The sequence below is a fragment of the Triticum aestivum genome, chromosome 2B (genome assembly GCF_018294505.1).
Source record: "Triticum aestivum cultivar Chinese Spring chromosome 2B, IWGSC CS RefSeq v2.1, whole genome shotgun sequence".
Classification (NCBI taxonomy): domain Eukaryota; kingdom Viridiplantae; phylum Streptophyta; class Magnoliopsida; order Poales; family Poaceae; genus Triticum; species Triticum aestivum.
In genome coordinates, this window is record NC_057798.1 from 168,367,846 (window position 1) to 168,439,934 (window position 72,089).

A 72,089-nucleotide genomic window follows, 5' to 3' on the forward strand; every position below is an offset into this window, starting at 1 on the left:
TAAAACATGCAACAACAATTAGAGGACGTCTAACTTGTTTTTGCAGCATGTGATTGTGATGTGATATGGCCAAAAGTTGTGATGAATGATGAATGATATATATGTGATGTATGAGATCATGTTCTTGTAATAGGAATCACGACTTGCATGTCGATGAGTATGACAACCGGCAGGAGCCATAGGAGTTGTCTTAATTATTGTATGACCTGCGTGTCAATGATTTAACGCCATGTAATTACTTTACTTTATTGCTAAACCGTTAGCCATAGTAGTAGAAGTAATAGTTGGTGAGCAACCCCATGGAGACACGATGATGGAGATCATGATGATGGAGATCATGGTGTCATGCCGGTGACGAAGATGATCATGGAGCCCCGAAGATGGAGATCAAAGGAGCTATATGATATTGGCCATATCATGTCACTACTATTTGATTGCATGTGATGTTTATCATGTTTTACATCTTGTTTACTTAGAACGACGGTAGTAAATAAGATGATCCCTCATAATAATTTCAAGAAAGTGTTCCCCCTAACTGTGCGCCGTTGCGAAAGTTCTTTGTTTTGAAGCACCACGTGATGATCGGGTGTGATAGATTCCAACGTTCACATACAATGGGTGTAAGAAAGATTTACACATGCATAAACACTTAGGTTAACTTGACGAGCCTAGCATGTACAGACATGGCCTCGGAACACAAGAGACTGAAAGGTCGAACATGAGTCGTATGGAAGATACGATCAACATGGAGATGTTCACCGATGATGACTAGTCCGTCTCACGTGATGATCAGACACGGCCTAGTCGACTCGGATCATGTATCACTTAGATGACTAGAGGGATGTCTAATCTGAGTGGGAGTTCATTAAATAATTTGGTTAGATGAACTTAATTATCATGAACTTAGTCTAAAATCTTTACAATATGTCTTGTAGATCAAATGGCCCACGTTACCCTCAACTTCAACGCGTTCTTAGAGAAAACCAAGCTGAAAGATGATGGCAGCAACTATACGGACTGGGTCCGGAACCTGAGGATCATCCTCATAGCTGCCAAGAAAGATTATGTCCTAGAAGCACCGCTAGGTGAAGCACCCATCCCAGAGAACCAAGACGTTATGAACGCTTGGCAGTCTCGTGCTGATGATTACTCCCTCGTTCAGTGCGGCATGCTTTACAGCTTAGAACCGGGGCTCCAAAAGCGTTTTGAGCAACACGGAGCATATGAGATGTTCGAAGAGCTGAAAATGGTTTTCCAAGCTCATGCCCGGGTCGAGAGATATGAAGTCTCCGACAAGTTCTTCAGCTGTAAGATGGAGGAAAATAGTTCTGTCAGTGAGCACATACTCAAGATGTCTGGGTTGCACAACCGCTTGACTCAGCTGGGAGTTAATCTCCCGGATGACGCGGTTATTGACAGAATCCTCCAGTCGCTTCCACCGAGCTACAAGAGCTTTGTGATGAACGTCAATATGCAGGGGATGGAAAAGACCATTCCTGAGGTATATTCAATGCTGAAATCAGCGGAGGTAGAGATCAAGAAAGAACATCAAGTGTTGATGGTGAATAAAACCACTAAGTTCAAGAAAGGCAAGGGTAAGAAGAACTTCAAGAAGGACAGCAAGGGAGTTGCCGCGCCCGGTAAGCCATTTACCGGGAAGAAGTCAAAGAATGGACCCAAGCCTGAGACTGAGTGCTTTTATTGCAAGGGAAGTGGTCACTTGAAGCGGAACTGCCCCAAGTACTTAGCGGACAAGAAGGTCGGCAACACTAAAGGTATATGTGATATACATGTAACTGATGTGTACCTTACCAGTACTCGTAGTAACTCCTGGGTATTTGATACCGGTGCGGTTGCTCATATTTGTAACTCAAAGCAGGAACTGCGGAATAAACGGAGACTGGCGAAGGACGAGGTGACGGTGCACGTCGGGAATGGTTCCAAGGTCGATGTGTTCGCCGTCGGCACGCTACCTCTACATTTACCTACGGGATTAGTTTTAAACCTCAATAATTGTTATTTAGTGCCAAGTTTGAGCATGAACATTGTATCTGGATCTCGTTTAATACGAGATGGCTACTCATTTAAATCCGAGAATAATGGTTGTTCTATTTATATGAGAGATATGTTTTATGGTCATGCCCCGATGGTCAATGGTTTATTCTTAATGAATCTCGAACGTGATGTTACACATATTCATAGTGTGAACACCAAAAGATGTAAAGTTGATAATGATAGTCCCACATACTTGTGGCACTGCCGCCTTGGTCACATTGGTGTCAAGCGCATGAAGAAGCTCCATGCTGATGGACTTTTAGAGTCTCTCGATTATGAATCATTTGAAACATGCGAACCATGCCTCATGGGCAAAATAACCAGACTCGCGAGCAACCAACTTATTGGAAATCATACATACTGATGTGTGCGGTCCAATGAGCGTTGAGGCTCGCGGAGGATATTGTTATGTTCTCACTCTCACTGATGACTTGAGTAGATATGGGTATGTCTACTTGATGAAACACAAGTCTGAGACCTTTGAAAAGTTCAAAGAATTTCAGAATGAGGTAGAGAATCAACGTGACCGAAAGATAAAGTTCTACGATCAGATTGTGGAGGAGAATATTTTAAGTCCGAATTTGGTACGCACTTAAGGAAATATGGAATCGTTTCACAACTCACGCCGCCTGGAACACCTCAGCGTAACGGTGTGTCCGAACGTCGTAATCGCACTTTATTGGAATATGGTGCGATCTATGATGTCTCTTACCGATTTACCGCTATCTTTTTGGGGATACGCTCTAGAGACAGCTACATTACTTTAAATAGGGCACCGTCTAAAATCCGTTGAGACGACACCGTATGAATTATGGTTTGGGAAGAAACCTAGCTGTCATTTCTAAAAGTTTGGGGATGCGATGCTTATGTCAAGAAACTTCAACCTGAAAAGCTTGAACCCAAGTCGGAAAAATGCGTCTTCATAGGATACCCTAAGGAAACCATTGGGTATACCCTCTACCTCTGATCCGAAGGCAAGATATTTGTTGCCAAGAACGGGTCTGTCGTGCATTTGTCACGGCAGATGTCCTTAGTGTCAGGACTTAGTCGCGAGGCCAACGCATCTATGTGGTAGCTTGAGAGGGGTTGATCGGAATCGAGAGACGCAACACAAGACAGGGATTTAGACAGCTTCGGGCCCCGGGAAACATCATCCGGTAAAAACCCTACATGTTGTTTGAGGCTAGGTCTTATTATCATCACGAGGGAGTCGTCGTAAATCGGCTCTCCTCTAGTTGTGTCTAGCCCTAGAGATTGTTTCTCTTGCTTGTCGCTTGTCCCTCCTTGGGGAGCCCTGCCCCTCCTTATATATGTTGAAGGGGCGGGTTACATGTGGAGTCCTATTAGTATTAGGACTAATCTATCTCTAATACAAACCGGATACAAGTCCTGGTCTTAACTCCTTGTAAGGTAAATATTCCTCATGCCTTTCCTCTTAAATCGGCCCACAATAGTTGAACCGGCCTTCATGAACCGCCAGACGGGCCACCGGGTCTTGTCGCTCCTCTGACCCGTCCGCCGGGTCACCAGTGAGTTACAACGTCCTGGCGGGTTGCTGGTAAATCGCCAGGTTTGGGCGGGTCACCAGATGAATATCGCCAAGTGCCAGCGGGACCTCAAATAATCCGCCAAGTCCGGCTGGGTTAACTTCCGGCCGGTTTACACCGCGGGGTATATCCCCGACATTAGCCCCCAAGTTTAGCTTGGATTTATCCATGGTAAACTTATGCTGCAAAATAAACACCAGAACAAATTTGGCAGGTTGTGCTCCGGGTTAAGAATTTTGTAGACCGGCACCTGATCGTCCTTAAGTCCTTGTCATTTCCTCCTTCTAGAAAATCCGGGTCAATAACCAGCTTCATACTCAAATTGCTGATGTTGGCTTCTTATAGAAAAAATATTGTGAAGAATAATCCACTTGAGTCGGCTTCCAAAATGCCGGTTTAAGAAATATTGGTCTTGAAATACTCATCTGATATTCGACCGGTTTGAAGATGCAGAACTTGCCGGTTTTATCATTGCCAAAGACCGTCGGGTTATAAAAACTTGATAATTTCGAGTCATGATTGTTGCAGACACCGGTTCATGATTGTTAATGACGCCGAGTTGCAGCCACAGGGTCATAATGATTGGTGACGCCGGGTCAACCTAGTTTGCTCAATCAGAGAATTTGACAATATTTCTTCAATAATAATATAATACATGTAGCCCCCAAGTCTTGAGCAGAACAAAGTGATTGCTTAAGACTTGCTTCAATATAAATACTGCCACTTAAGAAGAAATCCATGTTGTTCATCCCAGTCACTTAGTAAAAACTGAATACTCCATATTATGTAGCCCCCAAGTGCCGGGTTGTCATGCTTGCAGCAACCTGGAACTTGTAATTGTCTTATACTCATAAAAACTTCAACCAGTGTAGCCCCCAAGGGCCGGGTCATTATGCAATAATGAGCAGGGACTTTGTAGGTATAATCATGTAGATTTGAGCAATGATGTGTAGCCCCCAAGGGCCGGCTCAGTAAGATAATATTGAGCTGGGACTTAATATATACTTCAATGAAAATAACATCATATGATGTAACCCCCATCATGGGACTTGAATCCACGTCCACAAGGTTAAGAGCCTTGTGCTTTACCAACTGAGCAGTGGACTCTTCAATATAATGAATAAAAAGCTTTGTACCTTCAACTGTTGACAGGAGCAATTGGTAGCCCCCAAGGGCCGACTCATTATAATGTGATGAGTCGGGTCTTCAATAATATGAGCAAAAAAATTACTTTGCATTAGCCCCCAAGTGTCATGGTGCATGCTTGCAGCGACATGAGACTTGCATATTTGATATAATCTCAACTTAAATAATGTAGCCCCCAAGTGCCAGGTCGTAAGCCTGCAGCAACTCGGGACTATTCCCTCCATTGTAGAATAAATCATACCCATTGATGAAATAATAGCCATTGTGCTGAAGCAACTTTGAAAACCTCAATCATAATATTGGTTATTGATAACCATAATAAAAATCTAGCCATGTTGGCTTATTCAAGATAATATAATTGGCGACTTATAGTCCAAAGCCAGGCCAGGTTAACAAACACTGGATAAAATTTCTCATCATATACTGGCGACTTATCGTCTTAAAGCCAGGCCGGTTTAATAAACACCGGATAATTTATCATCATGCTTTATTCAACCTGTCTCTGCATACAACAAGTTTAAAGTGTTCTGGCGGTTTACCACCGGACGGGTCATAATGCCCAACATATAACCCAGGTTTATAACCAAGGCTGTACTTAAGAATAATCAATGAAATATATCATACCTGTGACATTGAATCACATCATTGGTTTACCAATTTTTTGTAGTAAGGGTGATAACCCCAATCTTGAGTAATGATAACTCCTTTCATACCGTGTCGGTTTATGATAAAACCGTACCGGTTTGTGATAAACACCGGTTTAACCATATATAATACTGGCGACTCGTAGTCAAACCAGACCGGGCGGATAGTCTCCGAATTATGATTTGATCATGTACTGACAATTTGTAATTGAAAGTCAAGCCGGGTTAATGAACACCGGTTTACTCCATAATAAGATGGTAACATAAAATCAAAAAATCAAACCGGGCAAATAGTCTCCGGATTAAGAATTGACCGTGTTCCGTCAATTGACAGTCGAACCGGTCTGCGAATTTTGTCGGTTTGAGAACGCAACAAAGAAGAAATATTTATTAAAGAAAATTTCAAGCAAAGGCAATGATAAAACCATTTGCAAAAAAGGAGGCTTTACTGAGCCAATCAGATGGTGTTACCATGGTCGGACACGACCAAGCTCCCAATAGGTGTAGCTATGGTTCAAGTCAGCCAGGTCCCCAACTGAAACCGTGGCATTATGCCGATCAAGTGGCGTGGCAATGGTTCGGGTTCGACCAAGCCCCCAAGTGACTCTGTGGCCTTAGGCCGATCAAGAGGCGTGACTGGTTCAGACTTGACCATGTCCCCAAGTGATCTGGTGGCTTTCGCCTATCAAGAGGTGTTGCATTGGTTCTGACACGACCAAGCCCCCAAGTGACATAACATGGTGCTTTGAAAAGCTAACCCAAAAGGTAAACCGGAGGCCGCTTTAAGATAGAACCTCCGTGTAACCACGCATGATGTAAAAAAGAACAGAGACCCCGCTATATGAAGCAGAAGCCCCCATGTGATCAATAATATGTTAGGCCAATAAGGCAGGATACCCATGTTTGAACCGCGCATCATGGCAGCAGGTCCTCTTCGGTAATTTTTAACTTTTTTGCAAGAGATAAATTCTTCTTGAACCGGGATCTTGAACCGGATATTGAGAGCTTCAAAGCTTTATGGGAGACATCTTTCCCTTGACCCGGATTTTAAACCGGAATCTTCATTTTCAGCCGGAAATTTTCTGACGGTCTTTAAACTCGAACTTGCGAGAAGTTAATTCCTTTTTTGAACCGGACATTGTTAAACCGGATTTGGGCGCTTCAGAGCTTTGTGGGAGAACAGATTTCTCTTGAACCGGATTGTAAACCAGATATTTGAGAGCTTCAATGAGACTGACTTCCCTTGAGCCGGAATTTAAACCGAAATCCTTTCTGATGACCCAGATCTTCTTCATTGAGCCGGGATTTTATAACTGTCATATACTTTCTAAGCCGGAAATTTTCTAACGGCCTTCAAATAACAGTAGCCTCCTGGACCGGGTTATCTTTCCCTCCATCGTCCTGGGGTTCTTAAATTTGCTGAAACTAGCAAGATTTGCTGAGTCATGTCATCGTAGCCCCCGAGTCTCAAGGTGACTCGAGGAGTTGGCTTGAAACTCTTCATATTTGACCATGATATAAACCGACATAACTTGTATATAATTGGTGTTGATAGCACGATGTAAATCCACAAAAGGTTGAGGTGACTGCGGCGGGTTATAAATGATCCCGTATGAGCCGTGTCAGCAACTCGGCCAATGGTTCCTTCCAACTGGCGATTTGAAGTTAACCAAACTGTAGTGGCGGCGACTTGTGCGCCTGCCCATTGAGCCATCCAGTGCAAACGGCGGTTGATAGTATATGATAATTTGCCTCCTTTTTGTTGAAAGAAAACCGGGCACCCAAGCTGTGACTTGCTCATACTCAATAAACAGCTCATGCAGACAGGTGCGGCCCGGTATGTTGATGTAGACCAGGCCACGAGAGACGGACGACAAAAACGACCGCAACATCAGAGGCAGCTCAGATAGATGAGTCGGCCGTGGCATTGTAAACCGGTGCGGACGGGGAAGATCGGCACCGGTGTCTTAAACCGGCACGGACGGGCGAGTTAATCGCGTCGTTTTGATGTAGTGAACAATTGTCGAGTGAGTCGGTCGTGGGAGCAGACAGATGAGCCGGGCGCGGCGTTGTAAGCCGGTGCGGACGAGCAAGTTATCCAACATGCTGTAAACCAGCGGCAACGTGTGAACCGGCCACGCAGACGGACGGCCGAGTCGTCTGTGGCGTTGTAAGACGGTGTGGACGGGCGAGTAAGCCGGTGCTTTGATGTAACTTGGATCACAGTGACGGTGACTTGCACATGTTCATTCACTGGATAGTATGGCACAGACGAAATGTCGGTGCAGTACGATGCCTCATTTATAATTGCCCTGCATCAAAAAATATCGCAATCCAAAGTAACTTTTTTACAAAAATTTATGTGTTTATTAAAATAGACTTGGACGGATATCACCTGGTAACATCGTGCAGTAGACGTGAGAGTTCACAGCAACTAGCACCCGATCAGTCAACTAGTGCTAGTGTTTCTGTAGCAATAGTAGTTGTACTAGTAACCAAGGGATAAAGTATAATCTTCACGGATTAAGTTGTGCCAGTAGCTGACGTGACTTGTCTTGATCAACATGGAAGCAGTAGTGGTCACAACAAAAGCCAGAAAAAAGGACACGGGAACCAGCATCTCTCCTTCACTTGACTCCTTCTCACGTGTGTACCAATTTTAGACATAGCACGGCGACGGCTCCACGGAAGACAGGCGGGTCGCTATTGCGCGCGCATGGAGCATAACAGAAGTACGCCGGGGTGGCAACAAGGACGACTCAACACGAAGGAGGCGGCAGCTCACAGCTCAACAAAAACGGTCTCACGGAGGGTGAGCCTGTACGGGAGGCGGCGCTCGAGCGGTGGCTTGGCGCGTCAGGCGGCTCACGCCGCTGCTGGAAGCGAAGACCAGGCAGTGCGTGGAGGAGCAACGGGCCAGGCAGCAAGGCAGAGATGGCCGGCGGCTTGGAGTGAGGTGCGGCAGAAACAGGGGCTCCCCTTTTGCTGTAACAGTTGTAGACGGCAGGTAACCCGCCAGCAGCGGCAGAGGTGGGCAGCCGGCCTGATGCAGCCCGGCAGGGCCGGCTCCAGGCGACTCAGAGGCGGGGCTGAACCTGACGGAGCGTGGCACAGGACGGTGTTGGTCAGGGACGCGAGCGTCGAAGCAGAGGCGACTTGGCTTGACAGGGGCAACTCCAGGCGACGGCGTCTTTCAGGCGAGGCCGGAGAACCGGAGAAGCGTTCGGGATGAGGCCCGACGGCTCTCAGCTGCTGCGAGGTGACGGGTTGGAGTCAAAATAAATCATTGTATCGCCGGCGACTCAGCAATGCAGAGATGGCGATTTAACACGAAGGTTTGAACACCGCTGTAACCGTAGGAGAGGAATAAAGGCGCTCCGCGATGGCGGTAGGCTGGAGAGGCACGGTGAAGGCGTTTCTCAGCCGGGGGTAAGTAGGCCTTGAACGGAGACGGCGGCGGTTTGGAGCCGGAGGCGGCGCGAGATACAGAGGTGAGGCACACCAGCGAGGGGAAAACGCGTCGTAACCATATCCACTTCCGAATCATGGCCGTATCCACTTCTTGGTCGTGGTCATCCTTTCCTTTTCCTGATCCGATTTCCACTAATGAAAACTGCCAGTGCTCCAAAATCGATCTAACTTGGTTTATCTCTCGGTCTCGTCAACTCAACATCTTTTCAGCGACCAGCGGCATACTTTTAACTCTGATTTTAAACATTCAATTGTGAATGATCACACGGAATTGACCTAGATCCTTCTGAGCCTTCACTTTTTGATCCAAAAATCACGAACCCCTCGATCCCTCGGAACCAGCTGGCGTCGCAAGCACGCGGAGATGAATCGCCGCGAGGGGAGTCCGGCAAGATAGGCCAATCGAGGCGGTTATTCATGACAGCGGAGACTTCCAGGCGAAATCGGCGGCTCAGCAGCGATCCATCAACGAGGCGGAGGCGAGGGCGGTTTGATAGCAGAGACCGAGCACGTGTTCAAATCCGGTTCCGGGTCGTGGCCTTCTCTTGCGGGCCTGGGACTTGAAGCGGGCGCTGGCACGCGCGCGGCAGCACACACAATCCTTCTTGATCTTGAATTCTGTGAATAAAAAATTTCTACTTGTCCGTGGCTTGTAGTAGATGAACGTCGAACTTGCCGGCTTTGGCCTAAAAACTGTATTACGCTGGGTTGCTCTCTAAGATTGTTCCATGTCGGCTCTTCTTCATCTGATCACATCGCGAGCTTTCGATCCCTAGGCGAGATCCCTCCAAGAACTCAACACCACCGTGCACAGGCCCCACGGTGGGCGCCAACTGTCGTGGATTTGTCACGGCAGATGTCCTTAGTGTCAGGACTTAGTCGCGAGGCCAACACATCTATGTGGTAGCTTGAGAGGGGTTGATCAGAATCGAGAGACGCAACACAAGACAGGGATTTAGACAGCTTTGGGCCCTGGGAAACATCATCCGGTAAAAACCCTACATGCTGTTTGAGGCTAGGTCTTATTATCATCACGAGGGAGTCGCCGTAAACCGGCTCTCCTCTAGTTGTGTCTAGCCCTAGAGATTGTTTCTCTTGCTTGTCGCTTGTCCCTCCTTGGGGAGCCCTGCCCCTCCTTATATATGTTGAAGGGGCGGGTTACATGTGGAGTCCTATTAGGATTAGGACTAATCTATCTCTAATACAAACCGGATACAAGTCCTGGTCTTAACTCCTTGTAAGGTAAATATTCCTCATGCCTTTCCTCTTAAACCGGCCCACAATAGTTGAACCGGCCTTCATGAACCGCCAGACGGGCCACCGGGTCTTGTCGCTCCTCTGACCCGTCCGCCGGGTCACCAGTGAGTTACAACATCCTGGCGAGTTGCTGGTAAATCGCCAGGTTTGGGCGGGTCACCAGATGAATATCGCCAAGTGCCAGCGGGACCTCAAATAATCCGCCAAGTCCGGCCGGGTTAACTTCCGGCCGGTTTACACCGCGGGGTATATCCCCAACAGGGTCCTTTCTGGAGAAAGAGTTTCTCTCGAGAGAAGTAAGTGGGAGGAAAGTGGAACTTTATGAAGTACTACCTCTTGAACCGGTGATTAGCAGAGCTCAGGAAGATGTTCCTGTGGTGCCAGCACCAACTGAAGAGGAAGTTAATGATGATGATCAAGGTACTTCGGATCAAGTTACTACTGAACTTCGTAGGTCCACGAGGACACGTTCCACACCAGAGTGGTATGGCAACCCTGTCCTGGAAATCATGTTGTTAGACAACGGTGAACCTTCAAACTATGAAAAAGCGATGGCGGGCCCAGATTCCAACAAATGGCTTGAAGCCATGCAATCCGAGATAGGATCCATGTATGAAAACGAAGTATGGACTTTGACAGACTTGCCCGATGATCGGCGAGCGATAGAAAACAAATGGATTTTTAAGAAGAAGACGGACGCGAATGGTAATGTTACCATCTATAAAGCTCGACTTGTCGCTAAGGGTTATCGGCAAGTTCAAGGGGTTGACTACGATGAGACTTTCTCTCCCGTAGCGAAGCTAAAGTCCGTCCAAATCATGTTAGCAATTGCCGCATACTATGATTATGAGATATGGCAAATGGACGTCAAAACGGCATTCCTTAACGGTCATCTTAAGGAAGAACTGTATATGATGCAGCTGGAAGGTTTTGTCGACCCTGAGAATGCTAACAAGGTATGCAAGCTCCAGCAATCCATTTATGGGCTGGTGCAAGCATCTCGGAGTTGGAACATTCGCTTTGATGAGATGATCAAAGCGTTTGGGTTTATGCAGACTTATGGAGAAGCCTGCGTTTACAAGAAAGTGAGTGGGAGCGTTGTAGCATTTCTCATATTATATGTAGATGACATACTTTTGATGGGAAATGATATAGAACTCTTGGACAGCACTAAGGCCTACTTGAATAAGTGTTTTTCAATGAAGGACCTTGGAGAAGCTGCTTACATATTAGGCATCAAGATCTATAGGGATAGATCGAGACGCCTCATAGGTCTTTCACAAAGCACATACCTTGATAAGATATTGAAGAAGTTCAATATGGATCAGTCCAAGAAAGGGTTCTTGCCTGTATTGCAAGGTGTGAGATTGAGCTCGGCTCAATGGCCGACCACGGCAGAAGATAAAGAAGAGATGAGTGTCATCCCCTATGCCTCAGCCATAGGGTCTATTATGTATGCCATGCTGTGTACCAGACCTGATATAAACCTTGCCGTAAGTTTGGTAGGAAGGTACCAAAGTAATCCCGGCAAGGAACACTGGACAGCGGTCAAGAACATCCTAAAGTACCTGAAAAGGACTAAGGATATGTTTCTCGTTTATGGAGGTGACAAAGAGCTCGTCGTAAAGGGTTACGTCGATGCTAGCTTCGACACAGATCTAGATGACTCTAAGTCACAAACCGGATACGTGTATATTTTGAATGGTGGGGCAGTAAGCTGGTGCAGTTGCAAGCAAAGCGTCGTGGCGGGATCTACATGTGAAGCAGAGGGCATGGCAGCCTCGGAGGCAGCGCATGAAGCAATCTGGGTGAAGGAGTTCATCACTGACCTAGGAGTCATACCCAATGCGTCGGGGCCGATCAAACTCTTCTGTGACAACACTAGAGCTATTGCACTTGCCAAGGAGCCCAGGTTTCACAAGAAGACCAGGCACATCAAGCGTCGCTTCAACTCCATTCGTGAAAATGTTCAAGATGGAGACATAGATATTTGTAAAGTACACACGGACCTGAATGTAGCAGATCCGTTGACTAAACCTCTCCCTAGGGCAAAACATGATCAACACCAAAATTCCATGGGTGTTTGATTCATCACAATGTAACTAGATGATTGACTCTAGTGCAAGTGGGAGACTGTTGGAAATATGCCCTAGAGGCAATAATAAAATGGTTATTATTATATTTCTTTGTTCATGGTAATAGTCTATTATTCATGCTATAATTGTGTTATCCAGAAATCATAATACACGTGTGAATACATAGACCACAACGTGTCCCTAATGAGCCTCTAGTTGACTAGCTCGTTGATCAACAGATAGTCATGGTTTCCTGACTATGGGCATTGGATGTCATTGATAACGGGATCACATCATTAGGAGAATGATGTGATGGACAAGACCCAATCCTAAGCATAGCTCAAAGATCGTGTAGTTCGTTTAGCTAGAGCTTTTCCAAATGTCAAGTATCATTTCTTTAGACCATGAGATTGTGCAACTCCCGGATACCGTAGGAGTGCTTTGGGTGTGCCAAATGTCACAACGTAACTGGGTGACTATAAAGGTGCACTACGGGTATCTCCGAAAGTGTCTGTTGGGTTGGCATGAATCGAGACTGGGATTTGTCACTCCCTATGACGGAGAGGTATCTCTGGGCCCACTCGGTAATGCATCATCATAATGAGCTCAATGTGACCAAGTGTCTGGTCATGGGATCATGCATTACGGTACGAGTAAAGTGACTTGCCGGTAACGAGATTAAACGAGGTATTGGGATACCGACGATCGAATCTCGGGCATGTAACATACCGATTGACAAAGGGAATTGTATACGGGATTGCTTGAGTCCTCGACATCGTGGTTCATCCGATGGATCATCGAGGAGCATGTGGGAGCCAACATGGGTATCCAAATCCCGCTATTGGTTATTGATTGGAGAGGCGTCTCGGTCATGTCTACATGTCTCCCGAACCCGTAGGGTCTACACACTTAAGGTTCGGTGACACTAGGGTTGTAGAGATATGAGTATGCAGTAAACCGAAAGTTGTTCGGAGTCCCGGATGAGATCCCGGACGTCACGAGGAGTTCCGGAATGGTCCGGAGGTAAAGAATTATATATATGAAGTGAAGTTTCGGCCATCGGGAAAGTTTCGGGGGTTACCGGTATTGTACCGGGACCACCGGAAGGGTCCCGGGGGTCCATCGGGTGGGGCCACCTATCCCGGAGGGCCCCATGGGCTGAAGTGGGAGGGGAACCAGCCCCTGGTGGGCTGGTGCGCCCTCCCCCCTTGGCCCCCCCTTGCGCCTAGGGTTGGGAAACCCTAGGGGTGGGGGCGCCTCCACTTGCCTTGGGGGGAAAGCCACCCCCTTGGCCGCCGCCCCCCCTAGGAGATCCCATCTCCTAGGGCCGGCGTCCCCCCTAGGGGCCCTATATAAAGAGGGGGGAGGGAGGGCAGCCACACCCTTGCTCTTGGTGCCTCCCTCTCCCTCTCGCAGACGCTTGGCGAAGCTCTGCCGAGATCGCTACTGCATCCACCACCACGCCGTCGTGCTGCTGGATCTTCTTCAACCTCTCCTTCCCCCTTGCTGGATCAAGAAGGAGGAGACGTCTCCCTGACCGTACGTGTGTTGATCGCGGAGGTGCCGTCCGTTCGGCGCTAGGATCTCCGGTGATTTGGATCACGATGAGTACGACTCCCTCAACCCCGTTCTCTTGAACGCTTCCGCTCGCGATCTACAACGGTATGTAGATGCACTCCTCTCTCTTGTTGCTAGATGAACTCATAGATTGATCTTGGTGAAAGCGTAGAATTTTTTTATTTTCTGCAACGTTCCCCAACAGCCTAGTCGTGGAGCAGCACACCTCCCATGAGGGTGACACGGTGGCTATGGCGAGGTTCGCCTAGCCCAATCCACACCTCTTGGAGGTGAAGCGCGAATTCTTCACCAGGAGGAACAAGGAGCGCACGAAGGAGAGGACGGTCAAGAAGGAGGGCGAAGCAGGCCCCTCACCGGCGATCAACATTGAGACATGAGAGGACGAGTTGGATAGTGGAGATGAGCCATTCCTGGAGCTTTGGAACCGTGTCAACGACGATGTTGATGACAAGTAGTGTGTCTGTGGGTATGTAGTCCTTTCGTAGTGAGTCTATCATGTTGTTTGAACTCATGTTTAAGTTTGAATTCATATTTCAACATGTGTGTGGTTGTGGAGAAAGACATGTTTGGATGCCCTATTTTACATCATCTGCTATGAGACATGTTTGGATGCCCTATTTTACATCATTTGTCATGGCATATTTTTTTGGTGCCCTAAGAGCATCTCTAGACGGTCCCTCAAAACTGGTTAAGGGAGTAAATTTTCATTTTGAGAATTTAAACCAGACATAAGCAAACCCTTATCTGGTTTAGCTCCTAAACAATTTACTACTCGTGTCGGCCAACGCTTATATTTACTTAGTCGCGGCTCAATCTTTGGACCCCTGGCCCTCTCTCTCGCTCGAACCGCATCGATGTCGGTGCCACCCAAATCCACCCCGCACCTCCACCAGCACTCCCGCCCGCACCGCAACCACCCCGCATCCCACCAGCACTTCCACTCGACCGACGTCGACCCCAACTCCCCTGAAATGGCGGGATCCAGTCATCGAAGGCCACTATTGCATGGACTTTTAGGATAAGGGGTGTGCTAGAGATGCCCCTAAGAACAACTGTTGTTGTTGTTATGTCATCGAGTTCCCATCGATGCCACCAGTTCAATTGTGATGCAATGGGTACCTTGCGTTGCATGGGCTGTCTTCCCTTCCCTTTTTATGGAGGCATTTTCTGAATAAAGGGCAATACTTAATATCTAGCTCACACCACACCTGGTATGTGGAACGACACAATCAGTGACGGAGGCAAGAATCAAAAATCACGGGGGCAAATGGCTTGCACTTTTGATAACAGGGGCCAAATTACACTAATACATGTATATTTTCCTAGAATTTGATAGATAGAGAGCACATATAGGCACAAGTTTTGAATCATAGGGGAGCCATGGGTCCTGCTAGTCTCTCATGTCTCTGCCACTAGACCCAATGCAAAAAACTAGTCGAGAAAACGAGGATGCACACTGCGTTATCGACATATGTATCTATACCAATATAAAAAAGGCCCAACGGAGCAGATTCAACTAATCACAGTTATCAAATCACATCAATTCAATGACCTAGATTGCTTCAATGGAAAGCACTCAACATGCTTAGCATGCAATTAATATCATATGAAATATCAATATCACTGCTACTCACATAACTGACATGCAACCAATACTCTATGTAAAATCAAGATGCACTGAATATTCTTCCAAATATCAACGTGCATTCCATGTACTCATTTACTAGTTACAAGAAAAAACAAACAAAAAGGGGGATGACACCGAAATGACATGCTCAAGCTACCAACAGTAATAGGCAAGCAAAACTCAACTAAATATGATATTGTTAGTTGAAACCAGCAACTACCAGTTTGAATAACTTCTTCTTACATGTTTTAAGCATGGGTATATCAAGGCATTTAGGTAGTGATTTTTGGGGTCATTTAGCTAGTATTTTACACAATGTTTTTGAGGGGGGGTATAGTATGGGTACACGAGAGATTTGTTGCTCATTGCAAGCGTTACTAGCATATCACCCGGTGGAGCCTTGGGTGGGCTGGCCTAGTACGGCGGGGGCACTGAGGCATAGTTTTCAGCAGTTTTCCTTTGATGTTTTTCTTGAGTCGGTTTTCGTTGTTTTGTTTTTTCGCAGGAGCTAGTTTTGTGGTTTCAAGTTTTGTTCTCTAGTTTCACTCTTTTTTCTATCTTTGTTTTTCAGTTTCTTTCTCCTTATCATTTTTTATTTGTTCTCCAGTTTATTATTTTTCCATTTTTTGTTGAAATTAAATATAAATATTTTTTATAAATACATGAGCAATTTAAAAGGCATGAGCACTTTTAAAATATATGATCAGTTTCTTTGAAATACAAGTATGGATTTTAGTTACATGAACAATTTTAAAATTTACACAGACATTATTCAGTTTCATGAACATTTTTTTGGTTAAATTAACATTTTTAAAACATGTTAACATTTTTGTAAAGAAAATGTACATGATATTTTTATAAACATGAAAACAAGTCTATTTAGTTAGGCGAACAATTTTCAAAATGCACTAGCACTTCCTTAAGAAACTAGAATTTTTTATGTAAATGATACATTGTTAAATTCGCAATACATGAACATATTTTTTTACCATTTAAAGTGATCTTTATTATAAAATATCATCATTGCTAGCTTTATTAGCTTAAAGTACTCGCTACATCGTCCACTAATAAAGGTAAACAAATGTGTGGGTATATCCAACCATACCGATCTACGGACTATCCCTCGCAAAGCTAGTTAGTCATGTGCAAATGTATTTGACTCTTCCCGAAAAAAAAAAGTATTTGACTCTCTATTACCACTGGAGCTATGTCTCATTTATTGTGAGACGTAGCTCTGGTTGGCCTCCCGCACAGGTTAATTGACGGGCCTAGTACTGTAGCTAACTCTGTGCGATTTTTTTTTTGTGTTTTTTATTTTGGTTTTCACCGTTTGCATCATTTTTTTCTTTTTCCTTTTTTTCGGGTTTCTTTTTTCCTTTGTTTCTTTCTTCGATTTTCACCGAATTTATTCGGGTTTTTTCAACACATGTGAACTTTTTCATACATATATTTTTGTATACAACTAGAACAGTTTTTATACACAATTATCATCTTCTAAATACATGATTAACATTTTTTAAAATATATGTTTATATGTTTATCTTTCCTCAACATTGTATATATTTCTTGGTTTATCTAAAAATATTTTTTTACATGTTTAATATTTTTCAAATACATGATTAATATTTTTTTAATGCATGCTTTAATTTTTTTTCAAATATGTGTTAAACATTTCCCAAGTATACACTCAAATATATTTTGAATCATACAACTTTTCTGAAATTATGCGAATATTTATTTACTTTGTATAAACATATTCTAAAATGACCTAAACATAAATTTGAAATGCATGAATATTTGTATAAAAAGTTTTTGAGGCAATGAACATTCTTTTCAATATAGTGTACATGTTTTTAATGGGATGAAACATATTTTTGGAATTATACATGAGCATTTTATGTGCATTACACAATGTTTGTTAAAAATTATCACGAGCACTCATCGAAACACGTGACATTTCTTTAAGAGCAAGTACGACAAGGTGATATAGGCGAGCTATAAGAGATGCCACATCAGATTTATGTCTAGGTGAAGGAGAGAGGAGAGGAGAGAGAAGAGAAGTGGGCTACAAGCTTACAGCCGGCTGTAGCACGAGCTCCAATACCCTTTGCGAGGGAAAGAAGTGGACCATGTATTAATTATATAATATACTAGTAACTATTGTATGAGTGAGATATTAGGTTGGCTACAAGTGACATGACAACTTTATATAGCCGGTTGTTGGCTATACTATTAACCATGCTCTAATATCACATGCATATTTTTTCAAATGGTACAAACATTTTTGTAAAAGTTGAACGGACATTTTTTGACACCGCATGGACATTTTTTTAATGTCCCGTGAACACTTTTAAAATTTAACAAATTATTGTTTATAATACTTTTATTTAGAATTTCCAAAATATAAACAAAAGAAAAGAAAAAGAAAAACACAGGTGTAACGTCAGCGTGACGAACCCACCTAGCTACTGGTTGGCCCACTCCCGGCTCGCCTGTAGGCGAGCAGAGCTACTATTTCGCATAAAGTAAGACATAGTCGCGCCCCTCTATTACAGTGCTAAATGATGATCTCTCCAAGTTCTCGACATTCACCTAAAGTGTTATATGAATAAATGAGAAACATATTATGTTATCCAAATGAAAAAGAAACCGTTGCTAATAGGGAGGCACGAAGGTCGGGCGTGTACGGGAGCGGGAGATGTATGTCCCCTATTTTAAGATGTAACATGTCTCGCCTACAAGGCGGTATTATTGGGCTAGCCCAATCCTGTAGCTAGGAGCCTGTGTTTTTTGTGGTCTTTGTTTTCACTGTTTTGCATCGATTTTCTTTGTTTTTCTATGTTTTTTCTTTCGTTTCCTTTTCCTTTTCCTTTTTTTCTTTGGTTTTCTTTTTTTCTTTATTTAGTTTTCATCAGTTTTGTTCAGTTTAATATTTTGAAGTACAAGATTTACATTTCTTCATATGCTTGTTTTGAATATTTTTCCAATATTTCATACTCCATCCGTCCCAAATTACTTGTGATAGAAATGGATACATATAAAACAAAGAAAGAAATATGTGTTAATTTTTACATTGGAGAATGTTCTAGATACATCCATTTCTTAAAAACTATATGGACAATTTTTACATTGGATAAGTAATTCTGGACGGAGGGAGTATACATATAAAACATTTTCATATACATTTAACATTCTCAAGTACATAGTTTATTTTAAGGAAATACTTGTTTTAAACATTTGAACTTTTTTCTAATATGTGTTAAACATTTTTCAAACACACCACAATGTTTTTTTTCTCTTAAAACTACATGAACAATTTTTACATTGGATAACACATGTTTTTAAATGACACAAAACATTTGTTTGAAATGTGTGACCATTTTCTTAAATCTAATGTATATTTTTGGATGATAGGAACAAACATTTTGAATTACATGATTTTTTTGCATTGTATACATTTTTGAAAAATGTCTGATATATATTTTGAAACAGATGAACAGTTTTAAAATGTCACATGTATTTTGTTTGAATGACACAAACATTTTATAAAAGCTAAATTACTCCCTTCATCTCATAATATAAGATATTAATACACATATCTAGTAATTTATTTTGTAGTTTTAAATATAAATATTAAAGAAAGTAAGAAAGACACATACACAATGTTAGCGTGGGAATACTACATCCTTACTGGGCCGGCTTACTACTGGCTCCCTGCAGGCTTTCTTCCGTCTCGCATAAAGCGAGACATAGACTCCCAGTGCACGGGCGGCGCGGTTTTTCTATTTGAACTTCGGGCGGCCTGAGCCCTGGGGCTTTCGCGAGAGGTGACATATGGCAGTACCCCCGGTACCGGCACACGCAACTCTTACATGCGGGTCCCACTGTCAGTAACAAATCATCTCGATCCATCCAAGCAGCAAGAGGATATACCCAACAAGGCCCAGGCCCAACCGCCCAACCCCGCCCGAACTGCCTCACTCCCGATCCTCTCCGACGACGAGATGGGCTCCATGGAGCTGTCCACCGCGCCGGAGAACGGCACCGCCGCGGCCGCCGCGGCGTGCAACGGCGGGGCCGCCCCGGCGAACGGAGGGGTCGAGAGGAGGCTGAGATCCTCGGCCGCGTCCGCGTCCTGGGCGGCGCATCTGCCGCTGGAAGTGGGGACGCGCGTGATGTGCCGGTGGCGCGACCAGAAGCCCCACCCCGTCAAGGTCATCGAGCGCCGGAAGTCCGCCGCCTCCTCTTCCCCCGCCGACTACGAGTACTACGTCCATTACACCGAGTGTGAGCAGCCTACCCACCCCACCCCATCTGGTCGCTTCGGTTCTAGGGTTAGGTCTATGGCGCTTCAGGTTGGGGAATCTTGGATTTAGCGTTTAATTGAGTTTATTGGCCGTGTGTCCGAGGGGGTTCTAGTGATGAATTGATCCCCAGGCTTGATTTAGTGTTGGGTGGGGGTGGTCGTTCTCCTGGTCAATTTTCGTAGTACAATCATACATTTCTGCCGTGTTTTAAGTTGAAATGGAAACATAACACCTCCCAGTAGGCTAATATGTGTGGTGTGTTCTATTGAGGGCTCACAGAATGGCGCCGCCAGTGCAGAAATGAGTTAACTTAACTGTGATCTGGCTTGTTTTAGTTTATTGACTTATCCATGTTTATTGATTGTGTTTAAATGTTCTGAATTTGCAGTCAACAGGAGGTTGGATGAGTGGGTTAAACTTGAGCAACTTGATCTTGATACTGTCGAGGCTGATGTTGACGAGAAGGTAGACGACAAGGTAAGATAAATGAGTGCAGTTCAGTCATGGTGCTCAGTGTTCTACACGTTAATGATATATGTACCATTTACTTTAACACGAGATCCTTGACTGCATTGTTAAGTTGCTGTCTACTTGGCCGAGATAATATTTTTCTTGATCCAACATTAGCTATTCTTTGTGTGAAATGAATACTCATATGAATCGTTGCACATTTATCCAGGCAACAAGTTTGAAGATGACACGACACCAGAAACGTAAAATCGACGAAACACACGTGGAGGTATGCAATGGACTGTTAAGACTGGATGATTTTATTCCTTTACCTGTCAAATACTTGTGTAGATTTATTTTTGGAAGTTGTATCCCAGGCTTTGGTTTGCTCTTTGTTGGATTTTCTAACATATTTGGAAAAATGCTTTGAATACACACAAAATTATATTCCTTAATTGCCTCGTACTGGAATTATTTACTCTATCTAATCAATGGGCTGAGAGTAATCTTTCACTTGTATCTCCATTTCCCTTGCAGCAAGGTCACGAGGAGCTTGATGCTGCTAGTTTGCGGGAGCATGAGGAGTTCACAAAGGTGAAAAATATAGCGAAGATAGAACTTGGGAAATATGAGATAGATACCTGGTATTTCTCTCCTTTCCCACCAGAGTACAATGACTCTGCGAAGCTGTTCTTCTGTGAGTTTTGCCTGAACTTCATGAAGCGCAAAGAACAGCTTCAGAGGCACATGGTGAGCTTGCACTTATTTGTTACTGTATTGTGAACTCCGTGTTTGTGAGATGGGCATTGTTAACTTGCTACTTGTTATTGTCTATCTTGTACTTGTTTGCTCCTTTTGTGTTTGTCTCGGCCCATGTATCATGATTGTACATCTACAAGTACACACCAACGTTTTTGTTCAGACACAATTTGCGTTTGGACATGGGAATTTTCTCACACTTCTGTAGGATTTCATGTGAAAGTTTCCAGGGTTCCAAACCGACTCCTATTTTAAACCCTTCTGGCAGTCCTTATCGCTAAATTCAACGTGACTTTTGTCTACAAGGAACTGCATTAAGCAAGAACACAAACCCCTGCCTCCCCTCTTATATCTCTCGGTGTCAAAGGAGGTCGCCTTTAGCAATCTGCAGTTATTGCCTGTTAGGGTGTGTTTGGATCCTAAGCAATTCTAGTGTTAGCTTTCTTAGTAAGGGCAACTGTTTGGTAAAAATAAAATAACTAACTTTACTAATCCATCTAGCCTGCGTGGGCTAGAAAAGCCTTGCCCCAGCAGGAGGGCCAATTTGGCTCTCCTCCATTGGCAAAAAAATGAGCGGAAGAAAGAAATCAAGAGAACTGCCACTGGAATTGTTGCTTGACCATGGAGATTGCTAGCTGAACCAAATAGCTAGATTTGCCCACATGGGCTGTAGGTTGAAAGCCTTTGTAGCTGGGCATGAACGGAAAAACATACAAACACACCCTTGCTGTCATCACTCCCTCTGAGTCACATGTGCTATTTGGACATTAGCATGGTCTCCAGAACATAACTTCGACAAGCAATTTGTACCATCATATATTTATAATTTATCATATAATTTATATATGGGTAACCTAAATATTTATCAATATATTATTTGTTAAAGTAGAGTTAATTTTGACTGCATATATTCTAAAATGCATTTAATTCGTATTCTTACTGGAGGTAGTACTATATTATGACTTGGATGGACATTTCTGGTTTGTGCAACATATTAAGTTGCTCAGTTGATCCACGATGATGGTCTGATGCTTTCTTTGTATTTTGTTTGCTGCACATGTGCACATAATTTCCGTTTCAGCTCTTATGGGTTTCGCCTCTAGCCTACCCCAACTTTTTTGGGACTAAAGGCTTTGTTGTTGTTGTACATGTGCACATAATTTCCATTTCAGCGGGTTCTGATTCCCTTGTAAATATCATAAACCCTAACCAGATTGTTTTGCCATCTCCTTTACTTCTGCAGAAGAAGTGTGATCTTAAGCATCCCCCGGGTGATGAAATCTACAGATGTGGAACTCTATCGATGTTCGAGGTAACAAGTTTGATTGACACTTTGCTAGCTGGACATCCTTGCTCTTAACTTATGGTCTGTATTATGATATTCTGTTACTGGGGAAGGCTAATAGAGGTGCATATCTGCAGTTAGTTGCTTACACAACTATACCCCCTCCATCCAAATATATAGGGCTTAATATGCTTTTCGAGGTTACCTTTGACCATGAATTAGAGCAATAATATATGACATGCATATTACACTAAGCATGCCATTAAATTTCGTATGTGAAAGGAATTTCTAATGATATAATATTTTTGTCATGCATCTCATATATTATCAATCTTATCAATGGTCAAAACCAAACTCGAAAAATGCATTAGGCCCTATATATTTGGATGGAGGGAGTAATGTAGAAACAGCTACAGAACGTAGTTCTCCCATTATAGACAAATATCTCGAGTCTCGAGCAAAGAAGAATAATAAAAATGCATTAGGACTGTCAGCAATTTCCTTTAGTTTTTCTGAAAACAAGACTGGCAGAATGGGTGGATGAGTTCTTTTGGTCAATCATCACAGATTTTTTTTTAAATTGATAGAAGATTATGTTGAAAGCCAGAGAGTCGTTATCTAGAGATGCGAGCATTGACATGTTAATATTAATTGTTGAAGAATCAAATTCCGTCTTTGCTTTATATAGAGATTAGCTGATGGCATATATGAAATATACAATCTATTTGCATCATATGTCTACCTGTTATTTCCTATGCGGAATGGTGTCTTGAGGAATTTTGCATTTGAATTGCTTTTTCCTCCAGGTAGACTAATTTTATTTGGCTAGTTTGACGCTGACATCTGCATATCCAAAATGGATAATACTATAAAGGCAATATATCTAATGCCATATGTTTCTTCAACTATTGATTTTATTATATAGATTCATTTATAATCTAAAAGAGGATGCACGCTATCTTGAATCCGCTTGATTCTTCTGTTTGAACTGAAGGTCTGTAATTTACCCCAATACAGTTTTCCTAGCACAGTTGTAACAGTATAACTGCTTGCGCGATGGCAGGTTGATGGCAAGAAGAATAAGGTTTATGGACAGAACCTTTGCTACCTGGCCAAGCTATTCCTTGATCACAAAACACTCTACTATGATGTGGATTTGTTCTTGTTCTATATCCTGTGTGAATGTGATGATCGGGGATGCCATATGGTGGGATATTTCTCCAAGGTAAAGTTTGTGGCGATTCTTAAACCAGTATTGTTTTTATTTCCTAGTTCGATTGAATGTGAATTATATTGTGTGAAGCTGCTTCCATAATTTGTGTACAAAATGGGATTCATATTAGTAGCAATGAATCGTTTTATGCTACAGAGCAAATGGTCATGTTTGTTAAATTGGGTTTTATCTCTGCAGGAGAAGCACTCTGAGGAAGCTTACAACTTGGCCTGCATTCTCACTCTCCCTCCATACCAAAGAAAGGGTTACGGAAAGTTCCTGATTGCTTTCTGTAAGTCTGAACTTATGCTATATTTCTCATCTCATTGTTAGCTTTTGATTTTCTTATGGACTAAACTGTTTCTCCACTCTAGCATTTTGTTCATAGTTGAATTTTCTTTATTATGACAGCTTATGAGCTTTCTAAAAAGGAAGGTAAAGTGGGAACACCGGAGCGTCCTCTCTCAGATCTTGGTCTGCTCAGTTATAGAGGCTATTGGACTAGAGTACTTCTGGAAATTTTGAAGAAACATAAGAGCAACATATCTATTAAGGTTAGTACATTTCCTTCTATCCTACTTCCTCCGTCCCATAATTTAAGAGCGTCTTTTACACTAGTGTAGTGTCGAAAACGCTCTTATATTATGGTACGGAGGGAGTACTTTATTGCTTTAGTTTTTATTGAATCCCTTTTCAACAGCTGATCGAACTGTGATGCAATAGCCAACACCTTTTCCTTTTATTGACCCAAATACTGAATTTGATCTACTTAAAGCAATCTGTCTGCTATTGTTCCTTGTTTTTCACTGACAAGAAAAACTACGCCAAAGTGATATCCATTGTTTCTAGCTGAAATATTGGGAGACGATGGATAGATTCTCATGGAAAAAGTTGCATTTTTATGAATTTCTAATGATGATGCTTATCGACTTCACATTGCAAACAAACCACCCTGAACTACTCTCTTAACCTTAGGCCTCTTCATGGATGTTCGCCTGCACTCTTGGTTTTATATTTTCTGCCTAGAGACTTTACAGGTTGCCATTTAGGTTCCTACTGAAATGTACATTAGTTTGATTCCCCAACATTCGTTATATCTTTTGAGTGCGCGCTGAATGTTTTTTCTCCTCTCCATGGAGGGACATTGATCCATGTGTTTTGGCTCTTCAGCCAGTGCCCTACCTGTTCATCCCCCCCCCCCCCCCCCCCCCCCCAAACTTTTGGATGTATGCAAATTAGACCATTTCATGGTACACTAGAATAAAAATCTGGACGTTGCTCTTCCTATCATTGCAACCTGTTAAAACAGTAGTATTTCTATAGCTGCATCCTTATGTCTTCGAATCCATATCTACTGCTACCGTCATTTTCTGCCATACTGTTCCTGGGTGCAGGCATAACTTTTGCTAACAAGCTGTCACACTTGCACGCAGGAGCTGAGCGACATGACGGCAATCAAAGCGGACGACATCTTGAGCACGCTGCAGAGCCTGGACCTGATCCAGTACCGGAAAGGGCAGCATGTCATCTGTGCAGACCCAAAGGTCCTCGACCGCCACCTCAAGGCCGCGGGGCGGGGGGGCCTTGACGTCGACGTGAGCAAGCTGATCTGGACACCGTACAAGGAGCAAGGCTAAGCAAAGCACATCTGCCATGCGGCCATGCCATGTCGAATTAGATAAGCTGACCAATCGAGTCGTGTATATTTTAGGAACTCCTTCCTTCCCCGTCCCTCGTGCAGTGACTCTACTAGTCTCTTTTTTCCGAACTGTGGCTGTAGTGGTCTTGTGTAACATCAGATTGTTGTGTCTCTCAGCACGTTGTTTGCCAAGCTTTCCGATTAATAACTATGTCACCGTTCTGTATTTGTGGTCTTCCTGCTCATATAATTGGATGGAGAAGCAAGCAGCATATGCACACTTGTCACCGCGTTTTACATACTACTCCCTCCGTTCCAAATTACTCGTCGTGGTTTTAATTTAAATTTGAACTAAAACCACGACGAGTAATTTGAAACGGAGGGAGTACAAGAGGTGGGCACCTCTGTAAACTGTAGTGGTCTTGTGTAACGTCGAACGTCTTCCTGCTCGTATTGCTACATGTTTTCACTTTTCAGTTGTACATTAGAGTGATCTAAAACGTCTTATACTTCCTCCGTCCTAAAATTCTTGTCTTAGATTTGTCACGTTTTAGTATTAGGTACATTCGTATCTAGACAAATCTAAGACAAGAATTTTGGGGCGGAGGGAGTACAAGTTTACCGAGGGAGTACATGGTTGTTACCATGTGTATGCATCTTGTTGGTATATAAAGTCCTTTTTTGTTAAAGAATATAAGAGCGTTTAGATTCAAGATGACAATATTCCCCGTGAGGACATATAAAGTCCTTTTTTGTTAAAGAATATAAGAGCGTTTAGATTCAAGATGACAATATTCCCCGCGAGGACGGGTACCTGTAGGGATTTACCCGTCATGGAGCGGGGATGAGGGACAAATTAGCCTCATTGGTATTGTTCGGTGGGTACCCGTTAGTCTGGCGGGGCGGGGATGGATATAATATTCCCCCGTGGGGACTCCATGAATACCCGAAAAATATGCTATTTGTACTAGTACAAATGCAGAATATATAGATTAATACCTAGATATTTCACACAATTATTTTTCTCCACCTCTCCCAACAACCATGCCTTCTCCAATCTCACCTATCCCAGTCAGCTTTGAAATCCCCATGGATATCCGACGGATACCGGGTAGCCGATATTAACGGGGATGGGGGACGTTTTGTCCCCATGAAGCTTCACGAGGACGGGGGATCGATCGCGGGTATGGGGATTGGCGGGGATCGGGGCGGGGATTGTGGAGTCATCCCCGATCATCCCCGTCCCCGTTGCCACCTTGAGTTCAGATCACTACTTAGTAAGTAGTGATCTAAACGCTTTTATATTTCTTTGTAGAGGAAAAGTAATCCTGTAGGCACTGGAGAGTCATCTTTGTTGAACATGTCTGACTCTAGGAAGACGATCATGTGGGCTTGTAAACATTCTCTGCCGTTCCTCCTGTCCTGAGGGAGGCTGCTGTTCCGGAGCCTGAATACTGAAACTGGATAAATAATTTTTCCGGCGACCACTTCGATCTCAACTTTGAGCTGTTGCCTTTCCAGGTTGGAATGTCCTCCATTACTTTGCCTTGAAGGAGAGACAAGATTTTCGTTTTCTCAACATAGGTTTGGGTTGGCTGCACAAAGTTGTGGATTGCAAGCGGTCTGATGCATCATAAATCGTGTGCATCACTTGCATGCTCGTATCTAAATCGTGTATGACAAGGTATGTCGTTCCCAGATTTTCCTTCCCAGTTTGGAGGCGTTACCACACCTTCTTGCCCTCTGCATGATCCAGCCGAACCTTCGCACACAAATAATTCAAATTCGAGAAACTAGCATCGGCTAACCAATTACAAGCAATGTGTGCAGACAGATTCTACGGAAACTGCTTCGGAGAGGACCACACAGAGGCAGGCACGCATTCTGGACGAATGGAAAGCTTGGAATCCTAGCCAATTTAGCAGATCAAGAAATAGGAGACCAATTTCTCGCTCAGCAATTAAACATACTAACAAACTAATACTCCCTCCGTCCCATAATATAAGAACGATTTTGACATTAATGTAGTGTCAAAAACGTTCTTATATTATGGGACTGAGGGAGTAATTAGCAACCAAACAGGTGGAGTTAACAGTCTCCAAGCAAATGATGAAGAATCTGTAATTTCAGGAAGTTTGATCTTAACCCAAGTCTTGCACTTTACTGTGCCATCTATTAAGGTAAGACACATTGCATCAACATGGCATTTTATCAGGCTCCGGTAAAATGTGACTGCTAGAGAATGATGCCAGCTGCTGTTGCGCCTTTTTAGGGGGTCGGAGAATGACTTCTTCAAAGATCATGTTGCACTCCATGGATCCTTTGTTTGACCTGATGATCCACTGGTAAACAATCTTTTATTAGTTCAGACTGCACAAATGCCATGATGCTCTTAATCACCCAACAATACTTACTGGTAGTGATTAAGAAACCAAGTGCTAACAGTTCTACTAAGAAATTCTTTGTAATTTTCAATGTGATAGGAGAACCAAAACATAGGAAATAGTGATAATTAGAGCAGTGGCATCAACAGGAGCAGTATATGGAGATATCCACTATCACCTCAGTTTCAGTTATTCTTTAGATATGTCTGGATTTTTATATTGTTTATTTTTATGGATAAAGATAAGGTGCTGTATGATTATGGGATATTGAACAAGTTAACACGACTACAGAGAAGTGTAAAAAGATTGAAAGGAATGATTCATTAATAGGCAGAGTATAGTTCATTCTTTATAGAAATTGACTTTTTAACCTTTAATATGATGTTTAACTCATTACAGGTTAACTATTGTGCGCAACAGCAAAAGAAGGATCATCTAGGGATAATAAAAAGATGGTAAGCCAGAAGTTCCTCTTCAAATCTACTGGATAAGAAACTGCAAATTGTTCAAGAGCATCTTGCAAATTTAAATGGAGAGAAGAATAATTAAGGTTGGGGCACGATGCATCATAGAAGGAATGGTTACATAGCAGAAAAAAAGGAACTTGATTTTTTAACACTAATTATTGAGAACAAATGCAGATAAAGATAAGAACAACTTTTTCACAAATACACAAAGCTTGCGTCAACAGTGCTCATTTTCGTAGTAGGAACTTGCTCTAATTATGTAGACCTGCATCATTTACGTAATAGAGGTTGGATAATTAGTCATGGTAAATTAACATACATGAATCGTCCCTATCATTATGTCTTAATGATCCCGTTTGGTTCATTTAAAGAACATTGGACTTAAACACTTGAAAATTCACGTGGATAACACCACTAACTCACCAAGCAATTTTTTAGAAGCTTTAGAATCATAATGCTCATTTTGAACTCCATAAGAAATGACTTGTCAACTCTAACTACAACTCGGACTAGATGTCCACATGTGGTTTTAAGTGATACCCTGAGTTCCAAACATGGCTCTAGAACAACTTTTAGAATCTCACCTTAAACTTTGTCCTGTGGACTCGCTGGAACACCAAGCAATCACCATCAGCCAGCTTGTGAGCAATGGCGAACGAATTCCACCCAGAGCCGATGGCACTATGTTGCGCAATGTAAGGCATGGGAAACTCCCCATCCTCTTCATCCACCAGAAATATCATCTCATCAGACCATGGGAGATACCTCTTCTTGAATTGTGGCGGGATGTGCTGCAAGACATCGGACCAAATCAACATCGAGTAAGCCATTACGTCCAGATGGGATGGAAATAACTTTTTTGAAAGGCGATGGGATGGAAATAACGCATCGTCAATTGTGATCTTCTTGCTTTACCAGATAGCCACTCCTCGTGGCATAACTATGGGTCATGGGCTTGATGAAGGAGGGGTAGTCGGAGGACAGCTGGTTATTGAGCTCTTTGGCCTTGGTGAAGGCGTAGTCTCTGGCTTCGTCGGTCGCGTACACACGATCAGGCGATAATCCCCTTCTATCAACATTAACAATTTAACATATACCCCGTTGAAAGTTAAGCAAGGTTCAGACTAGTGAGTAACCCATATTCCTATGCGTCACAGATTTCGATGGAAAGAACAGTTTGGGTGAGACATGGGTGCACCTTGGGGTTTTCTTGTTGCGGTAATCAGGTTGCTTGGGGAGACTGGCGACGCGGCCGGACCGCCGGGTCGGGGGCGGCGGCGGGCGAAGATACCGCAGCTTCAGCTCCGGGGTCTGCGGCACCAAGAAAATCATACGGGGTAAGGAACCGGACAGCGAAGCACCTCTTTTGCGAGGAAGGAGGGGGTGGAACTGACCGGCATTGGCTTGACGGCGGCCTCGCGGACGGCGGCGGAGAGGCAGTGCAGGCGCAGCTCGTCCAGCTTCCGCTTGTTCTCCTCCACCTGCCTCCTGCGCTGCTCCTCGTACGAGTTGGGTTCAGCCATGGCGCTCCGGCTGCCGACGTTGGGGGAGCGAGGTGGGGGTGGGGAAACGGGGCGATTTGGGGGAGGGCAGCGCCGTTCAAATTTTGAACAAAGAGCTAGAGAGATAGTAATCGCTGTGCTGTTGTATATTACATTGACAGAAGGAGTTACAGGTTACATATATAGCTGAGAGAGCTCAACGTCTCCAGGCCATGACGGGAGAGTTGTTAGCGATCCTGAAGACTAGGGATGGTACAACAGTAAGTACAACAGCTAGTCAAGGTACAACAGCTAATACAAGAATTACAGTACATGTACAACACGTTAACACCCCCCGCAGTCGGAACACCTCCCGGGTGGATGTTCACACTGGCACGAAAGTCGACGAAGACTGCTGAAGGGAGGCCCTTGGTGAAGATGTCAGCATATTGGGAGGTGGAGGGAACATGAAGTACCCTGGCCTCGCCCAACGCAACGCAATCCCGAACGAAATGCAAGTCGATCTCCACATGTTTGGTACGTTGGTGCTGAACTGGATTCGACGAGAGATACGTCGCACTGATGTTGTTATAGTACACGACCGTGGCACGGGCTGGTGGGCGACGAAGCTCATGTAGAAGTTGGCGTAGCCATGTAGTCTCAGCAACACAGTTTGCAACCGCGCGGTATTCTGCCTCGGCACTAGAGCGGGACACAGTAGGTTGCCGTTTCGACGACCAGGAGACTAGATTGGAACCGAGGAAAACACAAAAGCCGGATGTAGACTTCCGAGTGTCCGGGCAACCGGCCCAGTCAGTGTCGGAATAGGCAAGAAGCTCATGAGAGGGTGATTTATATAGTTGGAGACCGAAGTGAGAGGTGCCCTGTAGATACCGGAGGATGCGCATGATCAACTGGAAGTGGATGCCGCGGGGGGCATGCATGAACAGGCAAGCGTGTTGAACCGCGTATGAGATGTCAGGCCGTGTTACGGTGAGGTACTGGAGGGCGCCAGCTAAACTTCGGTATAGAGTGGGGTTAGATAAAGGAACACCATCATGGGCAGAGAGCTTGGCTTTTGTGTCGATGGGAGTGGAGATGGGTTTGCAGTTCAGCATGTCTGCACGATCTAGGATCTCAAGAACATACCGCTGTTGGGAGAGAAAGAGACCAGTCGTGTTGCGGGTGACATTGACACCGAGGAAATGGTGGATATCTCCAAGGTCCGACATGGCAAACTCGGACTTAAGGGAAGAGATGACGGAATGGAGTGTGGTGACAGTGCTGGCGGTGAGGATAATATCATCGACATACAGTAGGAGATATGCAACCGAAGAACCATGGTGAAGAATAAAAAGAGAGGGATCACACTTGGAGGAAACAAAGCCTAAAGAGCGAAGAAAGGATTGAAACCTCAAAAACCAAGTGCGAGGGGCTTGTTTCAAGCCGTATAGGGATTTCTTGAGGAGACAAACATGGTTGGGGCGGGAAGAGTCGATGAACCCCGCTGGTTGGTTGCAGTAGACCGTCTCACCAAGATCACCGTGGAGGAATGCGTTTTTAACGTCAAGCTGGTGGATGGGCCAAGAGTGCGCCGTGGCAATGCTGAGGACGACACGGACCGTAGCCGGTTTGACAACCGGACTAAAGGTCTCCGTGTAGTCGATGCCCTCCTGTTGTGTGAACCCGCGAAGGACCCAACGCGCCTTGTACCGGGAGAGAGAGCCGTCCGGATTAAATTTGTGCCGGAAGATCCACTTGCCGGTGACCACATTAACACCTGCAGGACGAGGTACCAAACGCCATGTATCGTTCTTTAGCAAAGCAGTAAATTCGTCAAGCATAGCGTCATGCCAATGGTGATCCTTGAGAGCAGATTTGTAGGAGGAGGGAAGGGGAGAAATAGCGGTGGAGGCGGTCAGCGAGAATAAGCGCCGAGGTTGAGCGAAACCGCGTTTGGCCCTGGTGGTCAATTTATGTGAATTAACGGGAGGAGCTACCGGGACAACGGGGCGACGTGGCGGACTGGGTGTGGTTGGCACGGATGGCGAGGTGGATGCGGTGGGTCCGGTCGCTGAAGAGGCAGGTGAGGCATGCGCGGGAATGGTGGCAGATCCAAGGGAATCAGGCGCAGGTGGGTCAGAGGGGATAGTGGTGGGGGAATCCGAGGCGGGCGCGTGACGCGCGCGAGGTGGGCTAGTGGACGCGGTCGGCCCGGTAGGGTGGTGGTGGGGCGCGGAAGGTGTGGGATTGGGTGGCGCGGCTGGCGAGATGGATTGCGTGGGACCGCTGGCTGCCGAGGTAGGTGGGGGGAGGATCCTGGAGTGGATCTGCGGTAGGATCGGGTGCGGACGGGGAGCCTGTGGTCGCTGGTGAGGGTGGTGTGTAGGGAAAGATTGTTTCATCAAAAATGACATGCCTAGAAATGATGACTCGCCGGGAGGTGAGATCAAAGCACCGGTAGCCTTTGTGCTCTAAGGGATAACCAAGAAAAACACAACGAGTGGAGCGAGGGGCTAACTTGTGAGGACTAGTGGCGTAAAGGTTGGGATAACATAGGCACCCAAAAACACGAAGATGATCGTAGCGGGGTTGAACGCCGGTGAGGAGAAAGTAAGGGGTGTGGGGAGTGGTGGTGGTGGACGGGCGGCGATTGAGTAGGTGGGTGGCGGTGTGCAGAGCCTCGACCCAAAAAGGTGGGGGGAGAGAGGCATGGATTAGAAGTGTGCGAAGGACATCGTTAGTAGTGCGGATCATATGCTCAGCCTTACCATTTTGGGGAGAAGTGTGGGGGCAGGAGAGACGATAGGTGATGCCGTGAGTGGAGAAGAAAGTACGAAGGGATGTGTTGATGAATTCGCCGCCGTTGTCACATTGCATGCACTTAATAATAGTGTGAAATTGGGTAAGTATGTAGGTAAAGAAACGTTGGAGGGTGGGTGATGTTTCGGATTTTTGGCGCAAGGGAAACGACCATGAGTAATGCGAGAAATCGTCAAGCACAATGAAGTAATAGTTATAGCTAGAAAAACTCGTAACCGGTGACGTCCATAGATCACAGTGAATAAGCTGGAAAGGAGCACTAGTACAATTATTGGAAGAGGGAAAAGATAAACGAGGCTGCCGTCCAAGTTGGCATGCCGTACAAGGTGATCTAGTAGCATTATTACAATCGGGAAGAAAATTTTGAGAAAGAGATGCTAAGGAGGTCTTGCCCGGATGGCCAAGACGCTGGTGCCACAGATCACTGGAAGTAATGGAGAAAGCAGTGCCGCCATAGTGTTGCTTGCCATAAAATGGGTAGAGAGGACCGGGACTACTGGACTTCATGAGGGGAGTCTTGGTTTGAAGGGCCTTCACAGAAAAACCACCAGGGTTAAATGCAACAGAAACTTGATTATCAGAAGATAATTTACGAACAGAAATTAGGTCTTGAACGATGGAAGGACAGACAACTACATCATTGAGAGAGAGATTGGTGGGAGGGAGAGTGGTGGAGCCAATGCCAATGATGGGTAAACGATCACCGTTGCCGACGATTATGCTGGAAGAATTATGCTTTGGGAAAGGACGAAACGTGGAGAGTTTACCTGCGTTAACGTGTGTGGCCGCGCCGGAGTCGAGGATCCAGTCCGCACTCTGTTGGGGTAGACCGTGCCGGATGTAGGCCTGATGGAGCAGCGCGGCGTGATCCCAGCCAGGAGCGATGAGCGAGAGCGACGAAGAACCCGGCGGCGGCAAGGAGGGCGGGGTCGGGCCGGAGTACATCAGTGGGTAGGCCTGGGAGTGGACGCCTGGGCGCGGTCCGAGGACGCCTGCAGCATTGCGAGGAACCCAGCCGGGGCGGGGAGCCGGCAGGGCCATGCCGAAAGGAGCGAAGTAGCCTGTCCACGGCGACGGGTGTTGCGGTGGAGGGACCCGTCCACCAGAGTCGGAGCGGCCGCCACGGCCGCGAGCACCGTTGCGACCACGGCCACGGCTACGATCACCACCACCGTTGCCGCGAGCGCCACCAGAGCCGCAGCTAGAGGAGGGAGCATGATCGCCGCGATCCGAGCGGTCGCCACGGTCACCGCGATCGCCGCGGTCGGGGTTGCAGCCGGAACCTCCAGTGAGGTGAGGGCCGCGGAACCCGCCTCGGCCGCGTGAAGGTTGAGGTTGTACTCCGCGAGATCCAACCGAGAGCGCGTGACGGCGAAGGGAGGCAGCGGGTCCGTGTCGCCGAGGATGGTGCGGATGGTGTCGAAGCGGGTGGCGAGGCCATGCAGGAGTTGCATCGTGAGGTCGTGGTCGGTGACGGGGTGGCCGGTGTCCGCGAGGCCGTCAACGAGGGCCTTGAGGCGCCGCGCATACTCCGAGACCGTGAGGTCGCCTGCTGAAGAGTGCGAAACTGGCGAGTGAGGTGCAGGTACTGGGCACCCTGGTTGGCCTGGAAGTAGTCCCGGATGTGAGTCCAGGCCGTGTATGCGTCAGCCGCGCCGCCCATGATGAGCTCGAGAAGGGGTCGGCCAGGGTAAAGAGGATCCAGAGAATGAGCCGCTGATCGATGGCGAGCCAAGTGGCATCAGGATGGGCTGGGGCCGGATGCAGGACGTGGTCCTGGACACGATGCTGCAGTTGAAAAACGTCCGCCACTTGATGTGGTTGTTTTCGCTAGGGTCAAGTTTGAATTTGATGTGGTTGGAGATGTGATCTTGATGGAAATTGAGAAGGTAGGGATCAGCAGGAGGTGTGATCATGGTGGAGAGGGCGGAGGTGGCAGCGGGAGTGGTGGTGGGGAGGGTAGGAGAGGACCCAGGGGGAGAGGACTGAGGAGAGGCGGCGACGGCGGCGGCCGCGCTGGCGGCGGGGAGATCGCCGAAGATGTCCTTGAAGGCCATGGAAAACTGATACCAAGCTAGAGAGATAGTAATCGCTGTGCTGTTGTATATTGCATTGACAGAAGGAGTTACAGGTTACATATATAGCTGAGAGAGCTCAACGTCTCCCGTAAGAAGAGGCACGCAGGCCATGACAGGAGAGTTGTTAGCGATCCTGAAGACTAGGGATGGTACAATAGTAAGCACAACAGCTAGTCAAGGTACAACAGCTAGTACAAGAATTACAGTACATGTACAACACGTTAACACAAAGGAGTAAGAGAAGGTCGTTCTCAGTCCTTGCCGCCGTGACTCAAAACAGTGATATTACCAATTATTGGGTGGGGTGGGATGGGCTGGGCTATCTCAGATGCTTGTAGGGTCTTGGGCCCTGGGCAGACGGCCATTTCTGGATTGACAAAGACTTCCTTCCCCTGAAAAAAAACTTCATAGTGAAGTATCGATAAAAAAATCCTAGCAAAGTCTAAAAGAATCATTCGATGTTGACAAGCGGCTGCCCTTCTTCCTCCTCTCGACAGTCAATGTTTTTCTTACTCCTACATAATGCTCCTCCTCTCGCGTGTGACCCATCCCCCCATACCACAGGCACAACCGTATGCCCCAACCACAACCGAGGGGCATGGGTGTGTGTGTGTGTGTGTGGGGGGGGGGGGTCTCACATGTTATCCCACACCTCTATACCATGCGACATTCTACGTTGTCCCCACACTAGACATGTCAGACCTTTGCCTACGATGTTGTGGTTAGTCATGTCATCACCGACTCCAGATTGTTCCTGGCGAGCCCTCTACACGGGACAACCGCCGATACGTCTTCATGCAAAATATTTACAAAATAGTAAAATTAAAATGTACACTAGTTTTGAAAAAGGTTCATGATTTTTTTTTTGCAAATTAGAAAAATGTTGACGATTGTGAGAGTGTTCCTGAATTTATATCCTTTGTTTGGCCTGATGATCCACTGCTAAACAATCTTTATTAGTTCAGACTGCACAGATGCCATGTTTCTCTCAATCACTGAATCACCCAACAATACTTGCTGGTAGTGATCAAGAAACCAAGTGCTACCTGTTCTACTAAGAAATTCTTTGAAACTTTCAATGTGATAGGAGAACCAAAACATAGGAAAGTTGTGTACAGAAGTGACATCAATACGAGCAACAACATTCTAGAGGGCCCTTTATCCCTACAGGAAATCATTCATGAGCTCAAACAAATGAAAGAGCCGACCATTCTTCTAAAATTAGAATTCGAAAAGGCTTACGACCGGGTAAATTGGGATTTCCTGTGTCAAGTCCTCCTAAGTCATGGCTTTTCGGCAGTTTGGGTTCACCGGGTGATGCAGCTGGTCTCGGGAGGCCAGACTGCGATCTCGGTTAACGAGAAAGTAGGGCACTTCTTCTGTAACAGACGCGGACTCTGTCAGGGCGACCCCATGTACCCGCTTCTGTTTAATTTTGTGGTCGATGCACTGGCGGCTATGTTGTGGAAAGCTACCGTGGCTGGCCACATAAAAGGGGTGGTGGGGCATCTCATCCCACGGGAGGGGGGAGTGTTGGGGAACGTAGCAGAAATTCAAAATTTTCTACGCATCACCAAAATCAATCTACGGAGATACTAGCAACGAGAGAGAGGGGAGTGCATCTTCATACCCTTGAAGATCACGATGCGGAAGAGTTACAAGAACGCGGATGAAGGAGTCATACTCGTAGCGATTCAGATCGCGGTTGATTCCGATGTAAGCACCGAACAACGGCGCCTCCGCGTTCATCACACGTGCAGCCCGATGACGTCTCCCGTGCCTCGATCCAGCAAGGGGAGAGGGAGAGGTTGGGGAAGAATCTGTCCGGCAGCAGCACGACAGCGTGGTGGTGGTGGAGGAGCATGGCACTCCAGCAGGGCTTCGCCAAGCACCGCAAGAGATGAGGAGGGAGAGAGGTAGGGCTGCGCCTTGGAGAGAATAACTCATGTATTGGGCAGCCCCTAGACCTCAACTATATATAGGGGGAGGGGAGGGGGCTGCGCCCCCTCTAGGGTTCCCACCCCAAGGGGTGCGGCAGCCCCAGATCCCATCTAGGGTGGCGGCCAAAGGGGGAGAGAGGGAGGCGCACATGGGGTCGGCCTTAGGGCCCATCTGCCCTAGGGTTTGCCCCCTTCTTCTCTTGAGGCGCCTTGGGCCTTGGTGGGGGCGCCCCAGCCCACCTAGGGGCTGGTCCCTTCCCACTATTGGCCCACGCAAGCCTCTGGGGCTGGTGGCCCCTCCCGATGGACCCCCGGACCCTTCCAGTGGTCCTGGTACATTACCGGTGATGCCCAGAACACTTCCGGTGGCGAAATCCTCACTTCCTATATATCAATCTTTACCTCCGGACCATTACGGAACTCCTCGTGACGTCCGGGATCTCATCCGGGACTCCGAACAACATTCGGTAACCACGTATATCTATTCCCTATAACCCTAGCGTCATCGAACCTTAAGTGTGTAGACCCTACGGGTTCGGGAACCATGCAGACATGACCGAGACAACTCTCCGGTCAATAACCAACAGCGGGATCTGGATACCCATGTTGGCTCCCACATGTTCCACGATGATCTCATCGGATGAACCATGATGTCAAGGATTCAATCAATCCCGTATACAATTCCCTTTGTCTACCGGTATAGTACTTGCCCGAGATTCGATCGTCGGTATACCGATACCTTGTTCAATCTCGTTATGGCAAGTCTCTTTACTCGTTCTGTAACACATCATCCCGTGATCAACTCCTTTGATCACATTGTGTACATTATGATGATGTCCTACCGAGTGGGCCCAGAGATACCTCTCCGTCACACAGAGTGACAAATCCCAGTCTCGATTCGCGCCAGCCCAACAGACACTTTCGGAGATACCTGTAGTGCACCTTTATAGCCACCCAGTTACGTTGTGACGTTTGATACACCCAAAGCACTCCTACGGTATCCGGGAGTTGCACAATCTGATGGTCTAAGAAAATGATACTTGACATTAGAAAAGCTTTAGCAAACGAACTACACAATCTTGTGCTATGCTTAGGATTGGGTCTTGTCCATCACATCATTCTCCTAATGATGTGATCCCGTTATCAATGACATCCTATGTCCATGGTCAGGAAACCATAACCATCTATTGATCAATGAGCTAGTCAACTAGAGGCTCACTAGGGACATGTTGTGGTCTATGTATTCAGACATGTATTACGGTTTCCAGTTAATACAATTATAGCATGAACAATAGACAATTATCATGAACACGGAAATATAATAATAACCATTTTATTATTGCCTCTAGGGCATATTTCCAACAATCTCCCACTTGCACTAGAGTCAATAATCTAGTTCACATCATTATGTGATTGCATTGAATCCAACACCCATGGTGTTTGATCATATCTCGCTTGTGAGAGAGGTTTATTAGTCAACAGGTCTGAATCTTTCAGATCTGTGTGTGCTTTAAAAATCTCTATGTCATCTCCTAGATGCAGCTACCACACACTATTTGGAACTATTCCAAATAACTTCTCTACTATACGAATCCGGTCTGCTACTCAGAGTCATCTGTATTAGTGTCAAAGTTTGCATCGACGTAACCCTTTATGACGAACTTCTTTTACCACCTCCATAATCGAGAAAATTCCTTAGTCCACTAGTTACTAGGATTAAGTTTGACCGCTGTCATGTGATCCATTCTTGGATCACTCTTGTACCACTTGACTGAATCAAGGTACACTTCAGGTGCGGTACACAGCATAGCATACTGTAGAGCCTATGTCTGAAGCATAGGGGACGACCTTCGTCCTTTCTCTCTCTTCTGCCGTGGTCAGGTCTTGAGTCTTACTCAATACTCACACCTTATAACACGACCAAGAACTCCTTCTTTGCCGATCTATTTTTGAACTCCTTCAAAAACTTGTCATGGTGCGTACTCATTTGAAAGTACTATCAAGCGATTTTGATCTATCCTTATAGATCTTTATGCTCAATGTTCAAGTAGCTTAATCCAGGTTTTCCATTGAAAAACACTCTTCAAATAACCCTATATGCTTTCCAGAAATTATATACCATTTCTGATCAACAATATGTCAACAACATATACTCATCAGAAATTTTTATAGTGCTCCCACTCAGTTCTTTGGAAATACAAGTTTCTCATAAACTTTGTATAATCCCAAAATCTTTGATCATCTCATCAAAGCGTATACTCCAACTCCGAGATGCTTACTCCAGTCCTTAGAAGGATTGCTGGAGCTTTGCATACTTGTTAGCATCTTTCAGGATTGACAAAACCTTCTGGTTGTATCACATACAAACTTTCCTCAAGAAAAACATCGAGGAAACAATGTTTTGACATCCTATCTGCAAGATTTCATAAATAATGCAGTAACTGCTAATATAATTCCAACAGACTCTTAGCATCGCTACGAGTGAGAAAGTCTCATCGTAGTCAACTCCTTGAACTTGTCGGAAAACATCCTAGCAACAAGTCGAGCTTTCTTAATGCTGACACTTACCATCATTGTCTGTCTTCCTTTTAAAATCCATCTGTACTCAACAGCCTTATGATCATCGAGTAGTTCTTCCAAAGTCTATACTTTGTTTTCATACATGGATCCCCTCTCAGATTTTATGGCCTCGAGCCATTCGTCGGAATCCGGGCCCACCATCGCTTCTCCATACCTCGTAGGTTCATTGTTGACTAGCAACATGACCTCCAAGACATGATTAAGTACCACTCTGAAGTAGTACGCATCCTTGTTGACCTACAAGGTTTGGTAGTGACTTGATCTGAAGTTTCATGATCACTATCATTAGCTTCCACTTCAATTGGTGTAGGCGCCATAGGAACAACTTCCTGTGCCCTGCTACACACTAGTTGAAGTGATGGTTCAATAACCTTATCAAGTCTCCACCATCCTCCCACTCAATTCTTTCAAGAGAAACTTTTCCTCGAGAAAGGACCCAATTTTAGAAACAATCCCTTTTGCTTCCGGAACTGAGACAGGAGGTATACCCAACTGTTTTGGGTGTCCTATGAAGATGCATTTATCCGCTTTGGGTTCGAGCTTATCAGGCTAACACCTTTCACATAAGCGTCGCAGCCCCAAACTTTTAAGAAACGACAACTTAGGTTTCTCTAAACCATAGTTCATACGGTGTCATCTCAACGGAATTACGTGGTGCCCTATTTAAAGTGAATGTGGTTGTCTCTGATGCCTAACCCATAAACGATAGTGGTAATTCGATAAGAGACATCATGGTATGCACCATATCCAATAGGGTGCAGTTATGATGTTCGGACACACCATCACACTATGGTGTTCCAGGCGGTATTGGTTGTGAAACAATTTCCACAATGTCTTAATTGTATGCCAAACTCGTAACTCAGATACTCATCTCTATGATCATATCATAGACATTTTTATCCTCCTGTCACGACGATCTCCAACTTCACTCTGAAATTACTTGAACCTTTCAATAATTCAGATTTGTGTTTCATCAAGTAAATATACTTCGTATCTACTCAAATCATCTGTGAAGTAAGAACATAACGATATCCACTGCGTGCCTCAGCACTCATTGGACTGCACACATCAAAATGTATTACTTCCAACAAGTTGCTTTCTTGTCCCATCTTACTGAAACCGAGGCTTTTAGTCATCTTGCCCATGTGGTATGATTTGCATGTCTCAAGTGATTTAAAATCAAGTGAGTCCAAACAATCCATCTGCATGGGGTTTCTTCATGCGTATACACCAATAGACATGGTTCGCATGTCTTAATCTTTTCAAAAAACGAGTGAGTCCAAAGATCCATCAACATGGAGCTTCTTCATGCGTTTTATACCAATATGACTCAAGTGGCAGTGCCATAAGTATGTGGTAATATCATTACTATCTTACATCTTTTGGCATGAACATGTGTATCACTACGATCGAGATTTAATAAACCATTTATTTTAGGTGCAAGACCATTGAAGGTATTATTCAAATAAACAGAGTAACCATTATTCTCCTTAAATGAATAACCGTGTTGCGATAAACATAATCCAATCATGTCTATGCTCAACGCAAATACCAAATAACAATTATTTAGGTTTAACACCAATCTCGATGGTAGAGGGAGCGTGCGATGCTTGATCACATCAACCTTGGAAACACTTCCAACACATATCGTTAGCTCACCTTTAGCTAGTCTTCGTTTATTCCGTAGCTTTTATTTCGAGTTACTAACACTTAGCAACCGAACCGGTATCTAATACCCTGATGCTACTAGGAGTACTAGTAAAGTACACATTGACATAATGTATATCCAATATACTTCTATCGACCTTGCCAGCCTTCTCATCTACCAAGTATCTAGGGTAGTCCTGCTTCAGTGACCGTTCCCCTCATTACAGAAGCACTTAGTCTCGGGCTTGGTTTCAACCTTGGGTTTCTTCACTAGAGCAACAACTGATTTGCCATTTCATGAAGTATCCCTTTTTGCCCTGGCCCTTCTTGAAACTAGTGGTTTCACTAACCATCAACAATTGATGCTCCTTTTGATTTTTACTTTCGCGGCGTCAAACATCGCGAATATTTCAAGGATCATCATATCTATCCCTGATATTTTATAGTTCATCATGAAGCTCTAGCAGCTTGGTGGCAATGACTTTGGAGAAACATCACTATCTCATCTGGAAGATTAACTCCCACTCGATTCAAGTGATTGTGGTACTCAGACAATCTGAGCACAAGCTCAATGATTGAGCTTTTCTCCCTTAGTTTGCAGGCTAAGAAACTCGTCGGAGGTCTTATACCTCTTGACGTGGGCACGAGCCTGAAATCCCAATTTCAGCCCTCGAAACATCTCATATGTTCCGCGACATTTTGAAATCATCTTCGGTGCCTCAACTCTAAACCGTTTAACATTACTGAACTATCACGTAGTTATCAAAACGTGTATGTCAGATGTTCGCAACATCCATAGACGACGTTCGAGGTTCAGCACACCGAGCGGTGCATTAAGGACATAAGTCTTCTACGAAGCAACGAGGACAATCCTCAGTTTACGGACCTAGTCCGCGTAATTGCTACTATCAACTTTCAACTGAATTTTCTCTAGGAACATATCTAAAACAGTAGAACTAAAGCGCGAGCTACGACATAATTTGCAAAAACCTTTTTGAATATGTTTAGGATAATTAAGTTCATCTTATGAACTCCCACTCAGATAGACATCTCTCTAGTCATCTAAGTGATACATGATTCGAGTCAACTAGGCCGTGTCCGATCATCACGTGAGACGGACTAGTCATCGTCGGTGAACATCTTCATGTTGATCGTATCCACTATACGATTCATGTTCGACCTTTCGGTCTCTTGTGTTCCGAGGCCATGTCTGTACATGCTAGGCTCGTCAAGTCAACCTAAGTGTTTCGAGTGTGTAAATCTGGCTTACACCCATTGTATGTGAATGTTAGAATCTATCACACCCGATCATCACGTGGTACTTCGAAACAACGAACTTTCGCAACGGTGCACAGTTAGGGGGAACACTTTCTTGAAATTATTATGAGGGATCATCTTATTTACTACCGTCGTTCTAAGCAAATAAGATGCATAAACATGATAAACATCACATGCAATTAAATAGTGACATGATATGGCCAATATCATTTTGCTCCTTTTGATCTCCATCTTCGGGGCTCCATGATCATCATCGTCATCGGCATGACACCATAATCTCCATCATCGTGTCTTCATGAAGTTGTCTCGCCAACTATTACTTCTACTACTATGGCTAACGGTTAGCAATAAAGTAAAGTAATTACATGGCGTTATCATTGACACGCAGGTCATACAATAAATAAAACAACTCCTATGGCTCCTGCCGGTTGTCATACTCATCGACATGCAAGTCGTGATTCCTACTACAAGAACATGATCAATCTCATACATCACATATATCATTCATCACATTCTTTTGGCCATATCACATCACATAGCATACCCTGCAAAAACAAGTTAGACGTCCTCTAATTGTTGTTGCATGTTTTACATGGCTGCTATGGGTTTCTAGCAAGAACGTTTCTTACCTACGCAAAGCCACAACGGAGATATGCCAATTGCTATTTACCCTTCATAAGGACCCTTTTCAGCGAATCCGATCCGACTAAAGTGGGAGAGACTGGCACCCGCTAGCCACCTTATGCAACAAGTGCATGTCAGCCGGTGGAACCTGTCTCACGTAAGCGTACATGTAAGGTCGGTCCGGGCCGCTTCATCCCACAATGCCGCTGAATCAAGATAGGACTAGTAACAGTAAGCAAATTGTACAAACCATCGCCCACAACTACTTGTGTTCTACTCGTGCAAAGAATCTACGCAATAGACCTAGCTCATGATGCCACTATTGGGGAACGTAGCAGAAATTCAAAATTTTCTACGCATCACCAAGATCAATCTACGGAGATACTAGCAACGAGAGAGAGGGGAGTGCATCTTCATGTTGGAGAACGTAGTAATTTCAAAATATTTCCTACGCACACGCAAGAACATGGTGATGCATAGCAACGAGAGGGGATAGTGTTGTCCACGTACCCTCGTAGACCGTAAGCGGAAGTGTTATGACAACGCGGTTGATGTAGTCGTACGTCTTCACGATCCGACCGATCCAAGCACTGAACGGACGACACCTCTGAGTTCAGCACACGTTCAGCTCGATGACGATCCCCGGACTCCGATCCAGCAAAGTGTCGGGGATGAGTTCCGTCAGCACGACGGCGTGGTGACGATGATGATGTTCTACCGACGCAGGGCTTCGCCTAAGCACTGCAACGATATGACCGAGGTGGAATATGGTGGAGGGGGGCACCGCACACGGCTAAGGAACGATCACGAAGATCAACTTGTGTGTTCTAGGGTGCCCCCTGCCCCCGTATATAAAGGAGCAAGGGGGGAGGCCGGCCGGCCCTAGGGGGTGCGCCAAGGAGGAGGAGTCCTCCTCCTAGTAGGAGTAGAACTCCCTATTTCCTACTCCTACTAGGAGGGGGAAAGGAAAGGGGAGAGGGAGAGGGAAAGAGGGGGGCTCCGCCCCCCCTCTCCTAGTCCAATTCGGACCAGAGGGGGAGGGGGCGCGCGGCCCATCCTGGCTGCCCCTCTCTCTCTCCACTAAATCCCATAAGGCCCATTACTTCTCCGGGGGGGGGGGGGTGTTCCGGTAACCCTCCGGCACTCCGGTTTTCTTCGAAAACACCCGGAACACTTCCGGTGTCCGAATATAGTCGTCCAATATATCGATCTTTATGTCTCGACCATTTTGAGACTCCTCGTCATGTCCGTGATCATATCCGAGACTCCGAACAATCTTCGGTACATAAAAACTTATAAACTCATAATAAAACTGTCATCGTAACGTTAAGCGTGCGGACCCTACGGGTTCGAGAACTATGTAGACATGACCTAGAACTATTCTCGGTCAATAACCAATAGCGGAACCTGGATGCTCATATTGGCTCCTACATATTCTACGAAGATCTTTATCGGTCAAACCGCATAACAACATACGTTGTTCCCTTTGTCATCGGTATGTTACTTGCCCGAGATTTGATCGTAGGTATCCAATACTTAGTTCAATCTCGTTACCGGCAAGTCTCTTTATTCGTTACGTAATGCATCATTCCGTAACTGACTCATTAGTTACATTGCTTGCAAGGCTTATAGTGATGTGCATTATCGAGAGGGCCCAGAGATACCTCTCCAACAATCGGAATGACAAATCCTAATCTCGAAATACGCCAACCCAACATGTACCTTCGGAGACACCTGTAGAGCTCCTTTATAATCACCCAGTTACGTTGTGACGTTTGGTAGCACACAAAGTGTTCCTCCGGTAAACGGGAGTTGCATAATCTCATAGTCATAGGAACATGTATAAGTCATGAAGAAAGCAATAGCAACATACTAAACGATCAAGTGCTAAGCTAACGGAATGGGTCAAGTCAATCACATCATTCTCCTAATGATGTGATCCCGTTAATCAAATGACAACTCTTTTGTCCATGGCTATGAAACATAACCATCTTTGATAAACGAGCTAGTCAAGTAGAGGCATACTAGTGACACTATGTTTGTCTATGTATTCACACATGTATTATGTTTCCAGTTAATACAATTCTAGCATGAATAATAAACATTTATCATGATATAAGGAAATAAATAATAACTTTATTATTGCCTCTAGGGCATATTTCCTTCAGTCTCCCACTTGCACTAGAGTCAATAATCTAGTTCACATCGTCATGTGATTTAACACCAATATTCACATCTGTATGTGATTAGTACCCATAGTTCACATCATCATGTGATCAACACCCAAAGGGTTTACTAGAGTCAATAATCTAGTTTACATCGCTATGTGATTAACACCCAAAGGGTACTAAGGTATGATCATGTTTTGTTTATGAGAGAAGTTTAGTCAACGGGTCTGTCATATTCAGAGCCGCATGTATTTTGCAAATATTCTATGTCTACAATGCTCTGCATGGAGCTACTCTAGTTAATTGCTCCCACTTTCAATATGTATCCAGATTAATACTTAGAGTCATCTGGATCAGTGCCAAAACTTGTATCGACGTAACCCTTTACGATGAACCTTTTTGTCACCTCCATAATCGAGAAACATATCCTTATTCCACTAAGGATAATTTTGACCAATGTCCAGTGATCTACTCCTAGATCACTATTGTACTCCCTTGCCAAACCAGGGCAGAGTATACAATAGGTCTGGTCCATAGCATGGCATACTTTTATAGAACCTATGACTGATGCATAGGGAATGACTTTCATTCTCTTTCTATTTTCTGCCGTGGTCGGGATTTGAGTCTTACTCAATTTCATACCTTTGCAACACAGGCAAGAACTCTTTCTTTGATTGTTCCATTTTTGAACTACTTCAAAATCTTGTCAAGGTATGTACTCATTGAAAATCTTATCAAGCGTCTTGATCTATCTCAATAGGTCTTGATGCTCAATATGTAAGTAGCTTTACTGAGGTCTTTATTTTAAAGAACTCCTTTCAAACACTCCTTTATGCTTTGCAGAATAATTCTACATTATTTCCGATCAACAATATGTCATTCACATATACTTATCAGAAATGCTGTAGTGCTCCCACTCACCTTCTTGTAAATATAGGTTTCACTGTAAGTCTGTATAAAACTATATGCTTTGATCAACTTATCAAAGCGTATATTCCAACTCTGAGATGCTTGCACCAGTCCATAGATGGATCGCTAGAGCTTGCACATTTTGTTAGCACCTTTAGGATTGACAAAACCTTCTGGTTGCATCATATACAACTCTTCTTTAAGAAAACCATTAAGGAATGCAGTTTTGACATCCATTTGCCAGATTTCATAAAATGTGGCAATTGCTAACATAATTCGGACAGACTTAAGCATCGCTACAGTTGAGAAAATCTCATTGTAGTCAACACCTTGAACTTGTCAAAAACCTTTTTGCGACAAGTCGAGCTTTGTAGATAGTAACACTACTATCAGCATCTGTCTTCCTCTTGAAGATCCATTTATACAATATGGCTTGCCGATCATCGGGAAACTCCACCAAAGTCCACACTTTGTTCTCATACATGGATCCCATCTCAGATTTCATGGCCTCAAACCATTTCACGGAATCTGGGCTCATCATCGCTTCCTTATAGTTCGTAGGTTTATCATGGTCTAGTAACATGACTTTCAGAACAGGATTACCGTACCACTCTGGTGCGGACTGTACTCTGGAAGACCTACGAGGTTCTGTAGTAACTTGAACTGAAGTTTCATGATCATCATCATTAGCTTCCTCACTAATTGGTGTAGTAATCACTGGAACTGATTTCAGTGATGAACTATTTTCCAATTCGGGAGAAGGTACAGTTACCTCATCATGTTCTACTTTCCTCCCACTCACTTCTTTCGAGAGAAACTCCTTCTCTAGAAAGGATTCATCTTAGCAACGAATAACTTCCCTTCGGATCTGTGATAGAAGGTGTACCCAATAGTTACCTTTGGGTATTCTATGAAGACGCACTTCTCCGATTTGGGTTCGAGCTTATCAGGTTGAAACTTTTTCACATAAGCATCGCAGCCCCAAACTTTAAGAAACGACAACTTTGGTTTCTTGCCAAACCACAGTTCATAAGGCGTCGTCTCAATGGATTTTGATGGTGCCCTACTTAAAGTGAATGCAGCTGTCTCTAATGCATAACCCTAAAACGATAGTGGTAAATCGGTAAGAGACATCATAGATTGCACTATATCCAATAAAGTACTGTTATGACGTTCGGACACACCATTAAGCCGTGGTGTTCTAGGTGGCATGTGTTTGTGAAACTATTCCACATTGTTTTAATTGAAGACCAAACTCGTAACTCAAATATTTGTCTCCGCGATCAAATTGCAAAAACTTTATTTTCTTGTTATGATGATTCTCCACTTCACTCTGAAATTCCTTGAACTTTTCAAATGTTTCAGACTTGTGCTTCATTAAGTAGATATACTCATATCTGCTCAATTCATCTTGTGAAGGTCAGAAAATAACGATACCCGCCACGAGCATCAACACTCATTGGACCGCATACATCGGTATGTATTATTTCCAATAAGTCAGTAGCTCATTCCATTGTTCTATAGAACGGAGTTTTAGTCATCTTGCCCAAAAGGCACGGTTCGCAAGCATCAAATGATTCATAACCAAGTGATTTCAAAAATCCATCTTTATGGAGTTTCTTCATGCGCTTTACACCGATATGACCTAAACGGCAGTGCCACAAATAAGTTGCACTATCATTATTAACTTTGCATCTTTTGGCATCAATATTATGAATATGTGTATCACTACGATCGAGATCCAACAAACTATTTTCATTGGGTGTATGACCATCGAAGGCTTTATTCATGTTAACAGAATAACAATTATTCTCTGACTTTAAATGAATAACCGTATTGCAATAAACATGATCAAATCATATTCATGCTCAACGCAAACGCCAAATAACATTTATTTAGGTTCAACACTAATCTCGAAAGTGTAGGGAGAGTGTGATGATGATCATATCAATCTTGGAACTACTTCCAACACACATCGTCACTTCACCCTCAACGAATTTCTGTTTATTCTGTAACTCCTGTTTCGAGTTACTAATCTTAGCAACCTAAAAAGTATCAAATACTCAGGAGTTACTATAAACACTAGTAAGGTGCACATCAATAACTTGTATATCAAGTATACCCTTGTTCAGTTTGCCATCCTTCTTATCCACCAAATATTCAGGGTATTTCCATTTTCAGTGACCATTTCCTTTGCAGTGTAAGCACTCAGTTTCAGGCTTTGGTTCAGCTTTGGGCTTCTTCATGGGAGTGACAACTTGCTTGTCATTCTAGTTGAAGTTCCCTTTTTTTCCTTTGCCCTTTTCTTGAAACTAGTGATCTTGTCAACCATCAACACTTGATGCTCTTTCTTGATTTCTACCTTCGTCGATTTCAACATCATGAAGAGCTTGGGAATCGTTTTCGTCATCCCTTGCATACTATAGTTCATCACAAAGTTCTACTAACTTGGTGATGGTGATTAGAGAATTCTGTCAATCACTATCTTATCTGGAAGATTAACTCCCACTTGATTCAAGCGATTGTAGTATCTAGACAATCTGAGCACATGCTCACTAGTTGAGCGATTCTCCTCCATCTTTTAGCCATAGAACTTGTTGGAGACTTCATATCTCTCAACTCGGGTATTTGCTTGAAATATTAACTTCAACTCCTGGAACATCTCATATGGTCCATGACGTTCAAAACGTCTTTGAAGTCCCGATTCTAATCCGTTAAGCATGGTGCACTAAACTATCAAGTAGTCATCATATTGAGCTAGCCAAACGTTCATAACGTCTGCATCTGCTCCTGCAATAGGTCTGTCACCTAGCGGTGCATTAAGGACATAATTCTTCTGTGGAGCAATGAGGATAAACCTTAGATCACGGATCCGATCCGCATCATTGCTACTAACATCTTTCAACACAATTTTCTCTAGGAACATAGCAAAATAAACATATGAAAGCAACAACGCAAGCTATTAATCTACAACATAATTTGCAAAATACTACCAGGACTAAGTTCATGATAAATTTAAGTTCAATTAATCATATTACTTAAGAACTCCCACTTAGACAGACATCTCTCTAGTCATCTAAGTGATCACGTGATCCAAATCAACTAAACCATGTCCGATCATCACGTGGGATGGAGTAGTTTCAAAGGTGAACATCACTATGTTGATCATATCTACTATATGATTCACGTTTGACCTTTTGGTCTCCGTGTTCCGAGGCCATATCTGTTATATGCTAGGCTTGTCAAGTTTAACCTGAGTATTCCGCGTGTGCAACTGTTTTGCACCCGTTGTATTTGAACGTAGAGCCTATCACACCCGATCATCACGTGGTGTCTCAGCACGAAGAACTTTCGCAACGGTGCATACTCAGGGAGAACACTTCTTAATAATTTTAGTGAGAGATCATATTAAAATGCTACCGTCAATCAAAGCAAGATAAGATGCATAAAGGATAAACATCACATGCAATCAATATAAGTGATATGATATGGCCATCATCATCTTGTGCTTGTATCTCCATCTCCGAAGCACCGTCGTGATCACCATCGTCACCTGCGTGACACCTTGATCTCCATCGTAGCATCGTTGTCGTTACGCCATCTATTGCTTCTACGACTATCGCTACCGCATAGTGATAAAGTAAAGCAATTACAGGCGTTTGCATTTCATACAATAAAGCGACAACCATATGGCTCCTGCCAGTTGCCGATAACTTCGGTTATAAAACATGATCATCTCATACAATAAAATATAGCATCACATCTTGACCATATCACATCACAACATGCCCTGCAAAAACAAGTTAGACGTCCTCTACTTTGTTGTTGCAAATTTTATGTGGCTGCTACGGGCTTAGCAAGAACCGTTCTTACCTACGCATCAAAACCACAACAATAGTTCGTCAAGTTAGTGCTGTTTTAACCTTCGCAAGGACCGGGCGTAGCCACACTCGGTTCAACTGAAGTTGGAGAAACAGACACCCGCTAGTCACCTGTGTGCAAAGCACGGCGGTAAAACCAGTCTCACATAAGCATACGCGTAATGTCGGTCCGGGCCGCTTCATCCAACAATACCGCTGAACCAAAGTATGACATGCTGGTAAGCAGTATGACTTGTATCGCCCATAACTCACTTGTGTTCTACTCGTACATATAACATCAACGCATAAAACCTAGGCTCGGATTCCACTGTTGGGGAATGTAGTAATTTCAAAAAAATTCCTACGCACACGCAAGAACATGGTGATGCATAGCAACGAGAGGAGAGAGTGTTGTCCACGTACCCTCGTAGACCGTAAGCGGAAGCGTTATGACAACGCGGTTGATGTAGTCGTACGTCTTCACGGTCCGACCGATCCAAGCACCGAACGTACGGCACCTCCAAGTTCAGCACACGTTCAGCTCGATGACGATCCCCGGACTCCGATCCAGCAAAGTGCCGGGGATGAGTTCCGTCAGCACGACGGTGTGGTGACGATGATGATGTTCTACCGACGCAGGGCTTCGCGTAAGCACCGCAACGATATGACCGAGGTGAAATATGGTGAAGGGGGCACCACACACGGCTAAGGAATGATCACGAAGATCAACTTGTGTGTCCTAGGGTGCCCCCTTAGCGGAGTGGCCCTTTTTATTTTCTCGCGAGCCTGCGCGCTCTGTATGGCCATTGGCCTTGTACTTCGCTCGCGGCCTATTTGACTTTGAACCCCAAGACTTTCCTATCGCTTGTTTGGCCCGTAGGCTTTTGAGTTTGTAAGGTCCGAAGTTATGTTACTGCCTTTGTTTTGGGCTTTATTATTAATTTAAACCCGGACGTATATAGCATCTTTGTTCTAAAAACAAAGAGTAGGATGCATCGGATTTTCTAGCCAGTCATAATACTTCCAAACTATGTATTTACATTATTTTAGTAGTCACCGCATGTCCTATATCATCTCGATCAGCTTTGACTAATACACGTCGCAATTTAACGCCGTCATGCAACCAATATTTTACAAGAGAAAACCTGCAGATTTCTATCTCCTAAATTTGTGGCCCTTCTCTCGTGATTTTGTACAGGTCATGGACCCTCATGTTCTCTGATGTAAACACGGGCACACACAGCACAAAACGCCCCTTCTATTTTTAGAGCTCCCTTATTTAATTGAGGTGCTCAATTTTGGATTTGATTCATAATTTTGACTAGGTCAACGGTTTTGTCGAGGTAATTTTGCATTTGGTTCGTTGGATTTATTAAACTGAGGTGTTTCAGATACGGTTCACAATTTTGACAGGGTCAATGATTTCGATTAAAAGGTCTAATTTTGATCCTGGTTCATGATTTTGACCGAGTCAACGATTTTGAATCCTGACAACACAAACGGCACATCAAAGCGCACACAACCCCTCTAGTTTAATACTAAAGTCAGTACAAAATTAATACAAAGAAAAAGTTAAGTCACTTATTTTGGGACGGAAGGAGTAGTATATACCAATCAATCAAAAGAAGCACAAACACCCAATCTGAAATACAATACATGTTTATGATGTGATGTGAATGAATGCTGGTGCTAACTTGGATCGTCAATTAGGAAAATTTACTAACAAGACGGTCCTTGTTCCCGTGGATTGTTTCTTTTTTTGCGAGAAAAACTTCTAATCTATTCATCTTCAATCATGATAGTACAACGAACACTAGAAATAATAAAAACTACATTCAGATACGTAGACCACCTAGCGACGACTACAAATACTGAAGCGAGCCGAAGGTGCGCCGCTGTCATCGCCCCTCCCTCGCCGGAGCCGGGCAAACCTTGTTGTAGTAGACAGTCGAGAAGTCGTCGTGCTAAGGCCCCATAGAACCAACACACAAGAACAGCAACTGCCGCGGATGAAGAGTATAGATCATTATCATACTATCCATTAGAGAGTGCTGCTGGAGTGGGAACTGAAGGCCATCGTAAATTAATAAATAAAAACAAAGAGCAAGAGCATTACTAGGATGAAAAATTAAAGAGTCAATTACACCACAAGTGCTTGAACTTGAGGAGAAAAGTCAGTTTGGTGCTAAAACTTGCGGCATACATTGAACTGGTGACAAAACTTGGCTTGGGCATGCATCTACGGTGCTAACCACGCTTGTATATGTACATGGTGTTGATAGGGTGCGCCAGCATGGCGCAGGCCCACCCGTCAGTGACCGGGAGACAGAGACAAGGGCATGTGACCTGTTTTTTTTTTTGCGAAAACTTGGCTGATTTTTTCTTTCAAGAAATAGCCCCTTGAATTTTTTTCTTAAAAAAAATGAAAAGTCACCATTGGGGCCCGCCCGTCAGTATACATTACCAAGGAGGATATTAATATGCAAAATATTTGCGGCGCCCAGGGTCGAACAAACCAACCTGTGGTAATCTGGCCAGCCGTCCTATCCATCAGACCAATTACGATATGATATTCGTTTTGGATAGCTGATCACACACATAAGTGTTAAATGGGCAGCTGTCACCACGGACCATTTTTCACATGTTAGCTTTTTTCCTTTCTTAGAATTATGTAGAAATATTTAAATAACAAATAATATAATGAAATAAATTATTTAAAACAATGTTCATGTAATCATAAAGAATATTCTTATATACAATATTTTTCATATAATTCTAAAAATGTTCTTATTTAAAAGAAATTTCATGTAATTCAAAACTACACACGATTATATAAAAAAATTACATAACCAAACTAGTATTTATTAACCAAACTAATATTTATTATTATTAATAATAATTTTAACAATAATAATATCGATTAATTATAATAATATTCATGAATTATAAAATTATTCATCATGTATTTAGAAAAGATTCATGTATTTTCAGGCTATACTCATGTATTCACTTTAAAATAATGTTTAATTAGTTCTAAACATTATTATTGTATAATTTTAAAATTAAAATAAAATATTAAATATGAGTTATAATCGTGCAACCCATATAAGCCCCATGCGTGTGTTTGCTTACGGCCATTAAATACGGTAATTGCCTTTGGCTCCTAGGTGCATATGCACCCATTGTCGAAATACACATTTCAAAAAGTTGAAAAATTCGGAACAAAAATCCCGCGTGTATATCCGGACATTTTATGTGTGTGCACAAGGTTTCAGTGAAAAACGACGTTTTTTGTTCCTTGTGTAAAAAAGACAATTTCTGATGCTTCATTCTAACTATTCACGAGGCATTTCTTTATCTTTTTTTACACAAGCCACAAAAAACGTCGTTTTCTACTGACACCTTGTGAACGCACATAAAATGTCCGGATATACATGTGGAAATTTTTGTTCCGAATTTTTCAACTTTTCGAAATGTGTATTTCGACAATGGGTGCATATGCACCTAGGAGCCAAAACGCCGCTCTCAAATAAATAGGGCTATCAAATATAAACAGCAAATAATATTTGGCGTGATAGCCAGCATTGTCGTCTTGTTACGTTCAGGTCGCTGGTTCGACCCCGGTACATTTCAGGGGCTTTTTGAAAAAGGGAAAAGATTTAAAGGGCTTTTTCGTGATGAAAAAATAATTTCGAGGTGTTTTATGCACACACAAAAAATAAAATAAGTCACACGCCTTTGTCCTCGCCTCCCCGTCACTGACGAGTGGGCCCCATGCCATGCCGGCGCACCACGTCACCACCTTATACATACAAAACGTGATTAGCACCGTAGATGCACACCCAATCCAAGTTCTGTCACTGATTCAATGTATGCCGCAAGTTTTAGTATCAAATTGATTTTTCTTGCCAAGTTCAGACACCTGTGGTGTAATTGACTCAACAGGAAAAAACCATGTTGGAAGTGTTGACCGTTATCATCCCACGGTAGCAGTGCAGCAGAACTAGGCAGTAACTTTGAGATCATCCAATCTTTCATGTTGTACACACCAGAGTCTAGGAGGGGGTCATCATGCTTCGTCTCAAAGTGGCGCACAAAATAGATGCAATCTTCTCGAGCTCCATCACCTGCTCTCGCAGATTTGGAGCCTTGTGAGCTAATAAAGAGCGCTTGGCCATCCAATCCATAAACCTGTTTCCACCGACCAAACCGTGGTCGACCATCCATCAAATCTGCCTCAAACACATCGAAGCCACAAGTCCGTTCCATGTGCTTATTGTAGTGAAGGCTAGTTATGCTGGTCCATCGCTTCACCATCAACAGTTTGCCATTAGATTCGACTAGATATCGACAAACCTCACAATCGTCTTGTAGGGCCATCAGATCTTGTTCCCACGGATCCCGTCGAGGACCGTCCTCTATCCATACTACGCCGCTTCTCGCTTCCGGTTTGACCGAAGCTGACAAAGGATTATTGAGGTGGCCGGTATTGATTCCAAGGGCAACGAGCCCGTCTTGCTCCGAAAGGGCATAGACCTTCCCTTGAAATAAAGCACTGTCCACCATGGAGTGATCATGCATCACGAGCCATGAGTTAATCTCGCCGGCTCGCCGACAGGTAGAAGCAATGACTTTGCCATTGTAGATCTGGACGGCGACCATGTTTTCCTCCTGAGAAGAAGAATCATGCGCCGTGGACATCACTACCTTACAGATCTTGTCTCGCTGATTGACGTGGTATGCCTGAAGGAGAGTAGCTAGCTCGGGGAGAGGAACCATGGCGTAGGAGAAGGCGTCCATGAGGGAGCACCGTCCATCGTCATGCAAGAGTAGGAACATGTTCTCCCCGGCGCTATAGCCCCAGGTGCCGGCAGGAAGACGAATGTGGTGCTCCGTGTTATTGGGGACGTCGAAGAGGGTGCCGTCAGAAAAGGCAAGCCAAGGAAGCTGCGGCGGAGGGGGCGGCAGGATACCAGCGCTGGAGCGCCACGAGCCGCAAACAGCATGGAGACGGACACGGTCGGCGAGGGATGGGAGACGATGGAGTACAATGCCCAGGACATCCGGCGGCAGATCCACCCATGATTTACGCTGACATTTCGAAGCAGCCATGGCCGTGACTATATTGACCGTGTCGCTGCACGCTCCACCTTTCTGTTTCTTTCTCCGCTTCTTGGCTCGATGAGGTTGCGCGGGTCACCAGGGCGCGTGGCTTTTAAAGGGGATGGATGACTTGGGCCAAGGAAACCCCTATTTGTTCATCCGTCGCCTTTCCTACTCTGACTAGTCTTCACCCGTAACTCCGAGTTGGATCAAGATACGATTATACATACTCATACCGTGTGCCGTGTTTCAGTTTTTTTTCATGGGTGTTTCAGTGTTTGTTTTGCCCCTGAAACTAGTCGTGTTAATTCGGCTCTGCCACGATCAATACAACTTGGATTAGAAAGAGAAATTACCCAGCCGGAGCCCCAAGTACTACTCACGGGATCCATGACACACGCCGAATCCCCTCGGTTCATCACTATCCGATCTAGGGTTACCAAACGGGAGATAAAAAAATATCACAGAAGTGATTGGTGAGGGGAGCAGAAAATTACACATTTCATCCTTAAGCTCTCTGACGTGTAACAGTTTGGTACCCAACTCGAAAAACACTAATAATACGATCCCTATACATGAAAATACGTAACATGTACGGTTCCCTTGATGGTCGATCGCTCTGGCGCCGCCACAGACGCCCCCAGTGCCGGCCATGATCTTTTTGCGGAAACAACCCTGCCATTTTGCTAATTAACCTCGAGCTCTGTCCTAAATCTTCAATCGGCGCTGCAAATTTCCCAAATCTGCACGCGCTCGTCCCCCCTCCCAATTTCCGTCTCCTTGCAAATGCCCAAATCCATGGACGGTGAGAGCGTCGAGGACGACACGAGATCTCTGCTGCCGGCGGTAGCGCTACCATTGCCCTTTGTGCTAACTTGACACGAGCCGGTGGACGAACTCGTGAGAGTCCACACTGGTGGGCTGGGAGGAGGTTCATGCAGGAGGTGTGGTGGCATGGGGAGCCAGATCGCCGGCCGGCTTTCAACTGTTCTCCTCCAGCGCACAAGAGGGATGGATGAGTTGGAGGCTCAATACCGCGGTCGGGTATTGTTGGCGGTCGCTGTTTGAGACTGCATTGGTGAGTCGGCGGCGGATGCCCTGCTTGACGTCCTGGAGCAGAAGACGTTGGCCAGGCCCTCGCAAGTGTGCATCGAGGAGGCTACTGGTGCCTGCAAGCCAAACAGGGTTATGTAGCACTTTCGTGGAAGTAACTCAATTAGTTATCGCCCAATGAAGAGCAGAGGAGAGTATTTATATTGGCACTTCTGTCACACATAAGGTGTCATAGTTATTGTGTGAAGTAACTGTTTGAGCTTCTGCAAATATTGTTACCGTCCTGGAGGACTAATGAACCAGAGTGATGAAGATAAAAGGTTTGTGGTAATGAGGGTAAAAGCTCTTAAAAGTAAATAACATAAATTAAAGTGAAAGTAGAGTTGTGGTTCCTGCAATGAAGAGATTAGGCACGGAGAGAATTTAGTTCATGGTAAGAATGTATCAAGTGTGCCAGTGCGATGGTAATATTAGTTACCTTGTATTATACTCAAAGTATTTGATATGTGTGTTCTGTAGGCAGATCACCCTAAAGTTATCAAACTCCTCCTCGCGGGATTACATTTAATTCTATGGTCTTGCTTCGCCGTTGCCACAGAGTGGTAGTCTCCACAATTAAGGTCCTTGGAACGGAACCAAGCATTAAGTTTCTTGGATCACCGTTATCTCATATTATCTTCGGTCCTCATAGATATCTCCACCTGTGACGTCAGAGGTCAGAAATTCCCTAAACAATGTGTGTTACTTGTGTAGGTCTTGAGGTCGTTTTGTCCGGGCCCTTAAATTGGACAACACACATAGGGTTCACCAAGTATAACAACATACTATACAGATCATAGTACTACAAACACAAATGACGACATATAGACCAGGCACAAATATATCTTACCACTCACCAACATCTCCCACGCCTATGGGGGATTACTCACACATCATAAAAGAGAAACAAATCACATCCATGATTAAACCCATGAAAACCATGTCAATAACACCATGAAGATCCACAATAAGATGAAATGGATAATTCAAATAGTCTTGATCTCCAGATGAGAATGAATAGAGTTACAGTTGTTCTCACAACTTGGAATTTCTCTTACAATAGTGAAGGATGATATGATGATGGAGACGGAAGGACAAAAACTAGGAAGATCTTCCCGAAGGTTCTTTGGATCTTCTCCTCTTCTGTTCTAGACGTGGCGGCGGTGGCTAGGGTTCTCTTCTCCCCTGGGTCCCTTCATGAAAGTGTCTTGTATAGACGTGGCAGAGCTGTTAGCACCTCATAAGACCGCTCATATGAACACTTGCGGTCACATGGAAGGCCGTATTTTGCTCTGGTGCGTCTGGTGGTTTAGCTCTCCACATGGAAGTTGCTCCATTTTACTTGATTTGCAATAATTCTGCTTGGTTTCCTTCCATATATGATATTTCCTACCAAACAATGGAAAATGGATTTTCTTCTTTTTCGAAGGATTAACGTTAGAAATAACTGAGAAGTAACGAAGATCGGCGAAAACCAAATAAGAATCACTCGAAAAATATCGCAAATTCTCAAGTAAACCCGGGCATGGGCAGCCCGGCCCGACAACCCGGCCCGAGCCCGGCCCGAAAAACCCGGGCCGGGCTGGGCCGGGCTTGACACTCGGGCCGGGCTCAGGCTTTATTTTGCAACCCAAAAGGTAGTTTGGGCCGGGCTCGGGCTTCTCTTTTTCTATTTTTTGGGCCGAGCTTTCGGGCTTCGGGCCGGGCTTGCACGTACACGTACTAAAAATAGCGTTCGGGCCGGGCTTTCGGGCTTCGGGCTTGAAATCAGGGAGTATTTTGGGCTTCGGGCCGGGCTCGGGCTTGAGAAATGAAGGTCGGGCTTTTACAAGCCCGGCCCGAAACCCGGCCCGGCCCGACGTTTGCCCAGGTTTATTCTCAAGCATCAACTCCCCCAAGCTTAAAACTTGCTCGTCCTCGGGAAAACGAGAAATCAAGAGAATGAAATGGAGCTTGATTGAGTAGAAAGAAGTTTTACCAGCTCGAGAGAATATGACATGTCCATCCTCACTTATCCTGCAATTTCATTCAAGAAAGTATTCGCATTCGAAAAGCTGCACCTAAGCTCGTTGCCTAACCACGTATAGTTTCCTATCACTAGTTATAATTTGTCAAACTAAACTTTCCATTGTTAACCAAGTGTTTAGGAAAGTGAAAACATTTCTTGCTTTGGATGGACATTCTACTTAGGCTCTTCATAAACAAATGCATTAGGGGCTTTTAGAAGTGAAGAGGGCAAATAATTCAAACATTTCATTAACACCCACAAGTGCATCCTAGTCATAACTTTCAAACACATCTATCAACCATTATTCTTGGGAACTTCAATTCTCGGTGACGGGGTTATGCCAAAATTTACTATATGCAATTGGGTTCCAATTGATGGGGAACGTTGCACGGAAAACCAAAAAAAATTTCCTATGAAACACCCAAGATCTATTCTATGGAGATGCTAACAGTAAGAGGGGGAGTGTATACATACCCTTGTAGACCGAAAGTGTTAATGATCTAAATATCGTGATTGGCGTAGTCGTACTCCCTTCGCGATCCAATATGATACAATGTTTAATTGACGACACCTCCGAGATGTGCACACGTACGGCTCAGTAACGTCTCCACCTTCTTGATCCAGCAAGGGAGGGTGGAGTGGTAGATGTGATCTAGGCCAGCATGATGGCATGGTGGTGGTGGCAATGGAACACCGGCAAGGCTTCGCCAAGCATTACACGGAGGAGGAGGAGGAGTAGCGGGAGGGGAAGGTGCCAAGGGATGGGAGGGTTGCTTCCCCCTGCGCCTCCCCACCTTTATATAGGCGTGCGGGGGAGGGATGGGGGATGATGGCTTACCCTTCAAGCCCCTAGGAACGACGGCCAAGGGGGTAGGAAGGAAACCCCTCCTTTCCTTCCCCACTAACCGCGATCACCCCTTTTTAGGGATCTTGATCTTATCCCTTCGGGACATTATCCTATTCCTTGTAGGGGGGTCTTGGTGCGCTTGGACCAAGGGTATGGGGTCTTGAACCACTACCCATCCTTGTGGGTCCCTCCATGCAGGTGGGACCCACTTTGCAACCTTTTAGAACCTTCCTGGTACACTGCCAGTAATTTCCTAAACTTTTTTGGAACCCTGAAACCACTTTCCATACATAAATCTTCACCTCCAGACCATCTCAAAGCTCCTCGTGGTGTCCCAGATCCCATCTGGGACTCTGAACATTGGTATGCCATTACTAGTATCCCAATACTACCCTAGCGTGACCAAATGTTAAGTGTGTGACCCTACGGGTTTGAGAACATGCAGACATGACTGAGACACCTCTCCGATCAATAATCAATAGCGGGACCTGGATGCCCATATTGAATCCCATATATTCAACAAAGATCTTTATCGGTTTGAACCACGATGTCAAGGATTCAATTAATCCCATATACAATTCCCTTTGTCCGGCGATATGTTACTTGCCCGAGATTCGATTGTCGGTATCGCCATATCTAGTTCAATCTTGTTAGTCTCTCTACTTGTTCTGTAATACAAGATTCGTTGACTAATCTCATTAGTCACATTCACATGCTTGCAAGCTATTCACGATGTTGTAGTACCAAGAGGGACCAAAGACATCTCTCTGTCACATGGAGCGACAAATCTTAGTCTTGATCCATGCAACCCAACAAATACTTTCCAAGATACCTGAAGAGCACCTTTATGACCACCCATTTACGAAGATATGTTTGATAACCCACAAAGTATTCTTCCTGTATTCAGGAGTGACATGATCTCATGGTCTAGGAAACAAATAGTTGACATTAGGAAAGCTATGGCAAATTGAACTTGCTGACACGATCAAATGCTAATCTTATGGTTGGGTCTTGTAGATGTGATCTCGTCATTAAATGACAACCCATGTCTATGATTAGGAAACCTTAACCATCTTTAATCAATGAGCTAATCTAGTAGAGGCTCACTAGGGACATGATATTCGTTTATGTATCCACACATGTATTTAAGTTTCGCTCAATACAACTATAGCAAAACATTTATCATGAACAAGGAAATATGATAATAACATCTTTATTATTGCATCTAGGGCATATTTCCAATAGTCTCTCACTTGCACTAGAGTCAATAATCTAGTTTACATAGTTATGAATCTAACACCCATCGAGTTCTCATGTTGATCATGTTTTACTCATGGAAGAGGTTTAGTCAACGGGTCTGCCACATTCAGATCCGTATGTACTTTCTTTGTCACATGTAGATGTTGCTACCATGCTCTGCTTGGAGCTACTCCAACTGACAGCTACACCATTCAAAATAAATACGTATCCGGTTTGAGACTTCAGGTCATCAGGATGAGTGTCAAAGCTAGCATCAAGGTAACCCTTTATGACGAGTTCTTTATCACCTCTATAATCGAGAAATGTTTCCTTAGTCCTTTTTAGGTACTTCAGGATATTTTTGGCTGTTGTCCAGTGATCCACTCCTGAATCACTCTGGTACCTACCTGCCAGACTTATGGCAAGGCACACATTAGGTCTGCTACACAGCATGGCATACATGATAGAGCCTATGGCAGAGGCATAGGGGACGACTTTCATTTGATACATCCATTTTGCATCATGTTTTCCTACTGTTATTTCTAATGTTTTTAATCAATATAACACTTTGTGGAGCAATTCTAATGCCTTTTCTCTCGCAATTTGCAAGATTTTTATGAAGAGGGAGATTGCTGGCAGCTAGAATTTTGGACCTGAAACAACTACGTCAGAGATACCTATTCTGCACATCTCCAAATGAGCTAAAATTTCATGGAGAATTATTTTGAAATAAATAAAAAATATTGGAAGAAATAAATACCAGAGGGGACCATCTAGGTGACCACGAGGCACCATGGCGCGCTTGTAACACCCCCATGTATTAAGCTACAGTAACCCCTCTCTGATTATGCTAAGTCACTGTGGTTAACAATGCTTGATCACCTTGAGTTCATATCTCATTTAAATTCTACCTCTAAATTCAAATTCAAATTTAAATTATAAAGTCTAGAAACTATTTCACCAAACACTAGGATAAAAATGTTCATAATGCTGCAAATTAATCACCAAGTAATTGTCATGGCGAAACCAACATTTTATGAAGTGGTTAAATGCCCTAAAACAATTAAAACAATGCCAAAACAATATTTAAAATTCTTTTCATAAATTATGAAAATACAAACTATTTTAAATAAATCACTAACCTTTTATGGCACTGTCCAAAATTGCACTTTAATAAATGGACTAAGTTCCTGTTTTTAGTAAGCCTATTTGCTGTTTAAAATAATTACAAAACATAATTAAATAAAAAACAAAAAAAATTAGAAATAAAAATATAAAGAGCAAAGTCCCATGTGCCACTAGGCCATAGTGCATGGCCCAAGCCAGCCCACGCCCCTTGGTCGTAACCCACCTCGCTACAGTGGGCGAACTAGGCGCGCCCGCCCGTCCCCACTGGACCGGCTCGCCGCCCCATGCTGCCACGCTGACAGGGAGGATAAGGACGCCACCCGCGACCACTCGGTCTCCTCGACACCCCACCCAGATCCACCTTTCCCCTCGACTTGCTCGCTCGCCCTTCCCCATCTCGTCAGAGCGCCGCCATGGCCATTGCCCCGTGAAGTTCGCGGCCACCCTCCTCACCGCACCTTGCTGTCGTGCCCACGAGCTCCGCCGCCACCTCCTATGTCGTCTGTAGCTATGGTCCCGAGTCGAGAGCCCCTGCTCCGTCTCCTACGCTATCTTATTCCTCCTCTGCCACGCCGGTCTCCATTGTCGAATCCGACTCCGACAAGCCGTCCCCGAGCATGCTTAGCACACCTGCACAGCCCTTGTGAGCACCTCTCCCCTTCCCCCACTCCACACACTCGTTGGCGAGCTCTAGCACCCGATACGCCATCAGTCGTAGTGCTCCGCCGCCTACACTCATCTCCGGCGTGGCCCCGGTAACCTTTTGGTCCTGTGCATGCCACCGTTATGCTCGCCGCACCGCGTAGACCCCGCCTAACCATTTAGCTCGCGCTAAAACCGCCTCTAACCACAGCACATATTGACCCGAGCTCTGGCCGCCGCCCACGAGCTCAACGCTGACGCTACGGTGCAACTCCGGCGACGCCTCCACCGCAATTCAACACGTCGACGTTTGCCCATTCAAACGTGACCAGCCCTGCACAAAATAAGCGCCTGTGGGCGAATCCCAACGAGTGCCCGAGACACTCCTCCAGTGGAATGGTCGTCGGAGCTACTGTTAGGGAACGTAGTAATTTCAAAAAAATTCCTACGCACACGCAAGATCATGGTGATGTATAGCAACGAGAAGGGGAGTGTATCTTCATACCCTTGAAGATCGCTAAGCGGAAGCGTTTATCAAAGCAGTTGATGTAGTCGTACGTCTTCACGATCCGACTGATCCAAGTACCGAACGTACGGCACCTCCGAGTTCTGCACACGTTCAGCTTGATGACGTCCTCGCCTTCTCGATCCAGCAAGACGGGCGAAGTAGTAGATGAGTTCTGGCAGCACGACGGCGTGGTGACGGTGTTGGTGAAGAACAATCTCCGCAGGGCTTCGCCTAAGCACTACAAAAACTATGACGGAGGATAAACTAGAGGGGACGGGGTTGCCAGCACACGGCTTGGTGTTTCTTGATGTGTCTTTGGTGCTAGCCCTGCCCCCTTATTTATATGTTGAGCCTTGGGGTCGAAACTTGGAGTAAAAGCCTCCACAAAGTCGATTTCACCCGAAAGGCAAGAGTCCTTCTCGGACTCCAGGGCCAGACGCCAGGGTTCCCGGCGTCTGGACCCAGACGCCAGGGACCCTGGCGTCTGGCCCCTGGACTCCACAAAACTTCCTTTTGCTCTTTCCAAAAACCTTGTGAGCTTTCCCCTTTGGCCCAAATAACGTGTTCTCGTACCCAAACATTTCGGGAAACATCCGGAACCCCTTCCGGTGAATTCTGGAACCCTTCCGGAGATCAAACACTATTATCCCATATATCAAACTTTATCTCCGGACCATTCCGGAGTTCCTCGTCATGTCCATGATCTCATCTGGGACTCCGAACAACACTCGGTTACCAACATGCATAACTCATATAATACTATATCGTCAATGAAATGTTAAGCGTGCGGACCCTACGGGTTCGAGAACTATGTAGACATGACCGAGACACGTTTCCGGTCAATAACCAATAGCGGGACCTAGATGCCCATATTGGCTCCCACATATTCTACGAAGATCTTTATCGGTCAAACCGCATAACAACATACATTGTTCCCTTTGTCATCGGTATGTTACTTACCCGAGATTCGATCGTCGGTATCCAATACCTAGTTCAATCTCGTTACCGGCAAGTCTCTTTACTCGTTAAGTAATGCATCATTCCGTAACTAACTCATTAGCTATATTGCTTGCAAGGCTTATAGTGATGTGCATTACCGAGAGGGCCCAGAGATACCTCTCCGACAACCGGAGTGACAAATCCTAATCTCGAAATACGCCAACCCAACATGTACCTTTGGAGACACCTGTAGTACTCCTTTATAATCACCCAGTTACGTTGTGACATTTGGTAGCACCCAAAGTGTTCCTCCGGTAAATGGGAGTTGCATAATCTCATAGTTACAGGAACATGTATAAGTCATGAAGAAAGCAATAGCAACATACTAAACGATCAAGTGCTAAGCTAACGGAATGGTTCAAGTCAATCACATCATTCTCCTAATGATGTGATCCCGTTAATCAAATGACAACTCATGTCTATGGTTAGGAAACTTAACCATCTTTGATTAACGAGCTACTCAAGTAGAGGCATACTAGTGACACTATGTTTGTCTATGTATTCACACATGTATCATGTTTCCGGTTAATACAATTCTAGCATGAATAATAAACATTTATCATGAAATAAGGAAATAAATAATAACTTTATTATTGCCTCTAGGGCATATTTCCTTCAGTCTCCCACTTGCACTAGAGTCAATAATCTAGTTCACATCGCCATGTGATTTAACACCAATATTCATATCTCTATATGATTAACACCCATAGTTCACATCGTCATGTGACCAACACCCAAAGGGTTTAATAGAGTCAATAGTCTAGTTCACATCGCTTATGTGATTAACACCCAAAGAGTACTAAGGTGTGATCATGTTTTGCTCGTGAGAGAAGCTTAGTCAACGGGTCTGTCACATTTAGAGCCGTATGTATTTTGCAAATATACTATGTCTACAATGCTCTGTACGGAGATACTCTAGCTAATTGCTCCCACTTTCAATATGTATCCAGATTGAGACTTAGAGTCATCTGGATCAGTGTAAAAGCTTGCAGCGATGTAACTTTTATGACGGGCCCTTTTATCACCTCCATAATCGAGAAATATTTCCTTAGTCCTCACTAAGGATATTCTTGACCAATCTTCAGTGATCTACTCCTAGATCACTATTGTACTCCCTTGCCAAATTTAGAGCAAGGTATACATAGGTCTGATACATTGCATAACATACTTTATAGAACCTATGACTGAGGCATAGGGAATGACTTTCATTCTCTTTTCTATTTTCTGCTGTGGTCGGGATTTGAGTCTTACTCAATTTTATACCTTTGCAACACAGGCAAGAACTCTTCCTTTGACTGTTCCATTTTGAACTACTTCAAAATCTTGTCAATGTATGTACTCATTGAAAATCTTATCAAGCGTCTTGATCTATCTCAATAGATCTTGATGCTCAATATGTAAGTAGCTTTGTCGAGGTCTTTCTTTGAAAAACTCCTTTCAAACACTCCTTTATGCTTTGCAGAATAATTCTACATTATTTCCGATCAACAATATGTCATTCACATATACTTATCCGAAACGTTGTAGTGCTCCCACTTACTTTCTTGTAAATACAGGCTTCACCGCAAGTCTGTATAAAACTATATGCTTCGATCAACTTATCAAAGCATATATTCCAACTCTGAGATGCTTGCACCAGTCCATAGATGGATCGCTGGAGCTTGCACATTTTGTTAGCACCTTTAGGATTGACAAAACCTTCTGGTTGTATCATATACAACTCTTCTTTAATAAATCCATTAAGGAATGTAGTTTTGACACCCATTTGCCAAATTTCATAAAATGTGGCAATTGCTAACATGATTCGGACAGACTTTTAAGCATCGATACGAGTGAGAAAATCTCATTGTATTCAACACCTTGAACTTTGTCAAAAAAACCTTTTTCGACAAGTCTAGCTTTGTAGATAGTAACACTACTATCAGCGTTCGTCTTCCTCTTGAAGATCCATTTATTTTCTATGGCTTGCCGATCATCGAGCAAGTCCACCAAAGTCCATACTTTGTTCTCATACATGGATCTCATCTCAGATTTCATGGCCTCAAACCATTTTGCGGAATCTGGGCTCATCATCTCTTCCTCATAGTTCGTAGGTTTATCATGGTCTAGTAACATGACTTTCAGAACAGGATTACCGTACCACTCTGGTGCGGACCGTACTCTGGAAGACCTACGAGGTTGTTGGGGAATGTAGTAATTTCAAAAAAATTCCTACGCACACGCAAGATCATGGTGATGGCATAGCAACGAGAGGGGAGAGTATTGTCCACGTACCCTCGTAGACTGTAAGCGAAAGCGTTATGACAACGCGGTTGATGTAGTCGTACGTCTTCACGATCCGACCGATCCAAGTACCGAACGTACGGCACCTCCCAGTTCAGCACACATTCAGCTCGATGACGATCCCCGGACTCCGATCCAGCAAAGTGTCGGGGATGAGTTCCGCCAGCACGACGGCGTGGTGACGATGATGATGCTCTACCGGCGCAGGGCTTCACCTAAACTCCGCGACGATATGACTGAGGTGGAATATGGTGGAGGGGGGCACCGCACACGGCTAAGGAACGATCACGTAGATCAACTTGTGTGTCATGGGGTGCCCCCCTGCCCTCGTATATAAAGGAGCAAGGGGAGGAGGGCCGGCCAAGGAGGAGGAGGCGCGGCCAAGGGGGGCAATCCTACTCCAAGTAGGATTCCCCCCTCTTTCCAAGTCCTACTAGGAGAAGGGAAGGAAGGGGAGGAGAAGGAGAAGGAAGGAGAGGGAGGAGAAGAAGGAAAGGGGGGACGGCCCCCTAGTCCAACTCGGTTTGGGCTAGGGGGGCCGTGCGCCCTACTTCCTCTCTTCCACCACTTGGCTCATGAGGCCCATTGCTTCTTCCTCGTATTCCCGTAACTCCCCGGTACCCCCGAAAATACCCGAATCACTCGGAACCTTTCCGAACTCCGAATATAGTCATCCAAATATCGATCTTTACATCTCGACCATTTCGAGACTCCTCGTCATGTCCCTGATCTCATCTGGGACTCCGAACTCCTTCGGTACATCAAAACTCATAAACTCATAATAAAACTATCATCGAAACCTTAAGCGTGCGGACCCTACGGGTTCGAGAACTATGTAGACATGACCTAGAACAATTCTCGGTCAATAACCAATAGCGGAACCTGGATGCCCATATTGGCTCCTACATATTCTACGAAGATCTTTATCGGTCAAACCGCATAACAACATACGTTGTTCCCTTTGTCATCGGTATGTTACTTGCCCGAGATTCGATCGTCGGTATCCAATACCTAGTTCAATCTTGTTACCGTCAAGTCTCTTTACTCGTTACGTAATGCATCATTCCGTAACTAACTCATTAGCTACATTGCTTGCAAGGCTTATAGTGATGTGCATTACCGAGAGGGCCCAGAGATACCTCTCCGACAATCGGAGTGACAAAACCTAATCTCAAAATACGCCAACCCAACATGTACCTTTGGAGACACCTGTAGTACTCCTTTATAATCACCCAGTTACGTTGTGACGTTTGGTATCACCCAAAGTGTTCCTCCGGTAAACGGGAGTTGCATAATCTCATAGTTACAGGAACATGTATAAGTCATGAAGAAAGCAATAGCAATATACTAAACGATCAAGTGCTAGGCTAACGGAATGGGTCATGTCAATCACATCATTCTCCTAATGATGTGATCCCGTTAATCAAATGACAACTCTTTTGTCCATGGCTAGGAAACATAACCATCTTTGATAAACGAGCTAGTCAAGTAGAGGCATACTAGTGACACTATGTTTGTCTATGTATTCACACATGTATTATGTTTCCGATTAATACAATTCTAGCATGAATAATAAACATTTATCATGAAATAAGGAAATAAATAATAACTTTATTATTGCCTCTAGGGCATATTTCCTTCAGAGGTTCTGTAGTAACTTGATCAGAAGTATCATGATCATCATCATTAGCTTCCTCACTAATTGGTGTAGGAATCACTAGAACTGATTTCAGTGATGAACTATTTTCCAATTCAGGATAAGGTACAGTTACCTCATCAAGTTCTACTTTCCTCCCACTCACTTCTTTCAAGAGAAACTCCTTCTCTAGAAAGGATCCATTTTTAGCAACGAATATCTTGCCTTCGGATCTGTGATAGAAGGTGTACCCAACAGTTTCCTTTGGGTATTCTATGAAGATGCACTTCTCCAATTTGGGTTTGAGCTTATCAGGATGAAACCTTTTCACACAAGCATCGCAGCCCCAAACTTTAAGAAACAACAACTTGGGTTTCTTGCTAAACCACAATTCATATGCTGTCGTCTCAATGGATTTAGATGGTGCCCTTTTAACGTGAATGCAGCTGTCTCTAATGCATAACCCCAAAACAATATTGGTAAATCAGTAATAGACATCATAGATCACACCATATCCAATAAAGTGCGGTTACGACGTTCGGACACACCATAACGTTGTGGTGTTCCAGGTGGCGTGAGCTGTGAAACTATTCCACATTGTTTTAATTGAAGACCAAACTCGTAACTCAAATATTCGTCTCCGTGATCAGATCGCAGAAACTTTATTTTCTTGTTACGATGATTTTTCTACTTCACTCTGAAATTCTTTGAACCTTTCAACTATTTCAGACTTATGTTTCATCAAGTAGATATACCCATATCTGCTCAAATCATCTTGTGAAGGTCAGAAAATAACGATACTTGCCACGAGCATCAACACTTATTGGATCGCATACATCGGTATGTATTATTTCCAATAAGTCAGTAGCTTGTTCCATTGTTCCGGAGAACCGAGTTTTAGTCATCTTGCCCGAAAGGCACGATTCGCAAGCATCAAATGATTCATAACCAAGTGATTCCAAAAACCCATCAGCATGGAGTTTCTTCATGCGCTTTACACCAATATGACCCAAACGGCAGTGCCACAAATAAGTTGCACTATCATTATTAACTTTGCATCTTTTGGCATCAATATTATGAATATGTGTACCACTACGATCGAGATCCAACAAACTATTTTCATTGGGTGTATGACCATTGAAGGTTTTATTCATTTAAACAGAACAACAATTATTCTCTGATTTTAAATGAATAACTGTATTGCAATAAACATGATCAAATCATATTCATGCTCAACGCAAATGCCAAATAACACTTATTTAGGTTCTACACTAATCCCGAAAGTATAGGGAGTGTGCGATGATGATCATATCAATCTTGGAACTACTTCCAACACACATCGTCACCTCACCCTCAACTAGTTTCTGTTTATTATGCAACTCCCGTTTCGAGTTACTACTCTTAGCAACTGAACCAGTATCAAATACCAAGGGGTTGCTATAAACACTAGTAAAGTACACATCAATAACATGTATATCAAATATACCTATGTTCACTTTGCCATCCTTCTTATCCGCCAAATACTTGGGGTAGTTCCACTTCCAGTGACCAGTCCCTTTGCAGTATTATCACTTAGTCTTAGGCTTAGGTCCAGACTTGGGCTTCTTCACTTGAGCAGCAACTTCCTTGCTGTTCTTCTTGAAGTTCCCCTTCTTCCCTTTGCCCTTTTCTTGAAACTAGTGGTCTTTTCAATCATCAACACTTGATGCTCTTTCTTGATTTCTACCTTCGCCGATTTCAACATCACGAAGAGCTCGGGAATCGTTTTCGTCATCCCTTGCATACTATAGTTCATCACGAAGTTCTAGTATCTTAGTGATGGTGACTAGAGAATTCTGTCAATCACTATCTTATCTGGAAGATTAACTCCCACTTGATTCAAGCGATTGAAGTACCCAGACAATCTGAGCACATGCTCACTAGTTGAGTGATTCTCCTCCATCTTTTAGCTATAGAACTTGTTGGAGACTTCATATCTCTCGACTCGGGTATTTTCTTGAAATATTAACTTCAACTCCTGGAACATCTCATATGGTCCATGACGTTCAAAACGTCTTTGAAGTCCCGATTCTAAGCCGTTAAGCATGGTGCACTAAACTATCAAGTAGTCATCATATTGAGCTAGCCAAACGTTCATAACGTCTGCATCTGCTCCTGCAATAGGTGTGTCACCTAGTGGTGCATTAAGGACATAATTCTTCTGTGCAGCAATGAGGATAAACCTCAGATCACAGATCCAATCTGCATCATTGCTACTAACATTTTTCAGCACAATTTTCTCTAGGAACATATCAAAATAAACATATGAAAGCAACAACACGAGCTATTAATCTACAACATAATTTGCAAAATACTACCAGGACTAAGTTCATGATAAATTTAAGTTCAATTAATCATATTACTTAAGAACTCCCACTTAGACAGACATCACTCTAGCCATCTAAGTGATCACGTGATCCAAATCAACTAAACCATGTCCGATCATCACGTGAGATGGAGTAGTTTTCAATGGTGAACATCACTATGTTGATCATATCTTCTATATGATTCACGTTCGACCTTTCGGTCTCCGTGTTCCGAGGCCATATCTGTATATGCTAGGCTCGTCAAGTTTAACCTGAGTATTCCGCGTGTGCAACTGTTTTGCACCCGTTGTATTTGAACGTAGAACCTATCACACCCGATCATCACGTGGTGTCTCAGCACGAAGAACTTTCGCAACGGTGCATACTTAGGGAGAACACTTCTTGATAATTAGTGAGAAATCATCTTAAAATGATACCGTCAATCAAAGCAAGATAAGATGCATAAAGGATAAACATCACATGCAATCAATATAAGTGATATGATATGACCATCATCATCTTGTGCTTGTGATCTCCATCTTCAAAGCACCATCGTAATCACCATCGTCACTGGCGCGACACCTTGATCTCCATCGTAGCATCGTTGTCGTTACGCCATCTATTGCTTCTACGACTATCGCTACCGCTTAGTGATAAAGTAAAGCAATTACAGGGCATTTGCATTTCATACAATAAGGCGACAACCATATGGCTCCGGCCAGTTGCCGATAACTTCAGTTACAAAACATGATCATCTCATATAATAAAATATAGCATCACGTCTTGACCATATCACATCACAACATGCCCTGCAAAAACAAGTTAGACGTCCTCTACTTTGTTGTTGCAAATTTTACGTGGCTGGTACGGGCTTAGCAAGAACCATTCTTACCTATGCATCAAAAACCACAACGATAGTTCGTCAAGTTAGTGTTGTTTTAACCTTCGCAAGGACTGGGCATAGCCACACTCGATTCAGCTAAAGTGAGAGAGACAGACACCTGCCAGCCACCTTTAAGCACGAGTGCTCGTAACGGTGAAACCAGTCTCGCGTAAGCATACGCGTAATGTCGGTCCGGGCCGCTTCATCTCACAATACCGCCGAACCAAAGTATGACATGCTGGTAAGCAGTATGACTTGTATCGCCCACAACTCACTTGTGTTCTACTCGTGCATATGACATCTACGCATAAAACCTAGGCTCTGATGCCACTGTTGGGGAACGTAGTAATTTCAAAAAAAATCCTACGCACATGCAAGATCATGGCGATGTATAGCAACGAGAAGGGGAGTGTATCTTCATACCCTTGAAGATCGCTAAGCGGAAGCGTTTATCAACGCGGTTGATGTAGTCGTACGTCTTCACGATCCGACCGATCCAAGTACCGAACATACAACACCTCCGAGTTCTGCACACGTTCAGCTCGATGACGTCCTCGCCTTCTCGATCCAGCAAGACGGGCGAAGTAGTAGATGAGTTCCGGCAGCACGACGGCGTGGTGACGGTGTTGGTGAAGAACAATCTCCGCAGGGCTTCGCCTAAGCACTACGAAAACTATGACGGAGGATAAACTAGAGGGGACGGGGTTGCCGGCACACGGCTTGGTGTTTCTTGATGTGTCTTTGGTGCTAGCCCTGCCCCCTTATTTATATGTTGAGCCTTGGGGTCGAAACTTGGAGTAAAAGCCTCCACAAAGTCGGTTTCACCCGAAAGGCAAGAGTCCTTCTCGGACTCCAGGGCCAGACGCCAGGGTTCCCGGCATCTGGACCCAGACGCCAGGGACCCTGGCGTCTGGCCCCTGGACTCCACAAAACTTCCTTTTGCGCTTTCCAAAAACCTTGTGGGATTTCCCCTTTGGCCCAAATAACGTGTTCTCGTACCCAAACATTTCGGGAAACATTCGGAACCCCTTCCGGTGAATTCTGGAACCCTTCCGGAGATCAAACACTATTATCCCATATATCAAACATTATCTCCAGACCATTCCGGAGTTCCTCGTCATGTCCATGATCTCATCTGGGACTCCGAATAACATTCGGTTACCAACATGCATAACTCATATAATACTATATCGTCAATGAAACGTTAAGCGTGCGGACGCTACGGGTTCGAGAACTATGTAGACATGATCGAGACACGTTTCCGGTCAATAACCAATAGCGGGACCTGGATGCCCATATTGGCTCCCACATATTCTACGAAGATCTTTATCGGTCAAACCGCATAACAACATACGTTGTTCCCTTTGTCATCGGTATGTTACTTACCCGAGATTCGATCGTCGGTATCCAATACCTAGTTCAATCTCGTTACCGGAAAGTCTCTTTACTCGTTACGTAATGAATCATTCCATAACTAACTCATTAGCTACATTGCTTGCAAGGCTTATAGTGATGTGCATTACCGAGAGGGCCCAGAGATACCTCTCCGACAATCGGAGTGACAAAACCTAATCTCGAAATACGCCAACCCAACATGTACCTTTGGAGACACCTGTAGTACTCCTTTATAATCACCCAGTTACGTTGTGACGTTTGGTAGCACCCAAAGTGTTCCTCCGGTAAATGGGAGTTGCATAATCTCATAGTTACAGGAACATGTATAAGTCATGAAGAAAGCAATAGCAACATACTAAACGATCAAGTGCTAAGCTAACGGAATGGGTCAAGTCAATCACATCATTCTCCTAATGATGTGATCCCGTTAATCAAATGACAACTCATGTCTATGGTTAGGAAACTTAACCATCTTTGATTAACGAGCTAGTCAAGTAGAGGCATACTAGTGACACTATGTTTGTCTATGTATTCACACATGTATCATGTTTCCGGTTAATACAATTCTAGCATGAATAATAAACATTTATCATGAAATAAGGAAATAAATAATAACTTTATTATTGCCTCTAGGGCATATTTCCTTCAGCTATCTCTGGCGCCGCCGCCGCCATGGAGTGGCCTAGGGC

General features: G+C 44.3%; 3 protein-coding genes across 3 annotated transcripts; 1 reads left to right on the top strand and 2 right to left on the bottom strand.

The window, feature by feature from the left end:
* Nucleotides 1–19,257: 19,257 nt before the first annotated feature.
* LOC780628 (putative MYST-like histone acetyltransferase 1) lies at nucleotides 19,258–25,325 on the top strand. The gene is made up of 9 exons (XM_044466774.1): nucleotides 19,258–19,687; nucleotides 20,096–20,184; nucleotides 20,387–20,446; nucleotides 20,695–20,907; nucleotides 22,160–22,228; nucleotides 23,265–23,426; nucleotides 23,613–23,706; nucleotides 23,826–23,968; nucleotides 24,848–25,325. Exons 1-9 carry the CDS (start codon nucleotides 19,273–19,275, stop codon nucleotides 25,049–25,051), a joined length of 1,449 nt encoding a protein of 482 aa, XP_044322709.1. The 5' UTR covers nucleotides 19,258–19,272; the 3' UTR covers nucleotides 25,052–25,325.
* Nucleotides 25,326–27,160: 1,835 nt separating this feature from the next.
* Nucleotides 27,161–29,551, bottom strand: LOC123040959 (B3 domain-containing protein Os06g0194400-like). Its single transcript, XM_044463668.1, has 5 exons — nucleotides 29,299–29,551; nucleotides 29,103–29,215; nucleotides 28,820–28,973; nucleotides 28,489–28,695; nucleotides 27,161–27,395 (listed from the first exon to the last, which is right to left on the bottom strand). The coding sequence occupies exons 1-5, from the start codon at nucleotides 29,425–29,427 to the stop codon at nucleotides 27,249–27,251; spliced, it is 750 nt and encodes a 249-aa protein (XP_044319603.1). The 5' UTR covers nucleotides 29,428–29,551; the 3' UTR covers nucleotides 27,161–27,248.
* Nucleotides 29,552–32,471: 2,920 nt separating this feature from the next.
* On the bottom strand, nucleotides 32,472–34,304 carry LOC123040960 (uncharacterized). The gene is made up of 2 exons (XM_044463669.1): nucleotides 32,976–34,304; nucleotides 32,472–32,739 (listed from the first exon to the last, which is right to left on the bottom strand). Exon 1 carries the CDS (start codon nucleotides 33,660–33,662, stop codon nucleotides 33,153–33,155), a length of 510 nt encoding a protein of 169 aa, XP_044319604.1. The 5' UTR covers nucleotides 33,663–34,304; the 3' UTR covers nucleotides 32,472–32,739; nucleotides 32,976–33,152.
* Nucleotides 34,305–72,089: the final 37,785 nt, after the last annotated feature.

Bases quoted from the DNA above. Each gene is read 5' to 3' on its own strand.
- LOC780628 (XM_044466774.1), top strand. From the start codon at position 19,273: ATGCGGGTCCCACTGTCAGTAACAAATCATCTCGATCCATCCAAGCAG. The intron at 20,908-22,159 runs GTGAGCTTGCAC...TTACTTCTGCAG, and splicing joins AACAGCTTCAGAGGCACATG to AAGAAGTGTGATCTTAAGCA. The intron at 23,969-24,847 runs GTTAGTACATTT...ACTTGCACGCAG, and splicing joins AGAGCAACATATCTATTAAG to GAGCTGAGCGACATGACGGC.
- LOC123040959 (XM_044463668.1), bottom strand. From the start codon at position 29,427: ATGGCTGAACCCAACTCGTACGAGGAGCAGCGCAGGAGGCAGGTGGAG. The intron at 29,216-29,298 runs GTCAGTTCCACC...TTGGTGCCGCAG, and splicing joins CCGCCGTCAAGCCAATGCCG to ACCCCGGAGCTGAAGCTGCG. The intron at 28,974-29,102 runs GTGCACCCATGT...TAATGTTGATAG, and splicing joins CGCAACAAGAAAACCCCAAG to AAGGGGATTATCGCCTGATC.
- LOC123040960 (XM_044463669.1), bottom strand. From the start codon at position 33,662: ATGCAACTCCTGCATGGCCTCGCCACCCGCTTCGACACCATCCGCACC.